Source organism: Asterias amurensis, chromosome 10 (genome assembly GCF_032118995.1).
Source record: "Asterias amurensis chromosome 10, ASM3211899v1".
In the NCBI taxonomy this organism is placed as follows: Eukaryota; Metazoa; Echinodermata; class Asteroidea; order Forcipulatida; family Asteriidae; genus Asterias; species Asterias amurensis.
Window position 1 is genome coordinate 8,455,411 of NC_092657.1, and position 64,174 is coordinate 8,519,584.

The 64,174-nt window shown below is 40.0% G+C and overlaps 4 protein-coding genes and 2 pseudogenes across 4 annotated transcripts; 2 read left to right on the forward strand and 4 right to left on the reverse strand.

Annotated features, from left to right (window-relative positions):
• Positions 1-227: 227 nt before the first annotated feature.
• LOC139943486 (uncharacterized) lies at positions 228-6,939 on the reverse strand (annotated as a pseudogene).
• A 3,042-nt stretch (positions 6,940-9,981) lies between these two features.
• Positions 9,982-11,459, forward strand: LOC139942866 (uncharacterized). Its single transcript, XM_071939666.1, has 4 exons — positions 9,982-10,299; positions 10,470-10,634; positions 10,755-10,935; positions 11,083-11,459. Exons 1-4 carry the CDS (start codon positions 10,051-10,053, stop codon positions 11,250-11,252), a joined length of 765 nt encoding a protein of 254 aa, XP_071795767.1. The 5' UTR covers positions 9,982-10,050; the 3' UTR covers positions 11,253-11,459.
• A 6,268-nt stretch (positions 11,460-17,727) lies between these two features.
• LOC139943487 (bifunctional 3'-5' exonuclease/ATP-dependent helicase WRN-like) lies at positions 17,728-27,870 on the reverse strand (annotated as a pseudogene).
• Positions 18,279-27,005, forward strand: LOC139942865 (uncharacterized). Its single transcript, XM_071939665.1, has 2 exons — positions 18,279-18,460; positions 24,926-27,005. The coding sequence occupies exon 2, from the start codon at positions 24,947-24,949 to the stop codon at positions 25,913-25,915; it is 969 nt and encodes a 322-aa protein (XP_071795766.1). The 5' UTR covers positions 18,279-18,460; positions 24,926-24,946; the 3' UTR covers positions 25,916-27,005.
• A 10,907-nt stretch (positions 27,871-38,777) lies between the features above and the next one.
• LOC139943488 (uncharacterized) lies at positions 38,778-39,152 on the reverse strand. The gene has a single exon (XM_071940295.1). The coding sequence runs from the start codon at positions 39,150-39,152 to the stop codon at positions 38,778-38,780; it is 375 nt and encodes a 124-aa protein (XP_071796396.1).
• Positions 39,153-48,654: 9,502 nt separating this feature from the next.
• On the reverse strand, positions 48,655-51,568 carry LOC139943489 (ATP-dependent DNA helicase RecQ-like). The gene is made up of 2 exons (XM_071940296.1): positions 51,054-51,568; positions 48,655-49,204 (listed from the first exon to the last, which is right to left on the reverse strand). The coding sequence occupies exons 1-2, from the start codon at positions 51,566-51,568 to the stop codon at positions 48,655-48,657; spliced, it is 1,065 nt and encodes a 354-aa protein (XP_071796397.1).
• Positions 51,569-64,174: the final 12,606 nt, after the last annotated feature.

The following is a 64,174-nucleotide window of genomic DNA, read 5'->3' on the forward strand; positions in this document are numbered from 1 at the left end:
ACCAACCTAGTATTACCAGGTGAACCGCCCAACAGTTGGGCAAAGTGCCAACCAACCAGGGTTGGGTAGCTTTTTAATAAGTGGTTAGTCAAAAAGGTAAACCAATTATTGGTTAACTCCATTTAACCAGCCTATTGTGTAAAAAAAGTTGGGCATTTTGGAGAAAGGGTTGGGCATTAGTTGGTCAAAAATAATGGTTGGGCAATTCATGCCCACCCAACTGTCGTTTAAATATTGACCATCTGTTGGTTGAATTCTGTCAAAATTTGGGAAATAAATAGCCCAGAGTTGGGCAAAGTTTAACCATTGGTTGGTTATATTTAAATGGTTGGGCAAGCATTAGTTATATCTTAACCACCCGTTTGTTAAATTTTGTTTTAATTTACCCAATTAATATCAATCATTTAACCAAATAATGCTTAATTCAGGGTTCACCTAATAATTCATACATAATTGAACACACTTTACTATTTTTGTAATTTCAGCAACAAGTTATTTTATTTTCAACTCCGAAAAAACCTGTAATAACCAAACCATAACTTCAGTTTCCATAACTTCAAGTAAACTTCTTAAAAACATTTTCTTAAAAACATTTCACTTAAGTTACATGTCTTCCCTGACCTCATTCCCTCCAACTCAACTCAACCCACACCAAGTTCCCCTCCCTTTGGCATCCCCTGATCCCACCCCTCTGCATTTATCCCTTTACCTCCCCTGGTCCCACCCCTCTTTATGTGCATCATTTTATAAAAGTGGTATAAAACATACTATTTGATAACTTCTATTTTTTGTATTATTTTGTTCAGGAAATTGTTTTTTATCCATGAAGCTCCATAATATAATATTCAATCAAATCTGAATTAAAATGGACTTTTTGACAAGCGAAAAATTCCTACAGATACTTATTTATCATACAAAAAATCCAGCCAGTGACACCAATGTTTCACATCACTCTGAAAAGGTATCAAATTAAATAATATTTTAAACACCTTGGACATGAAGATACTTGAATTCCTTTTAGCACACTTCAACATGGACTTAATCAACTGTAAAATGAGTGTTTTTTCTTAATCTATGTTGGACTTGTCGGACTGGGACAAATTTTTATAGAGCTGCATATGCAGACAGTTATTCTTTACAAATTTCTGCACAGCAAATATGAGCAGGAAACCAGTCCCAGATGGTACATGTATGGTATTTTAGTCCCATATGGTATTTTAGCTGGTAACATTATTTTTGTAAGCGTATTTTCGTTGCGCTGTCTACTTTTTGTACGTAAGCAGCTCTAGATGAAATTACCCCCTGTCAGCAGTCAATAATTATATAATACCTGTTGAAGTCAATAAGGGGACCCAAACTTGACCCACGTGTCCAAAAGAGAACATTGTGTGTATCTGAAAAAAATTAATACATTAATTAATATTACAATAAAAATTCACTAGCAACAGTCTTTAAAAATGTATTTTAAATTTCATTAGACTCAATGGATGTATTTTCACTATCAGCACTAGTACACCTTGTTTATTAGGATTGGAGTTTTAGCAGTACAGTTATCGTGCCTTACAATAGAATTATAGTGCCTTTAACTATTGGCATAACAGTTAAATAATGGCTTCATTTCAGTTCCTTTTCAGCCATTCTATTGAATGTACCTACATGACTGTATGTAAGATAAACCCAAGGTGATGATTACATGGCTAATAGTTGTTTCTGAGGCCACATTTCAATTAACACAATTAAATGAGGCCATAAAATAGTCAAACGTCTTATGTTTTGGATCATATAAGGACTATTAATGTCTCAAAACACAAAAACGAACATTTAATAAACCTTGCATGTAAGCAACCCAGGCCCACAACACAGAGTCGGTAGGCCATAATCTTGGCCAACTTAAACCAAGTTTGTATAAGGGAATAAATAAGTAGCTCTGCAGAATGATGAAATTACATACTCATTTTCCCATTATGATGTGCACAAAATGTACTTTTTTGGTAATCTTAGCACCGGGGGTGGAAGGAGATTCTTCAACTTCTCCATCATAATGTGATCTCCAACATCTGTTGTTCAGTTACATGAGATCACGATAACTTTATCAACTGGCCTGGAAACAACCATAGAGGGCATGGTACTCATGCATATTTTAAGAACATTTAAATGTGGAACTTTTTTGGAAATTGTAATGGAAAACATTTAGGGCCACAACATAAAAATACAAAATTCTTTGTAAATGCTGAAAACTACTCGGTTCAAATCGAATCGATGTAGCAGTTGTTTCTTTCCCAGTAATCTCTCTTGGGGCAACTCGTAAATATCTTCCCAAAACTGCCAAACAGCAAAGGACAGAGGCTGATAACCCAGATCGAAAACATACGTTACTTAAACGCATAATCCACTGCTTTCGTCAATGTCTGAAGACATTGAAGACTTGACCAGGTCTCAGTCTGCTCCCACAAATTACAAGAATAAATGGTTGAGGTCTTGAAGTCTTGTCAATGGTGTTGAGAAACACATTGAGGTTGGTCCCTTCCTGCATGTTGGAACAACACATAAACAAGCATTTTGATGAAATGTACCCAGCCAAGACAAATGTTTCAGACTTTAAACCTGACCAACTTTACTGCAATGTTTCAATCAGCTCCACAGTACCGTTCTTATGAGGCAGATGAGCGTATCCTATTGTTGGCCTTGAGAACCAAATCGTGTGCCCATTATCCTGTACATCATTAAAACTGCTCAGCAATGTTAAAAACAATGACTTGCCACACTTAGTAACGAAACTGATCAGGGTGCAGATGATTTTCCAAATTGTGTTGCAACTGTAGTGATTTATTTAGTACTAGAATGGAATCCCACTTTGTCAGGTTTTTATTTATTTTGTTCTCAAACTGTTCAGCACTCAAAAAAAAGAAAACGCAAATTAAATAACAAAACTTGAAATCTGAAATATACGTCAAAACACACTAACCGGCTGGAAATCAATAAATGCTGGCAAGCTGTCTTTTAAGTTGCACTTCCCTCTCATCCCTTTGGCTCTCCCTCGAAAAATGAGAGGGAGGACACTGAAAGCCAGGTTCCTCTCTTCCTCTGTAAATTTCAAAGAACATGTACCTCATAAGAATAGAGCGATTGCACAACCAATGTCATTTTAGCTGATGCAGAGGTATGCGCAACTGAAACTCCGGACTATTCTTCAGAGATTTTGAGATAGAAAAGCCTCAACTGAACAATGCAACAATCATTATGTACTTTACAACGGCGGCACTATGGAGGGCGCAGTGTTTGTTGATGTTTGACACCCACTATAGGTCACATGACTTTGGCCGGACAATCAATCTATTACTTTAAATTTGGTGCAAATTATTTGAGGAAAATTTCTTAGTCCTGAAAAGCAGACACACGATATTGCCCTTAAATCTCCACATGAAGATTGTCAATATTTTATTAGCCCCCTCAACAACACGCATTCAAAACAGTTACTGACCTTCTGATAGTGATGAAATGTCAACAGATGAATTATTCATCAACTGTTCTTTCCACGAAGGATCTACCTGATGTGCATAGTGAAGCACAGAACTTGACAGTGCTGGCCACTTCGCAAAGAGTAGATCAGAGTTAGAGGATACAGTGTGTGTAAAATCCTGTTCAATCTGCAATCATAACACATGAAATTTACCTAAATAGGTGCTTTGTATCAGGGCCTATAATTTTGCAAACCATGTGTGCTTATCAGTTCTTCTGTAAACCAACCAGTCTCAGTTTTGCTTGTAGTAAATTGCTATTATCTGTTGAGTTTCTGGGACATTTGGAGCAGTATTTGGAAAAAAAATGATGTTCTCAAGGATCCTTACATAAGGAATTGTTCAAAACATCAAACATGCTTTGTTTGTTGTTCTTTTGATGTTTTCATTGTTTTTGTTTTTCTTTTTTAGGAGAGGGTGGGGGCGTAAAAGTATTAAAACACACATTACTTTTCATGTTACTCTTTACAAAGCAAAGGACACTTATTATCTCCCAAACACTCAGCTACTAGGTTGCCAGGCTAGCTACTCGAAGGCTTAAGTTTGAACTTTGCTGTCTTGTATGATCATGAAGTCTGAAAAGAGGAAGCATGTTCTTTTTGATAGTAATATAAAAGGTATAGAAAAGCATTAACTCACATTTCCATTGTCAATGAGACGTGGATACCTCTCGAGAATGCTTGCAACTGATTTACGGGATCCATCAACTTCCTTCTGTCTTATCCACGCGTGACGAGACCAAGCTGTGTCCATCATGTATTGGGAACATTTTTTGCTGGCACCTTGTTATGTTTCATCCATTCCACCCTTTCATTATCCTCTTCCTCAGTTAGCAACACTAAAAGCCAAAATGTATTCATGAGGATAATAATGATAACAATAAAAACAACAATATCATAATTGATATTGTTTTTGATCAATGGCTGCTCTTCCGCTACACTGGACGTTACTATCCAACTTAATGATATAAAGTCATCCTAAGCCAGGCCTGGCAGGCAACATGAAGATATGTTTATGTTTTGTCTAGTTCTAACGAGTTAAAATGTTTAATGCATCCTTACAGACACTATTTTATCAATTATGGTCGAAATATTCAGTGTCTATTGACTAATTGTAATACCAGTCGGGGGGAGAATCCATGATTTTTTTTAGGGGGTGTCAAGCCCTGCAGACTTTAAATGTCCGAAAACAATCATCGCAGTTTCTTTTTTAATGTTTTGGTGTCAGAGGGCAAGTGGGAGGGGTTTCAAAGCCCCATCCCAGCCCCCCCCCCCCCCCAAATTGGAAAAAAAAAAAGGAATAAAAAAATATATAAAATATGTAATAAACAGATCTATCCGGAACTAGGCAAAATACAGTTCTGTATAATTATTTCATGATCAGTTTGTTTTTCGCTGCACTGTGCCTTAATTTTCTACTCATTCAATTTAACTTGTCCAACCTTTCTTTTCGAGGAAAAACATAATTTCTTGCCTTCGGAAATCAAAAAAAAAAAACTGTCCCCTACCCCCCAAAAAGCAAACAAACAAACAAACACCTCAACAACCCGAAAAACAAACTATGTTTTTGCCTCTCACATGTCCCCCTCCCACTAAATTTGAGAGTCTAGCGCTGCAATGCTTGAACAACACATTGACAATGGGTACCTTGGTTTTCCTGTATAGGTTTAGGCCGTTTATCTTTTGGGGGAGCTTCCTTGATTTCTGTGTTGTCATGAATCAAAGTTTTCCTGATATACCACAGGCGATCCTCGAGGTAACCAATTGCAGGTCTCCCTTTCTTCCCTTTAATAAACCACAGTTCCTGTCACAAAAAAAATCCAAGAGATAGTTTTCCCCTTATGAAAGTGAAATGGAACATTTAAACTTAAGAAAAATGGTAATGAGAGATTAAAGACCTTGGGCAATAAAGGACAATGGGAGACTCCAAACGAGCAAATTTACAGTGGGGGGCATTTTCCTTTTTGTCTTTACGACTAAATACTATTTAGACATCTCAAGAGTAAGCAGTGGGCTGAGTCAACTGATTGTACAATACTTGATGACAGGGGAAGTCCTAGTCTTGACACAATCTTATCAAACAAACATGACCATGATGCATTCTCCATTTCAGGAACTTTATACACACTGTAACACAAATTACTTGTGAACAAATGTAACCGGAAATAGTTACAAATCTAGGCTAGCTATCACGTACGATCTCGCGTGCGGGGTTGTGCGGTCACTTAGTTTTCCGCTAACGCGCATGCGCGAATAATTGATGCAAACTCGCGACCTTGCCAACGATAGCCACGCCTATGTATGGTGGCCCTGAAGGGACACAGCCAGTCGTGAATATTTTCGCGACGTCGTATACTTATTCACGACAAGTCGCGAATATTTTCGCGACGTCGCGAAAATTTTCACGACTAGTCGCGAATATTTTCACGACTAGTTGCGAATATTTTTTACGACGTCGTGAATAATTCTGCGACTAGTCGTGAATAAATTCGCGACTAGTCGTAAATATTTTTTCCAGTAGCTTGAGTGTGTAATTCTTACACGGCACGCGTAGAGAGCCAATCTATGACGATTGTAGCCACTCGGTTATGTGTAATGGGCCCATGTTTTATCCAGTAGAATTGTTATCATAGTTCGAAAAAACAGTGTCTGATTTTCATCAATATTTTGGGGGTTTTCAAGGTTGAATTGCTCCAAACCCAAATAATTCTGAATGCTAAAGGGATTAATCTTTCAGTTAAACTTGGTGGGGGATTACGTGATGCGTTGCACCCTGCCGTGACGGAATGAACTCGCGTTTCAAGTTGGAAATAACAACGCAAATTGCTCTAACATTTCAGGTAAAGATTTTCAAATTTATTTGCTGAAATTGTCAACACATTATAACTAAACTTATCATTGGGTTGTTTGTAAAATTTACCTATTGTTGATCTGACTACGCCGGGGTTTTCATTTCGTAAAAAAATAGTTGTTTTCATGAGTGGGTGAGACGTCGCACTTTTAAAAGTAAGTTTTTCTAGCGTTTGTGTTTTTCAAAACGGGTCGTAAAATTTATGGTGTCAAGGTCATCGAAAACTACATATTATTTTGGACAGGAAGGTCGTATGATCATGATTTTTATTTTATTTAAAATGTTGAGATTTGCTTGTTGGGATTATTATGATATAAACTCAAAAATGAAATGTACTCGATATTCATCATTAAGAAGGAGCGGGTGACATATAACGTTATGTTTTATCTGAAGAGTGAAAGTGCCAACGTTTATTGCCTAGCATAGGATAGCCTACTCCTACAAAAGTACTAGTAAAACTATAACGTTAGGCCTAGGCCTACCGTAAGGGCCATACGTCAACGTTAGTTTTGTTTAAATAACCCACCATCGATTTGCAAGAGTCGGACTTCTCCTCCGGATCCATCATCATCGTACAGGACAGCTTTTACTTAGTCTTACTAAGCCGTCAACGCGAATACAGTAACTACACACTCAAGCTACTGAAAAAATATTCGCGACTAGTTGCAGAAATATTCACGACGTCATGAAAATGTTAGCGACTAGTCGTGAAAAAATTCGCGACTAGTCGTGAAAAAATTCGCGACTAGTCGTGAAAAAATTCGCGACTAGTCGTGACAAAATTCGCGACTAGTCGTGAAAAAATTCGCGACTTGTCGTGAATAAATTCACGCCGTCGCAAAAATATTCACGACGTTGCAAAAATATTCGCGACTTGTCGTGAATAAATTCACGACGTCGCAAAAATATTCACGACTTGCTGTGTCCCGTCAGAGCTACCATACCTATGTAAACAATGACTTTTTATAACTTTTTGAGGAGACTTTCGCGGGGATTTCAAAGGGGACTCTGATGAAAAACTACGAAAATGTAGACTATCTTATCTCAATGAAATCAGGAAGTTTTTATTCACGCCAAAGAATATAAATATCGGACGAAAATAACAGATTTACCGGTTGCTAAAGGTAGGATATAACATATTATTTAACGGAAAAACGTCCACAATTAAGCAAAATTATCTCACGATTTGGAGTTTTGGGGGACTAATTTTAATTAAACGTACACAGAGAATATTATCATTAACCTCAATGTACAGTGTTTGGTTTACTCGAAATTAAATATGTTTCTTTAAATAATTTTCAGAACAACAAAAATGGACGAACATATGGCAGTTTTAAGCGCCCTCTGCCGTGTTTGTGGCAAGAGGAACATTAGCTTAGCTCAAAAACAGAAAGGGAAAAGTGTAATAAAGATAACGGCAAGCCTGCAGACAAGAATAATGAATACCTTCTCAATTAATATGGCCGGGGATGACCCAAATGTGCATCCAAAGTGCATGTGCCAGGCATGTCTTTCAAAGACAGGGTACAGCACTCAACACCCAGAAATTGCAGTCTCTTGGCAACAACATTGTATCGATTGCCAGGTATGCGCAAGATACCTCCACCAATGTAAAGGGGAAAGACCAACTAAAAAGAAAAGGGCCTGGCAGACGTCCCAACATAACTCCAACAGAGGATGCCCCTAAACCCCAGCCCACAAGTATTGACAAAATACTTCAGAGGCCACTTACATCACCTGTCACTAAAGAAATGGAAAAGGTGGCAACTCACATCCTGAAAACAAAACTTCACCAATCCAAAGGACTGACAGCAACATTTTCAACTGGGGGACAGGTGAATAAAAATACTTAACATGAATTTTTGGGGATTATAACTTTCAACAAAGTATTTAAATATTTATGCTTAATATAATTATTATATATATACAAATAATTTCAATAATTACACACAAGACAAATATGAGATAGATTTTCTCTCAGTGAATCTGGCCTTGTGAAATAAATTCTGGTCCAGTTAAAATATTGAGCTACAAGCCCTGAGATCTTGTGGATAATCCCCCAAATTCGAGCCCTGAAATATCTAAAACTTCATCCTATGTACAACATATGTATTCAAATAATTTATCAAAATCATTTAAGTTTATCATTACAACTGTCAATAACTCTTGATGTTTGATGGTAGTTAGGAGTAACAAAATATACAGCACAGTTTGCAATAAAAATAAATTAATTCTTTTCAGCCAATCACAGCGGTATGTGTTCCTCGAGCTTGTGTGGAAACAGTTGGTGCTTCGTCTTCCACCACAAAGCGACGAAAACTTGTACTGCAAACAGCAGAAGGTATCATCGGTGGGGCCTGCAGTAAGAGCACAGAGAAGGTGTCATCAACACAAGAGAATAGTGCACTAGCCATGAAAAACCATCTTGGATTTTCATGGACCAAAAACAGAAAACTTAAACGGTGGCTCACTCAGTATGGAATTAAAACGGACAGCGAGCGTAAAATGAGATCACAACAGAAAGCCATCATTGGTGACAATGTCCTTGCCCAATATCTACCCATGCAACACCCAGATGACGTCAATGGGGGAGTGATTATAAGGGACACACCCTGTGTACAAGTGAAATCCCTGATGAATAAAGTCTAACAACAACTGGAGGCCTATGACAAGTAAGTTTATTTCAATGCCTTTCACTTGTGTTAAGCATGTTTATTAAAAATGCGGGAGTGGGGATAAATTCACACCTATCTTTTTATCCAAGTTGAAATAATTTGGTAAGCTATCTGTGATGTTTGATATACTAGATGTATGTTACATTATTACAAAATAAAAATGTGTAACAGTGCAGCTTTATTTTCTTCCCCTTTAGAAATGGACAGCTAACGTGGCACAATGGCCTCATACCTGAAGACGAAATTTGGTTAAAGGTAGGAGGCGATAAAGGCGAAAAACCTTTAAACAAATGGTACAGGTAGCAAACCTTGACCACCCAAACTCACCTCGACACACAGTAGTAGTATGCGCATTTGAAGCTTCGGATAATCAGCACAACGTTGATGTGGGTCTAGCTCATTTCCGCGATCAGGTGGACCAGCTAATGACATCTCAATGGAGGTAAACATTGTCCCTTATTTTTTCCAGAATTTGAAAAAGACATGTATTAAATGTATATCATCAAAATTAAACATAATTTTGTTTTTGCCCTCTGTACAGGGGTTACAAGTTTCGACTGTTCGTGTTTGGTGATTACGAGTACTTGTGTAAAATATACGGCCTCACTGGACCTTCAGGTAGGTTTGCCACACTGTCATAACACTCATTGTAGTCTTATCTTAGTAACAGCATCTTTTCATACCTTGAAACTTTTTATTTTATTTTCACAGGTAGACATAGCTGTTTGTGGTGTACAGTATCACACTCCGACATGCTCCTTCCTTCAAACCAGCGCACTAAATTGTGTGACAAGAGAAGTTTGGAAACAATGAAAAGCTGTCTCGAAAAATTCAAATCTCATGGCAGCAAACCATCCAGGGCCAAGGAGTTTCACAATGTTGTCCGTGAGCCACTTATGGGTGTGCCACTTTTGCAGGTGTGTGTTCCGGGTCTACACATCAGCCTTGGTTTGTTTTTAAAACATTTCAATAGTTTTGAAAGATCGTGCCATGTGCTGGACAGAGAAATGAGCACCAGACTCTCCGAAGCAGACACCAAACTCCATGATTCTTCCATCTCCTCAAGCTACAAGCACTATCTTCATATTACTCACTGTGCGCAAAAAGAAGAAGTCCAGGCGCAGGCTTACGATGAAAGTAGCAAGGCCCTGATGAACCAAATAACATCATTAGCAGTTGAGACCGAGCCGGCAAACCCTGTAGTCCAGATGTTGCTGGAGGCTCATGGTGACAGCCTACAAGAAAGAGACAACCATGTAAGATTAATTAAAAGTAAAATACAATATTGTCCCAAACACAATCTACCAAAATACAAAAACAGACAAAAACATTAAAAAAATCGTTTATGACACAACAATTACTTCTTTTTTGTGTTATTATGTTTGCGGTTTTTTTTTTCATTCATTGTTTTATTACTTACCTTCAGCTCGCCAAAGCAAAAGCCTTTTGGACATCCAGAAATTCTGCATTGAAACCTGGACAGGGTCCTCTTTCTGGTGTACTAGACACAACGCTGAAAAGCATCAGAGTTTGTCGACAGGCCTATCATGGCAAGAGCTTTATCGGCAACCATGTACACAAGTGCTGCAAGGTAACATATATTTTTTTCAAATTCTTTAATGTTTCGACAATCTACTTGAAAGTTTAACAAATATAAAGTAACCTGACTGCTGTTAATAATATCGCATTTATTGCACTCTTTCTTTTTCAGCCTGAAAATATTGAGCTTTTGACATCCTCAATTACAAGAACTGCTGAACTCCTCTGCCCTTCAATAGTCCCTGAAGTTAAGAAAGTGGCGGCTAAATACCACCTCCTGTTTAGCAAGTTTGCAGAGTGCCATAACGTGTACAATACAAACATTATGACAGATGCTACAATAGATAAGCTCGGTAAGATTGTACTTGAAAAAACAAATTAGCAGTAAATATTTTATCACATGTGAGTCGTGATATAATATAATATACATGTATTCACTTTGCTCACCACATCCTGAATTCTAAATTACTAACACACTTTACTCATAATTTTTGTTGCAGAACAAGATATTACATCTTATTGCGAGTACTTTAGAAGTGAGTTTCAATCGGAAACAATACCTCCAAAATTCCATATGCTTGATGAGCATACCGTTCCCTTCATCAGGAAGTGGCACTTCGGTCTTGGTTTCTTGGGAGAGCAAGGTGGGAGGGAGTCCATGCTCGTTTGAACAGCATTCGTCAAGACATCAGAGGCTTCAGTGTTGATTTAGCTATACTGAAGGCTGTTCTCACATCCCATTGGATCCAGACGAGTCCCTTGTGCGCACCTCATGGGGAAGAATAACACATGGAAATAACGCCGTAATCTAGTTTTTAAGCTTTTTCTGAGTTTATTTTCAGTGAGAAATCTTGTCCATGTCATCATTATGAACATCTGTGGGGTTTTTTGCTCAGTCAAAATTACAAAGAAGTTGACGAAACATGGATTTCCAGTTTACTTTTTACATGTTTACAATTTTATTATTATTATTATTAATGGTTTATTTTAATCTGAATAAAAAACAACCAAAAGGTTGACAACATTCAAATTTATAAAGTTTTTACAGGATTAAGAAAAATGGAATTAACAATAAACAGGCAAAATCAATACATAAATACACAAAAATTTAAAGAAAAAAAAACATTATCTGGCAGAAAACACGGCATAAAAATGGCAAAAACATACATTAAAAAAACAGACAAAAAGTTTAAAATTTGCCAAGCAGCCCCAAAATCTATTTCAATATTCTAGCTAATGAGGGTAGCGTGGATTTACTATAGCGCTCAGTTTTGCATTTAGGTATTTGAAAGCTAGTAATTGAGGCTGCTCTGAGATGCATGTTAGTGGTGTTAGATCTGGCAAGAGGTAGTAAGTGACAAAATTTTTGAGAACAACGAAGACTATTACCAAACTTAAGCAACAGATTATGGCGTCTAGATTCTAAAGTGGGAATATTAAGACTAGTCAGAGCATGTGAGTAGGAAATATATCCATAGCCTAAAATAATACGACTGGCTCGTTTCTGCACACGCTCTAAAGATATATTTTGCTCCTTGCTTATTGAAGTGTGCCATACTTGGCAGGCATACTCAAGAACTGGTCTTATGTAACAAATGTAAACAGCAAGTATGTCAAAAACAGGAACCTTAGCTTTCTAAAGAATACAAAGAGTGTAAAGTCTGCGAGAAGCTTTAGAAATAATGTCAGTGATATGCAAATTCCATTTAAGGTCACTCTGAATGGTTACTCCCAGTAATTTCAAATGAGACACCTGACTTAAGTTACTCGAGTTAATGATAAGTTGTGAAGCAGGTACTTGGCGCTTTAAGAAACTAATTACCATACTCTTACACTTGGAAGGCTTAGGTAACACATCATTATCCTTACACCAAATAGTTAAGTTGTTAAGGTGACTTTGCAATTTTTCCTGTTGCCCATGTTGGACAATTTCCCCCAGAGTCAGATCATCCACATATTTCCATCGTCTACAGCAATCTATTGAAGCATCGTTGACAAGAACAAGGAAAAGTATTGGCCCCAATTTTGTTCCTTGAGGAACACCACAAGAGATTGACTTAGTGGATGAAAAATGACCCATGAGTTTAGTATTGTGTGTGCGACCATTGAGAAAGCTGCAGACGATGGGAACTATGGACGGTCTGACTCCGAGATTCAAAAGTTTCTGAATAACAATAGTGTGGTTAACACGGTCGAAGGCCTTAGTAAAATCAATTGTGCAAAGTTGGGCATAATGGCCGGGTTTATCCAGTCCTTCAACAATAAAATTTAACATTTCAACAAGATAGTGTGTAGTGGAACTGCCCTTAATGTTACCATATTGTTTAGCATCCAATTTAGTAGAAATGTCTTGCAAAATCCATTTAGCTATGAATGTTTCAAAAACACGGGCAAATATTGGCGTAAGCGAGATGGGGCGGAGCTGGTCAAGAGACGAAATGTTCTTCTCTTTAGGAACTGGAACAATTGTAGCAGTTTTCCAGACATCAGGGAAGATTCCATCGGTAATGCAGGCATTGTATACATTTGTCAAAGGATATGATAGTTCAATGCCAAACTCCTTGATTAATCGAAGTGGAAGATCTGATGGATGTCCAGCTTTGTTAACTTTTATTCTTTCAAGTGCTTTCAGAACTTGATGGCGATGTATTACCGGCGGTGGTGAATCAGCTGGTAAATACGATGGTAAAAGTTCCAGGTTCAAACTTGGCAGCTGATTACAGATGTTGGTGAAATTATTATTGATGGCTTCAGCTGTCGCAGTAGGATCAAAATTAGCACCAGGAATAGTGGAGTGTTTAGTTTTTAGCTGACACAGTCTTTGTATTTGGCGGTGCCATTGTGCAGGTTGGCAATTCTTTAGATCTTTCACCGAGTTGTTGTAGAACAATCCCTTTGCCTCACGAATGGCGTACTTAACTTGGTTACGTAATGAACGCCACCATTATATATCTCTTTGCTTATTTGCAAAAGCTAGTTGCCTTTGATCTATGAGACGCTTGATTTTCCTCGTTATCCATGGTTTATCATTGTTAGTCTTTTTGCGGTTGACTTGGGGGAAGTGGCAATAATAGGCAGTTTCAGTATGAGACAGAAAATTAGCAACCTTATCAGTGGATGACAATTCATTGATAACATTTTCCCAGTTGAAATCAACTATCCATCTACCAAAAGACCTAATAGATGAATCTCTGTATGGTCGGCAGTGGGATGTGTTTATCTGTGGCCGGGGGAGCGCAGTAACAGGCTTGACGAGTATGCAACAATGGTCACTGTTTCCGAGTGGTGCTAACCGTTCCACCTCGTTGAACAACACCGGGTAATTGGTGAAGATTTTATCAAGTGTAGCATTTTGACAGGTGGGGAATGATACAAGTTGGGTCATACCCAAATTAAGTTCAATGTTAACACATCTTAATTCATTGAAGTCACCCATAACAGTTATGATTGCAGACATATCATTAGTACGGATACTGTCCACTGTGTGGTAGATGTGCTCTAAAAGTTCATGTTGATATGTCGATCCTGGTGGAAAGTAGATGACTCCAAGGTACAAATTCGCTGATGGATGGTTAGCACGCTTAGAATCTTTTAGATCAAGTTTTATCCATATGCATTCGAAGTTACAGATGTGGTGCGATAAGGGTTTAACTTTGAGGTTACTTCTGGCATAGATTGCTACCCCACCACCCCTTTTATTGGTGCGAGACTTGTCAAATAAAGCATACTTAGATATGTTGGCTCTTTCAATAGTTGTTTCGTTAAACCATGTTTCCGTGATGACTGCAATATCTGCTTTTGTTGAGCCGAGCAGAAGTTCAAACTCGTCCATTTTATTGTTCAAGGATCTGGCGTTAGTTAGAAACATCGAGGGTAGTAATGGAGATTTAATACTTTGGCTAGCGGTGCTTATAGGTTTATCTTTCTTTATTCGCACTAGGTGACGATGTTCATCGTGTGTAGATCTAATGTTCTTAAGTAGCAGGTCGTGGCGTTCTGTGATCCTAACAGGTATTGTTAATTGAGAACATGATTGTTCCAGTTCTCCAGTGTCAGTTTCAGATGGAAACGAGCCAATATAGTAATTGTGTTTGGACACAGTACTTGTAGACTGTGCATGATTTCGAATGCCACCTCTATTCCCCCGAAATTTCAGCAGACCGTTTACCTTAAGATTTCTGAAAAGTTGCGGCTGTGGGGCTGTCGAACTTGCGGAGCTGCGTAGTTTGTAGAGTTGTTCTCTAGTGTACTTAATAAGTTGTCCATTTGAAGCTTTATTTGAAGTACCGTTGTAGCCATTTCCGCTTTGAGTTTCTCTGGTTTTCGCATAATCAGGTCCAGGATTTGTTTGAATATCCATGAATATAGTAATGTCAAGCTGGGGTTGATGGCTTGGTATATACAGACATGTATACCCCCCTTTGGTCCATTTCACCAGAGGGATCTTGATTTGGGATAGGCCGTGTGATCCATTGTGATGTTAACTAATGCAGATCTTAAGAAATATAGGTATTTGCAGGTATTCATTTTTAAGTTGGGCTTGGTAGGTCTTATAGTCCTGGTCTGTTGCAAGGTGAGGTATAAAGTTGTCACATATGACGAGAGCTAGGAGAACTTTGATGATGTACCCCATTGCAGACATGTTTAAAAGTTAATACTCACAGCGTACATCACAGTTACAGATCATAAAATTCCAAATAATTCTCGAATCTGGAGCAGAAATCTTGAATGATGACAGTAAAAGTGAGTAACAAATGCTCAGCATCTCAAATATCTGAAGATTGTTAACGGATGGCATGTATAAAAAGTGATAATTACAGATTTAAAATGGCAAGACAGAGCTCAAGAATAAAACAGGTGTGGCAGCTTACAACAGCGCCTGGATTAAAATCCAGACATCAAGTCCAGCATGCACAGCGAGTGCAACCTTAGTCTTTTTTTATCTACCTCATGCTATGGTAGCAAAAATAAATACTAAAAGTTGTAAAAATGGGTGCGACATATATTCAAACAGGGAAAGCAAAGTCTCATATACACCCTAATAGAGTAAAAATGCTTGAAATATACTTACATTCCTTACCAGTGACAGTCAAAAGCGACGACGTCACACGCTAAAAGGCTTTAAAAAGCTAATTTTTAACTCAATATTACGTCAATCCGACACAAGCAAGCTCCCACATAATATTTCGAGCACACTTTTCTCATCCGGAAGTGGTAAAAAATACCCTCGACAACAAAATATAAACTTGTGTAAATCTGAGAAAAGTCCAAGTATCGTAAAATATCAAAAATTACGTTAATATAAAAAAAAACGCTGATTTTTGGTACTTTTTACTCATTACAAGAGTCCTTTAAAACATAAACAAAATATCGCCGAAACAAATCAAAACTCATTTAACATGATAGTGAAAGAGGTAAAGTGGGCGTGTCTTAAAAAAAAATCCATATTCATGAGTAGATGCAGAGGATTGGATTGGATTTAAATGACCCTCTGAATTGCATATTCATTTCCGGGTTCCGAGTTTGCATCATTAATGCCAAAATTACGCGCATGCGCAAATGAAAGATGGCGGCCAGATCGTACGTGCTATGCACTCTTCAAGTTTAGTTAACTTCATTCAGTCCAAGTATCATCCTGCATACAGCAGTGAGTACATATGAATTTGTCGTGTACAAATTAATGTCAACTTGTTTTCCCACGTAAACAACTCATACCATACAGTGTACACACACACAGCGCGTGTTGTCTGTGCGAGCCTGAACAGTTTCATGGTATATACCATTTTGTACACAGGGGTGTTTTAATTCCGCGTTTTAAATAATAACGCTTATGTAATAAAAACAATGTCAACCTTGCGCGCATGTAAATGTAAATCTACACACACGCAAGCCGCATGTACTGGGCCCAATTTCATAGAGCTGCTGAAGTAAGCAGAAAATATTGCTTAAAACCATTTCCTGCTGAGCAGAAATGAGCAGGATACCAGTGACAATTTGTACATGTGACATGGTAGTTTGGCAGGTAACCTTATTTTGGTAAGCATAAATTTGTTGTGCTTTTCGCTTGTTTTTTTCGCTTAAGTTAAAAGTAAGCAGCTCTGTCTATGACGAGGGCCCAATTTCATAGAGCTGCTTAAGCAGAAAATATTGCTTAACAATGTTTTGCTGAGCAGAAATGAGCAGGTCACCAGTCACAAATTGTACATGTGACATGGTAGTTTGGCTGGTAACCTTATTCTGGTAACCATTGTTGTTAAGTTATAGGCCTAGTTGTGCTTAAGCAGCTCTATGAAATTGGGCCCAGATGTCGCATAGTGTCGCGGAAATACATGCCCACAAGGACAAGAAAAAAGAAGTCACAACGTGAACAGGAAAATGTATAATTTTGTAAAAAATCAGGCCTGATTTATCACCAGATCACAAACTATGACAAAGCCAACAAAGGTCTTGGGTTATTTCACATTTCTAAGCCTGGCTGGTGATCCGGAAAATATACAAACAATTGTATGTAAAAATGTTTAAATTCCATTTGATTTCCAAGCATATGGACTCCGTCCCGGTCGTTCTAATTTTTAACTTGAATTTTAACTTGTACGTGTGTGCATATGTAACTATGTATGCCTAAACACACACGTTAGGCCCGTATAACAATACAACGGACATGACCGTTGGAACAAGAGTCCAATCACTGGGATTTTTTCCCCCTTCAAACTATCTCCGGGCAACAAGCAACCACCCCCAGTCAAGCAACATTATTCTATGCTACTTAAAGTACACGAACAGAAAAGTACACCTTGTGTTTTTACCTTCAAATATCTCTATCAGGTTTTCCAGCCCCCACTCTCGAAGCTTTGCTGTCGCTAAGTCCGCCATTTTCCTGCTGCTGAAAAAGTGGAACTTTTGTTGCTGCCTGCGCGGCAAACATTGCGCCAATGAAAACTCACGCAGGCTAGCACGTGACCTTTGTTGGGCAAACCCCAACAGCGCGGGAAAGGACGGGTTGTATAAAATGAGTTGTTTAAGATAGTGTACGTTTTAACCAACCATGGTTGATTATAACTTGTATATCGCCCAACCTTGATTTTACCCAGACCGAAAGCATATCTTACTTTAACCAATCAGTTATTTAAAAGTATTTTACCAAATTAATCATATCTAACCAATATAAGGCGATTTTTAACCAATTCACTTTTAACAAGTGGAATATTAACCAGTGTTTTAAGAGTGTAACAGTTGCATGCATTACGGCAAACTGAACAACATACACACTGTGAACGTTACATTTAACAGCACATATTTTGTCGCATTGTAGTGCCTCATCAGTCACCTGTTCTCCCATTTCTTTTAGCCACAGTTGAGAGAGAATAGGGCGTCTCATACATGTTTGTCTTCCATCCTCAAAGCCTTTAACAATCTCTCTGTATTTATGTGACCTCGTGTTGGTGCCGAATACAAGATGGCCTCTCCATGGTTTCCATCTCTTCCACAGCGGCCAATTTCTTGCCAGTAATCGACTATATTCTTTGGGAGGCCCCAGTGACATACATACCTGATGGTGGGTACATTAATCCCCATTCCGAAGGTAATTGTTGCAACATTGAACACAGCGAAGTACACCATCTGTCTTTGTGAAAGAATCCACTACTCTTTCCTGACTGTTGTGGCGCAACAGAGGTAGAACGCCCCTGCACGAGGAATGGAACCATCCCAACAGCAGTGACCCCGCATAGCGCGTGCTATTGGTTAGCGCGATCACGTGTGCACGTGGCCGAATGCTATAAAAGCAGCGACGTGCAGAGTGATGAGGGGCTGGACTGATAATCAAGTAATACTGATTGTTCTTGCCACACTCTGACTGCACTGTGTCCCGTCTACTAGGTAAGTGGACTGAGGGGCTGCTGCGTGCAAGGGAATCGGCTGACTATAGTCGGCTGTAACGGTTCTTGTATATGAGCTAAATTGAGGGGACCTTGTAGTGTAGTTGAGGGGCCATACTGGGTTGTGCGGCGAATAGGTTCCTCACTTGAGGGGCATACTGGGTAGTGCGGCGAAAAGGGTTCCTTCAGGAGTCCTCTGAGGGGATTATTGCCATTCGTGGTGATATCCTCTATGGTCCAATAACGATATTACATTGTCCAATCAGAGCTTGTGGGTTTATTGAGTCATTGCTGGCGTGGTGCTGGTCTGCTAACTGCTGAGCTATAGAGCGCTGTGCCCCTTCTTGTTGTTGCTGGTACTGCTGTCTGCAGGTCATTTGTGCTGAAAGGGCGCCCTCTGCTGTCGGTCTCCTGTAATTGAGAAGCCACCTTCAACCCCTGCATGTACCTTTTCTCGGGACGGTATACATCCATCCCAACGGACTCGTCTCCAGCCGCTCGGAGACGTTCTCGTCGTTGCCGTCCGCGCACCGCCCTCTACGTCGGAGGGTGAGGCGCCACAAATTGGTGTCAGAAGTGGGATTTTGAATTGTGTACATGTTATGGTGTGTTATGGAATGAAGGTTTGGTTTTTTGTGCTTTTGTCATTCTTTGCTGCACTGATCGTCTACCTTAGTTTCAGACCTTACAAATAGTTAAGACAGTTGTTGTATTGATGTGGGCTAGTTGGATTCTTTGTGTTTTACTTGGGTTGTTGATAGCCCTTGCGGTTGAATTGATTTGGTTCAGTTGGTGTATTTGCCGTGAGACAAGGAGACAGAGAAGGGGTATTCGTTGGTTATCAAGGCCAGTATCTGTAGAACGGAACGATTACGAGGATACACCCGTTTAGCAATTGGGCAAAATGTCTGGAGTCCCATCTGGGGAGGACCTACATAGGTCCCGATTGGAGTTTCAGTTGTTACAGTGGGAAAATTGTCTGCATCTGGAACAAATCAAGAAACTGGAGGCTGCGTTGGAAGAAGTAAAGCCGTCTGGGGTAAGCCCAATTAGTGAGGCCCCAAGTACTGTTCATAAACACGTCAGGATAGATCCGGATGTTGAGTTTAGACTGCCATGCCAGGGGCTGGCTGAGATTAGGAAGGAGGCGTCTGGGTACTGTTCTTTGGAAGATTCAGAATCTGGTGATAAACCCTCGTCGAAATCCCATCCCATTGAGGGGGGTGGTGAGTCTGGTATTTATGATTGGTCGGCGTTAGCGAGGGATAAGTTGTCTGGTCCGCCCGTCGTTCCAAGTCCCAATCGAAACCCATTTGTGGATGCGGTGAGCACGCCCGATCCAAAAAGGTTCCGTAGTGAGTTAATGAGTTTTGCTACGCGCCCGCCTGTGGCTATGGCTGAAAGGGTGATGGCTGATGACTCTGAGGCAGACAAGGCTGGGCCTTGGCCGTTGAAAAGGGAGGCAAGGTTTATTGAGAAATCAGAGGGTCCTCGACGTCCTTGTATTATGCCTGATAGGTATAATGGTAAAGTCCCGTGGAACGAATATTACGGGCATTTTGAGAGTTGTCGTATGGTGAACCAATGGGATAAACAGCAGTCTGCTGCATTTTTGGCTGCCAGTCTACAAGGAGATGCAGTCCGCATCTTGGGCTCACACGAGGGGCACAAGAGGACATATGATGAGATGGTTATGTTGTTAAAGCGGAGATTCGGGCCTGGTCATCAGGCAGAGAATTTTCTGGTAGAATTACGTCATCGTCGGCAGAAGCCGAAAGAAACACTACAAGAACTTTGTCAAGGGATACATGAGTTAGCCGTGAAAGCATACCCTGAAATACCTGAAGAGGCAAGGGACCGGCTGGAGAAAAATCATTTTGTTGATGCTGTATCCGACCAGTTTGTTCGTGAGGGGATATTTCGGGCAAGGCCCAGAGATTTATCAGAGGCATTACAAGCCGCCTTAGAAACAGACAATTTTCATAAGGTTGAAGCCCAACGAGTTGGGGAAAGACCATCTTATAAGTTTGCTCGAGGGGCGAACGATAACGATGAGGTAGAGACTAGATTCCGGTCAGTTGAAAGAACGTTAAGCCAACAATCCGAGTGTGTGAGCAATATGGCTCAACAGTTGGATAGGATATTAGGTGCACTAGTGCCACAGCAACGGGCACAACCGGTACCCGGACAATTTGATGGTTTACCGCCGGTGAAGAGGTATAAGGCGTCTATGAAGTGTCACAATTGTGGGGTTCAAGGGCATTTTGCAAGGGAATGCCAGTTACCAAGAAGAAAGCGCCCTCATGTGTCGGGAAACGAGGATCAGTCGACCGGTGGGTCCCCGGGAAGACTGAGAGAAGAGCAGGGCCCTCAACAGATGTAAACAGTGTTCCGGTTTGTGGTTCGGCGGCGCCCGTAATTGGGCCGTCGTATGGGTTGTTTGTGGAAGGTTCAATTCGATCAATTAAATTTCGTTTGCTTGTTGATACTGGTGCAACCGATACGTTCTTGAGTATGGCGGTGTATCATAAAATACCGAATGAACAACGACCTCATCTGCAGGAATGTGAGTCAAAGGTCAGACAGGTTGACGGGAGTCTATTGAAAGTGTATGGTTCAGCTTGGTTGGAATTACGAATTGGGAAGACAGTACACCCAATTAAAGCTGTTTTTGCCGATATTGGAACCCCTGCAATGCTGGGGATGGATTGGTTGTTGCAAACCGGCGGTAATCTTGATTTCGGCAGATTAGAATTATGCGTGAATGGGGAGAGAATTAAATGCACTGGAAGTGCTGGTAACCATTTTGTTGGGCGAGTAGTAGTAGCAGAAACAACAGTAATACCAGCGGGTCACGAGGCAGTTGTGGCGGGAACCATGGTAGGACAATGTGAAGAATTGGACGGACCTGTCCTTGTTGAGCCGATTGAGGGCGGAGGACAGTTAGGCGAGCGAGGTTTGGTATTGGCTAGAACACTGGTTAACGTACCGACTGAGGTAGTGCCCGTTCGGGTACTTAATGCCAACAAGGAGGAACGTGTGATTCGAGCAGGAACAACCGCCGCCACAGTTACACCTATTAAGGTGGAAGCTGAACCATACGAAGGTGAGGGAAGACAATCCAGTGAGGGGTTGCCAAGCCATTTGGTAGGACTATATGAGAGAAGTAAGGAGAATCTGGGGCCCTCAGACCATATAAGATTGAAGGAATGCCTCATTGAATTTCAAGATGTGTTTTCCAAGGGTAGTGATGATATAGGCCATACCAATCAGGTGAAGCATGGCATTGCTACGGGCAACGCTAGGCCAGTCAAACAGAGGCCCCGGAGACATCCCATGTGTAATCTTGAAGAAATTAATCGACAGGTGGGAGATTTGAAAGAGAGGGGCCTGATTGAGGATTCTGATAGCCCATGGGCCGCTAACGTAGTACTCGTGAGGAAAAAGGATGGATCGAAACGGCTGTGCATTGATTATAGGGGGCTAAATGCGGTTACAATTAAAGACGCATACCCTGTCCCGAGGATTGATGAGACGTTGGATGCACTTGAAGGATCTAAGTGGTTCTCGACCCTTGACCTTACGTCCGGATATTGGCAAGTGGCTTTAGATGAAGATGCTCAACAGAAGTCAACATTTGTGGTGCGTAATGGGTTATACCGTTGGAAAGTCATGCCTTTTGGGCTTGCTAATGCGCCCGCTACGTTTGAGCGCCTCATGGAGAAAGTATTGGCAGGTTTACAATGGGATATTCTGTTGGTATATCTGGATGACGTCATTGTGTTTGGGAAAACAGTTGAAGAAGAATTAGTGCGCCTGCGCCAGGTGTTTGGACGGATGAGAGGCGCTGGGCTCAAACTGAAACCAAGCAAATGTGTGCTTTTCCAGAAGTCTGTGACTTACCTTGGCCATATAGTATCGAGTGAGGGCGTTGCGACAGACCCCGCCAAAACCAAAGCTGTTGCTGATTGGCCCACCCCAACGAATGTACGAGAAGTCAGAAGTTTCTTAGGTCTCGCTTCGTATTACCGAAGATTCATTCGGGGATTCGCGAATATAGCGAGTCCGTTACATGCTCTGACGTCAAAGTCAAAGGAATTTCTGTGGAATGATGCATGCCAGGATGCATTCTCTAAATTAAAGGAAGAGTTACAGCAAGCCCCCGTCTTGACATACCCATCGCCTGGGAGTGCATACATATTAGATACAGATGCAAGTGGGGATGGTATAGGAGCAGTGTTGTCTCAGGTCCATGAGGGGACGGAGAAGGTAGTTGCTTTCGCAAGTCGAAAACTTAGTAAAGCTGAGAAGAACTATTGTGTTACTCGACGAGAGTTGCTTGCAGTTGTTGTCTATCTGAAGTACTTCCGGCAGTACCTTTACGGTCAAAGGGTAACTGTACGGACAGATCACTCGTCACTAAGGTGGCTGATGACCTCAAAGGACCCGGAAGGTCAACTCGCCCGCTGGTTAGAAATAGTCTCTGAGTATAATTTTACCATACAGCATCGTCCCGGTGTTAAGCATACGAATGCCGACAGTATGTCAAGGCGGCCGTGCAGACAGTGCACGCATTGTGGTACCAGTGAAAGTATTTGTGAAAGCAAGGAGGGAGAATGTCCCCGCATTGACAACATGAACAATAAAATGGAAGCAAGGGTGGCTGCTTTGGAGCCGTTGCTAGGGAACAAGGATCTTCAGGACGCTCAGGTAGCAGATGGGACCATGAGCTGGTTGATAAATGCCAAGAGGCAAGGTAAAGAGCGCCCTCTATGGAAAGACATTGTTCATATGGCCCCTGCCTGTAAGACGTATTGGTCGTATTGGGACCAATTGGAAATAAGAGATGGGGTGTTGCACCAACGATGGGAAACGGATGATGGGCGTTCCATCCGATGGAGACTAGTAGTGCCTGAAAGGTATAGACGTGAGTTCATTAGTGAGTTGCATGGTGGCAAGCTTGGAGGACATCTTGGATTGAAGAAGACCCTGTCTTGTGTAAGGCAGAGATACTATTGGTCGGGAATGGCTGCTGATGTAAGAGCATGTCTTCGCCAGTGTAACCAATGTGCAAAGAGAAAATCCCCTCCGAAGAGGCGGGTTGCACCATTACAGCAGTACAATATAAGAGGTACAATGGATAGAGTAGCAATGGATTTAGTTGGTCCCCTTCCAAGATCAGAGGATGGGAACCAGTGGATTTTGGTGGTAGGAGACTACTCCACACGGTGGATGGAGGCATATGCACTGCCGGATGCAAGGGCCGAGACAGTTGCCGCCAAGTTTGTTGGTGAATTTGTATGTCGGTACGGGGTACCAAGCGAGCTCCATTCAGACCAAGGGTCCAACTTCGAATCAGAGGTTTTTCAGGAAATGTGTCATGTACTGGGTATTAGCAAGACAAGAACAACGGCTTACAATCCTAAGTCGGACGGTCTTATAGAGAGATTTAATAAAACTCTCATTAATATAGTGTCAATGATGATTGACCCCCACAAGAATCAGCGTGATTGGGACAGGTATCTCCCATTTGCGACAAGTGCATATAGATGTAGGGCACAGGAGAGCATCGGGGAATCCCCCAATATGATGATGCTGGGTCGGGAGGTGACACTCCCCGTGGACTTAACAGTACAACATCCGGGTATCGAAGAAGATGATGTAAAGACTGATTATGCAGAAGAGTTACGGAGCCGGATCCAAAAGGCTCATGATAGGGCGCAGGGTCGCCTAGGGGCGAATTTGAGGCGCCAGAAGAAGAACTATGACAGGAGGGCTACGGACCCTTTGATTAAGGAAAGCGAGTTCGTTTGGCTGTTTAACCCATTGAAACGTAAGGGGGTGTGCAACAAACTCAGGCTTAAGTGGGAAGGACCTTATCTTGTGCTGAGGAAATTGTCGGATGTAGTATACCGAATTCAGAGGGCGAGAGGTGCAAAGCCGCGTGTAGTGCACGTGGATAGACTGAAACCCTATCAAGGTGACCCTCTTGACGCATGGAATATCCCCATGGCAAATCCCGTTGAGGAGATTGAGGTGCTTGAAGTCACGTCCGAAGAAGTACCAGTAGAGCAGATAAGTAATCCTGAGGTCCCGCAAACTGTAGCGGATAATGAAGATGCACCTTTGGAAGGTGTCGGGGCGTCTTTGGAGGAAGATGATAGTAGCACACTAGGCGCAGGCAACAGCAGGCCAGTGACCCCTTTGACCCCAAGCAAACCTAACTCTAGATACCCAAAGAGGGCGCACAAACTGCCCCTGCGGTACCGTTAAGCTGGGAGGTAGTTGACATTAAGTTTGTTAAGCCAGTTGGCCGAGTTATAAATATGCAAATTGGCATTGGGTTTTAAGCCAGTTGGCTGAATTATGAATATGCAAATAATCAGTTTTGTTGAGCCAGTTGGCTGATCATTTACCTTATAAAGGTTATAACAACGAGATGGTGTTGTTATTATTGTCGTTTCAGATTTGAGAATATTCGTAAATCATGGAAATCCAGAGGGCAGTTTGGAAGCCAAAGCCCTACAAGTGTTTGAAGTGCGACAAGGCATTCACCCAACAGAAGGGGTTAAACCGTCACCGGAAGTATACCCACGGGCCCCCAGTTTTCCTCCATTGCCGGATCTGCGAGTACGCGGATAAAAGAAAAGATAATCTGAGGCGCCATTATAAGACGGACCACCCAGAGAAGGTGTACGAGGTCACGGAGATTAAAGCAAAACCCCTGGTAAGGGAGGAGCCCGGACAAGACATCGCCAAGCCCCACGAGGTGCGGAGAGTTGTCAATAGCAACGAAGATCCACCGACTGGTGAAGTGAGTCAGGAGGCCGAGCTGGTTAAGAAGCCCTTTCTCCAACAGCTGCGCTGGAAGATGCCACTAGCCGTGTCGCCCCTCCACCCATCTCCTTCAGATGAGGAGGAATGGGATGACGATGCCCTCAGCATCGTTTCATCACTGCCTGGCCTGGATATAGTAGTTAAGGAAGATGAAGAGCAGATGGAGGTCCAAGTAGAAGCCATGGAAGAGGAGCCACGACCTTCTTCTTCGTCCGTCAAGGCCCCGGAAGCGTCACGGCCACGCCCTGTGTCCCCAAAGGCATCAGTGACTTCGAAGCCCCGCCTTTCTCCAGTGAGAGCCCCAGTAACGGCAGGGCGCCCCATCGCCCCGAAGAACACCCCGCCAACCGGCCCATCAGGGAAGAGTAGCCCTGACCCCGACCAACAGCCCATCCGTATCCGGCGTCTTCGCCCCCAGTGCCCAGAGGTGGCCACCATCGTGGAACACATCAAGACTCGTACGTATGTAAGAGGAGTGATGATTCATGAAGAGACCAGGCAGCGTACATACTATCAGGACGTGCTGGTAGACTGCATGAGAGCTCTGGAAACCATAAAGGTGCAACAGCAGAACAACGTGGGACCACGCAAGCCGCAGTCGCCACCTAGGAACCTTTGAAGGATGTTCCCCACCGTCTTCGCGTTCGCGTAACTCCTTGCCAGTTTATCTTTCTTAAAAACGAATCAGGTCTAATCAGTTTACTAATCAGTGTGTGAATATTTAATTGCCAAAGAAATTCTTCCTGAAATTTATAGTTTTGATAAAGGTTCTTTAAAGTATAGTTTTGATAAAAGTTCTTTAAAGTAAAGTTTTGATAAAAGAGGAGGCTGTTTAACTTTTCTATAAGCGTTTAAAGAGTAAGTATTATTTTCGTACCTGTATTAAAGAAAAAAAGGTTTGTATTATTTTTGTGTACTCTGTTGCTTTTAATAAAATATATATCGGCTTATCTGGATGGGGACATTCCAGGCCTGTCAGGAGGCTTTGTGGCGCAACAGAGGTAGAACGCCCCTGCACGAGGAATGGAACCATCCCAACAGCAGTGACCCCGCATAGCGCGTGCTATTGGTTAGCGCGATCACGTGTGCACGTGGCCGAATGCTATAAAAGCAGCGACGTGCAGAGTGATGAGGGGCTGGACTGATAATCAAGTAATACTGATTGTTCTTGCCACACTCTGACTGCACTGTGTCCCGTCTACTAGGTAAGTGGACTGAGGGGCTGCTGCGTGCAAGGGAATCGGCTGACTATAGTCGGCTGTAACGGTTCTTGTATATGAGCTAAATTGAGGGGACCTTGTAGTGTAGTTGAGGGGCCATACTGGGTTGTGCGGCGAATAGGTTCCTCACTTGAGGGGCATACTGGGTAGTGCGGCGAAAAGGGTTCCTTCAGGAGTCCTCTGAGGGGATTATTGCCATTCGTGGTGATATCCTCTATGGTCCAATAACGATATTACATTGTCCAATCAGAGCTTGTGGGTTTATTGAGTCATTGCTGGCGTGGTGCTGGTCTGCTAACTGCTGAGCTATAGAGCGCTGTGCCCCTTCTTGTTGTTGCTGGTACTGCTGTCTGCAGGTCATTTGTGCTGAAAGGGCGCCCTCTGCTGTCGGTCTCCTGTAATTGAGAAGCCACCTTCAACCCCTGCATGTACCTTTTCTCGGGACGGTATACATCCATCCCAACGGACTCGTCTCCAGCCGCTCGGAGACGTTCTCGTCGTTGCCGTCCGCGCACCGCCCTCTACGTCGGAGGGTGAGGCGCCACACTGTTTAAGTCTAGGGAGGAGTGATACATATCAGCAATTTTGTTATTTGCTTGCTTTGAGCCAGGAACTACCCATGCTTTTGCACCCAAAGCATGCATCACATGAGGCCAAAGTTGAGACACTGTGTTAATGTACCTGTTTTAGAAACAAATAAATGAGTTAAAACTTCACTGAACAATTGTATGACATGAATAGAATTGAAGCTGTAAATATTCACTACTAAACACTTTCTTCTGCTATCATTTTTACCTGCAGTATATGATGCCTTTCTTAGCCTTTGAGCCATTGGTCCTTAACCCTTCAACGTAATCCTTCAGCCATTGTGGGTCTGGAAGTGTAGAGTTAATCTCCTTGGCTTGTTCAATGTTTCTGGTTTCCCTCTTCACACACTGGAGAAATATGTTACGTCTGAAATAACATGTTTTACAAAACAATTGAAATTAAACCAGACTACTATCTGTCATGGTTATCACATCATGCAGTAAAACATGTTAAGATGAATAATTGTTTCAGTTTTACACATGGACACAGCAATTTTTATCACTTGTACAATAATCCAGGTTTTAACTTTGAATAATTTCGTCCCTGGAAGAAAAAATAGTATACATAATTAGTTTGCCAACCACAAGCATGACAAGTAATTACCCAGTACATGCACAGGTTCACACTACTACAATGGAACTCTACAATGGAACCTCATTCTTACCTATCAGGATTTTGGGCAACGATTTTCACGTTCCCTGACTGGAAATAAAGTAAAACTTCCTCCAGCAGTGACGATGGCATTGTTGCTGTCATGACTAAAGAAGGCACTCCACTGACCATACTCCACAATTCACCTTACATGACTGTAGGTATCTCTGAAATCTTGTCCCCTTAAAAAAATTGGTGGAAAATAAAGGAGTGCAATAGAAAATCAGTCATTTACTTAAAAAAAAACTCTGCTCATACTTTTTAAGCCTTATCATGCAAACAATTCTGAGTTAAAGAAATGACATAACTGAATCTCTGAATGTTTTTTAGAGAGGACAAGGTCTGATTCGTCAAGAGCTGTATGTATATTGTATACAGTATGTAGTTCTTTATGGTCCTAGACATACACATGTCATATTTAATTTGTGAAACCATTTGTTTTTTAAAACATTTTGTTGTATTAAATGATAAATCAATGAAAACTGCCCTCAAGATATGTGATTGACCTAGCTGTATTTGCTAAACAGCTTGGCAGCGGATACCTTAATTGAAACATAAAAAAGTCTTGCTATTAAGGAAATAAATACACTCTCACCATAATTGTTATGTTCGATATGTAACCTAAATTTTTGAAATCCATCTGTTCACTTATTTTTTAAGCCAAATTATTGAACTATTACGGTCAGCTACATTATAAACCTGAAAGTTGAAGTCGCCCACAACCATAACCGGATTCGGAATAAAGGATATCTGTTCCAGGAAATTCTTGAAAGAAGTTTTCTTGGTTCGTCAGCTGACTTGCTGAGTGATCTTGGTGGTCGATATATAACAAACAGACGAAGCGTGGAATGTTGATGAGCTGTAAGTTGTAGGTCAATATGTTCAAATGAGAAGAAGTGTCTGGTGGGGAGCTGATGAACTTGAGAACCAACGTGGATACATGCACCAACACCACCCCCAGTACGATGTTTGCGAGGAGTGTGGTAGAACTGACAGTTGGGGAGGGTGGATGCTAAATCAGCGAGTGGACGATCATCCCGTCCATCTCCGGACAACCAAGTTTCGGTGACAGCAAATATATCAATGTGATGTTCAATTATAAAATCACACAAATCATTGGGATCTTGCAATTTATTGATCTTACATTCCATAAGGCAAACTTCGTCAGTGGTGCTCTGTTACTACTAGGATCTTGACCAGATAAATTATGACGACATTTCCGACCTTTTGAACCTCTCCGTGTAGGTGATCTTTTGTTCAGTTGAAGATTTTTGATTGTAGTCCAGACTGTATTATCTACCCGGCGGTGAACATTGTTGAGACTAAGCAAGGTTTTATTATCATGTCTTATTCTGCCATCAGGTTGCACATGAGCATTGTGTGAATTAGTGATGATTTGTTCATGATTGTCTGATGTAGAGTTCTGCAAAGATGGACCTGGGTTGGGTTGGATACCTCCACCCTGTTGTTTTGAACTACGTTGGACACAACAAAACTTCCTGAAGTTAAATGATGATAAGACAGAGTTCCTTCTATTTGGGTCACGTCAACAGTTAACTAAGGTTTCAGTGCCATACATCTCCATCGGTGATGCTCGGATAGCTCCCTCGCTGAAAGCTCGGAATTTAGGGGTTATTTTTGATTCATCGATGACACTTCAGCCACACATCAACAACATTGTTCGTTTATCATCATATCACATCAGGAATATAAGTAAGATTCGCAAGTACTTGGACAAAAGTGCCACTGAAAAGGTCATTCACGCATTTGTTACTTCTCGTCTTGACAACGGCAATGCTCTTCTCTACAGTCTTCCTAACAACCAGATTTCCCGACTTCAACGGCTCCAAAATACTGCTGCCCGCATTGTGACACTGTCTAGAAAATCCTGTTCTATCACCCCCATTCTGAAACAACTACACTGGCTGCCTGTCTCTCAACGAATCATCTTCAAGCTGATGCTCATTGTCCACAAAGCTCTTAATGGCAAAGCTCCCCACTATATTTCTGAACTGCTTCACGTTTACACTCCATCAAGGAATCTTCGATCAAGTTCTATGCTTCTCCTCATTGAACCCAAGTCTCGACACTCATGGGGTGACAGGTCTTTTTCTTCAGCTGCGCCACGCATCTGGAACTCTCTACCACTTAATCTTCGATCTTGTGTTTGTACTGCAAAATTCAAGTCTCTTCTCAAAACTTATCTTATGTCACAGGTTTTCAATGACTAATTTTGTTGTGTCTGTTTTTCTTTGTGTTGTGTTTTGTTTTTGTTTTGTTTTTGGTTTTACTGCGCCTTGAACACCCAGCAGGGTGGATATGTGCGCATTACAAGTCTTATTATTATTATTATTGCATAAGCTGAATTCGAAAAGTTGGTGAAGCATTGCAGTAGTATTGGATTCTCCTTCCAATGTGTTTAACCCTTGCACAATGGGTAAGCTGCAATGGCTTGTCTTCGGTACAAAGGGATCCATTGTTCACTCCATCAGTTCCACATAATACAAGAAGACTCACAATGAACAATAGTCGAATGGTAGTCATTGTCCTGACCAGTGTCATTGTTGGGTTGCTTTCCTGTCACTTGCAAGTTTGGCTGACTGAGCAGGATTTACAGCCAATATCCCAAGTGTTGAAGGAGGCGAAAATTAATATTCACTAAATGCATGAAAATGGAAGCACAAATCATGCCAGAATTTGTCCAGTGGAGTCAATGATGTTATCCAAGTTAATTGGAAAAGATTTGTTCCAAATGTGAGACAAGTAGAACAAATGAACAGATAACTAGGAGAGCAAAACTTGGCAGCTGCAAGGCGCTCAGTTCATGTAATGCGAAATAATATTGAAATCTAGATTTGGATGTATACTTGAACGAACGGAAAAGGATTGAAAGGTAACTTCCAGCAAAGAGGGTTTAACACACTGTTCTACGGGCCATTATAATTATATATATTTGTATTTGTTTATTATAATGTTTTAGGGTGCCATCCTCAAGCAAATGCAAACAAGGTTGTCATTGTAAAGCCCACCAAGAAGCCTCAATGAGGAGTCCCGAACAGGTCCAAAACCCAAATAATTTTGAGTTCATGTGTTTCTCCTGCATCAAACAACAGAGCAGTGGAACTTCAAGGATCTTCATCAAGCAAGGAACCTGCAATCACAAGCTGTAGAACAGAAGTATTTGAGCTTCAACCATATTCAAAGCTTCAAGGAGCAACTGCGTCTGGAAGGCCAATGGCAGGACCTATGGATCTTCAAGGTGCAACCAAGCTTCAAGAAACAAGCCAACTTCAAGGAGCCATGAAGCCTCAAAGAGCACCATCTTAGAAGGAAAGTTCAATAGCAAGTAGCACCAAACAACAACTGGAGCTTGAAGGCGTTCCAACTAGCAAGAAATCTTCAACTGCCAAATTCGCCAAAGAAGCTTTACCTTCAGGAATCCCTGCCACCAACACTGGAAAAACTAGTCTTCCAGGAACTTTCAGCCTAGAAGCATCAAGCTACATTGTAGCCCTGGACGATATCGAAAATTTTGACTGGCGATAAATCGTCACATAAATATCGCCGATATGACGATATATATGAAGATTTTTGAAAATTGAAAGTACCCTTCAGAAGGGGACAACAATGGCTCAATCGCACGCTAAAAACAGTTTTACCGCAAGGACGAAGACAAGACAAACAAAACATGACTGTTGTGTATAAAAGAAAAAAAAAAAAAAAAAAAAAAAAAAAAAACAATAAAAAATGGACTGCGTAAATTAGATAAATTTTTTTCAAACCGCCTTTATGAAAATTACTGAATTAACAGTACATCCATATTCCATGAAACAGAAAACGTAATATTTTTTTGTTTTACATCACTGGCTCTTAAGCAATTAAATCATATTTGTACCTCAATCGATTGGAGTGTTGCGATCTCTAAAAACCCATGGAGGAAAAACCTGGTGCCGCTATTTTTATTCCAATGCGTTCACAATCATCACTATAGCTGTGCATGGATATTCACAGTCGATTCGCTAGTGTTGGTCAACTCACCGTCAACACGACCGATGCTATTTTATATAGCTGTATGGCCAAAACAGTTCCAAATGCAGGAAAGCGCCCTCTGTTGTCCATGATGTACAATACAAGCTCTGTGAAGAAGCAAGATGGCGGCCGAAGGCTTTTGCCGCCTCAAGATAATTTTTTTTCACGATAAAAAAAACCCTCATTTTATTACCGAAATGTAACCAAAACTAGTAAAAATTCTCTTTTGGTTAATACTTTACATTTCTATGACTCTTTTGTGGATTTTAAATATACTACTGGAGGTTTTGATGGTGAGTTTACGGCACCTAGCGAGTTGACATTGAGTTGACGGCAAGTAGTTGGACCCGTATTTTCAGTGCGTCCGACATTTCCTGACGACAACGTGGTGATTTCTGGTCAAGGGAGTTTCCCCTACAGCTTTGCACCCACTTGTGGGCACGGAAACACTCGGTTCATTCATCCCCTAATAATAACTTGTAAGAATATCCGTGGGATCGAGGTGATGGATACTGCTACGTGGTGTTTCTGGCCAAGGGAATTTCCCCTACAGCTTTGCACCCACGCTTGGCCACGGCAGCACTCAGTTCATGCATCCCCCAATAATAAAGTCCCATAATAACAGTGGGATCGAGGTGATAGATACTGCTCCGGGTATTCACACAGCACATAAACGGTTCAAGAACGTTGGTCATGCTTCAGCGCTGCAAAGAGAGACCACCATGTCCAGATATGATGATGTTTACAAGGTATGCGTTCAACCACAACTTTCATTCGAAGTCGTAAAAGACGGCATCAGCCCTAACAAATCTTATTTACCTGTGAGATTGTAAGAAATCCGTAGGAAAATACTCGATATTTTGAAAGATATCGTCTATGAAAAAGAATATCGTTTTGAGACGATATTTCGATAAATTCAAAACCAACATCGATATTGGCGATATTGTTTTCAATATCGTATCGTGACGATATTATCGTCATATCGTCCAGGCCTAAAAAAAAAACTTTAATTTGAAAGGTACATTGCAAAGATTTTGTGCCCCAAAACGTTTTACATTTCACTTTACAATATTTCAGGTATTAAAGTTGCATGGTCCGTGTTTCGGTAGAAAAGGAGACAAATTTGAATTTTTCGGGTGAGCGAATTTGGAGAGAGTATCAACCACAGTAGCGAACAATATTTTCAGTGTCAGTATTGAAGGCCAGAAACCATGAAATAAAACAACAGTACTACACTAAATCGAAATTTGGGCCATGCAACTTTACTTAAGCTTTTCGGAAATTAAAGGTATAATTCAATGTTCTGTAAACATCAGAATCAAAATACTGAAGCTAACTTGTGAAACTTTAAACTTGTTTGTTCAGAAAATGCGCAAGTAGACAGGAATCCAATGCGAAATACTTTAAATTTTTGCCAAATTGAAACATTTAAAAGATTAGATTTTCCACTGATGGAAACTTGATGATGATGCTACTGCCAGTTTTTGGCGCAGTGTGTAGCTGAAGACCCTATACTTTGAACATTTTTTCCCTTCAAATTGCACCCCACCAATACAATGAGTCTGGAGTGTACCAAGCAGTTGTGAATATATTTTTGGGTACTCCAAATCAAAAACATAATACACACCCAGCAGCGTGATTACAGCAATTGCCACTGTTTTACTACATGAAATGTGGACACCATCTCCAATGATGAAAACTCCCCTGATCTTGCCGTCACTTTTGATGATCATGAATTTAGGTGGCTGTCTATCTTCAGTTTTCAAGGTGTCATCGACTTCGTCATCTTGTACGTCCTGAAAGTTAAATGTTTGAAATATGAAAGCAATTTACAATATGCATAGTCCGCACTTGGCAACAAAATAATTTTCCTCGTGTATGTTGTTGCGCAACGAAAAACGGAGGCTCCAGAAAGTTTCAAAATTGCTACAAAATTCATGGTAGTAGCCTTCAGGGGCAGATCCAGTTGGGCTACCAAAATGAAGCCTATCTAATATGTCTAATAAGTTTGGTTTATCCTGGTTAGATACCATGATCGCCACCTCCCCCCAAAAACAAAAAAAAATAAAAACCAAAAAATAAAAAAAATAATAATAATAATAATAATAATACAAAATAAAATAAATAAAAAATTAAATAAATAAATACACAAAAAAATTGGGACCCCGAACAAAGATATTGCCAAATTTGGGAGACCATCAACATAGGGCTAGATAGCTCAGTTGGTAGAGCGCCAGCACGTTAAACCGGAGGTCGTTGGTTCAAATCCCGCTCTAGTCAATTTTTCTTTGTTCAATCCTAAATCATTTAAAAATGTACCCAGTCAGTTTCCCTTGTGGTTTATTATTTGATATCTGATATAAAAAGTCTCATCCCCTTAAGGTGATCCCCTGTCTGCCGCTTCCCAGGTTGTATCGTTACCCGGGTGTGATCCCTGGCTACACTGAAAAAATTGGGAGACCATCAACATAGGGCTAGATAGCTCAGTTGGTAGAGCGCCGGCACGTTAAACCGGAGGTCCTTGGTTCAAATCCCGCTCTAGTAATTTTTTTTTTTTCAATCCTAAATCAAATAAATCAAAAAAAAATAATAAAACATTTTTATTTTTTTTATAATAGAAACAAAAAAATTAATAAACAACATTAAAAAAATTAAACAATAATTTTCGGATCCCTGTTGGTACTATTAGTTACTCATAATCTTTTTTAAATTAATGAGAACAATTTTGAAGTAAATCATAAGACGAGTTTTGAGACCTTTAGAGTAAGGGACTGTAAATACTAAACATAGGGTGGCCACGGTCAAAAACAGTATTCCTTCATACTTACATTGTTTGACCTTTGCTTTGAACATTTTCCTAAAAAACAACTTGTTGCCATAGACTAGCACAAATAACTATTTCAGGGTGGTTTCACCCTTTACCCAAGTGAAATTTTCCTTTAAAATGTATATATAAAATAATCAACATGTGGCTGGGTCAGCACACAGGTGGGTTATGCCATTCATTTGAAATAGTTTTTTTTTGTTTTTACTTTTTCAAGTATGAAAACCGTGAGATGAAGTGTTGCCATCACTGGGCTTTAACCTGAACAAAGCGCAGTGGGGATCAATGCTGCCCCCCCCCCCCCCCCCCCACACACACAGTATGTTTCTGTGATTTCTTCAACTTGCAGCTGACCGGCACGTGACTTGCTAACTTGCTAACGGCATCTCGCCTTATTTTGTTGTTGGTAAAAATGGTATTTTTCCAGGAATTTGTTCAGAAGTCTTTTCTTCAAGAGAAAATATGACCAATAAACAAAATTCATGGAAAACAAAATCCACGATAAAAAAGATTGACCATAAAGTTAGCAAGTTAAAATGCAGTTACGGCAACACTCCAGTGCCTTTTTGCAACTTATCATTACAGCCAAACTATTTTGATAAACAAATATTTAATTTTCAATAAATCTTAATAACATTACCGTAAGTGATGTTTTCACATCATTAAAACTCAAGCCAAAAGTGGAAACATTTCTGGTAACACTGCAAAGAATAAATTGTTTTCCCACAAGCTGATTTGTTTATTTTCAACAAGACCACTGTCTCATCTCAACAATATAGTATGCGGTTAATGTTGAGCACTTACAACAGTCCAAAACACCCCTACCGGTACTTGAAATTGATGGTATAACCCTGCCACACCTCGTGACTATTTAAAATACATTCAATGCTGTCAGTAAGGACCAACCTAACCTTTAACTTTTAAAGAAAATAGGCAAATTTCACTATTCAAAAACTGAAATGGGTAAATGTGAACAATCAGATTTGAAATTGGTTATAATACACTTTTTAGACCACTACAAGTAGAACTAACTGCAAAGATCATGTGATTTATTTGACCCAAAAATCTAGTTCAGATAAATCCTGTGACTTCAGTTAGGGCTGAAAATCCACTATTATACACCAACCTGGGCCCACTTTAATGACTCTGCATACTGCAGAATTCTGAGCTTACTGACAAAATTCTCCACTTGGGCCAATGGGGAATTTAACCAAGTGTGGAATTTTTATCAAAACCTCCTTCTTGTACTGCATGAATGTATGTGACATTGCATGTTTGCATGGGGGTGAGCGAACATAATGTCTGTATTTATGCCGAGGGTTGAAAAACCAATTTCGATGGCATTTCGAAGTCTGATGAGTTGATGAGTTGTTTGCGATGCTTGTCGGACAATTGTGCTAGGCCAAGCCAACCTCAACTTAATTCTGTGCATAAAATAAGGTTACTTGTTGTAGGGTCTCGAGGGTCGAGACCATGGCATTGACAGCCGAGGCATCCCCTTCCGAGACCAAGACTTTTGCAGGCCGAAACCGAGATCCAAGACCGCAAAAATAACGGTCTCGAGACCTACAACACTGATAACAACTGTCCCTTATCAGAGAAAGAGCTTTTAATAATTATGCAATAAGTTAAAATCTTTACTCTTGAACGGAAACAAAGACTGAGACCCATGGGTGTCATACCCAAGAGGAATGCGAAGACGGATAAGACTCACACAGATGTCAATTAGTTCTTCACAACCTGGTTCTTCAGGTCTTCACTTTCAGATCTAAACTTCAGCACATTGAACCGGGAGCACTAGGGTTCATGGCCACAACCTGTCTCCTTCCTCCATGGCTCAATTGACCTTGAGACAGAAATGTATACCATCTACAGTTACCTCTATACACTGTAAAAAAGAATTGAACGCGTGCCGTGTTTATAAAAATAACAATCTGTGTAGAACGTAAACATCGTGTGAAAAAATTAAACACATCAAGTGAAAATAATTTAAACGGGTCTGTTTAGTTGGCAATGTGCCTCTTTGTGTGTATCAGGCACTTTTTTACTATTTAATCAAAATTTTCAAGAAACTCTGGAATTAGGTCATCGACGTGTTAAAGATGTAGTTTAATTTAAGTAACGGTATTGAGGCTATTAATTACTTTAAGATGTTAATTTTTAAACGCCAAATAAACAGTGTTGCGTAAATGTAAACAAATTGAACACGTGACGTGTTTAAAAAAATAACACTCTGTGAAGAACAGAAACATCGAGTGGAAACGGGTCTGTTTAGTTAGCAATGTACCGATGGTGTTTATAATTACCTCTTTTTCAAAAAGGGGCAACAATAAAATAAATGCCTGCTGTAAGTTCATCAGACATTTGATATTATTTGATCTAAGTTTTGAAGAAATTCTTCTGGATTTAAGTCATCAAGTGTTAAAGCTGTAGTTTAATTTAAGTAACGGTATTGAGGCTATAAGTTACTCTTTGATATTAATTTTAAACGCCAAATAAACACAGTGTTGCGTAATTTTACATGCGATAAGTTCATGTTACTGTGACGTATGAGTAACAGCCGAGTAAACAAACTTTTTTTGACCAATAAGATTTCGCGATGACTGCATTTGCATTCGATCGTTGGCACGGAGCCAGCGTCATTGTGTGCTTGGGCGGTAAAAATGTTTTATCGTTCGATGATCATCATTCGTCGCGTCATGTGTGTGTGTGTGTGTTTAATACGGCTAGTATTTTACATACATTTCTGACGACAGTCCCGTCGTCGTTTGGCTGTGGTGCGGCTCTTTGAGTCGTACGTACGAACCCAAGAAGTAACCGGAGCTGAAGGGAAGCTAAAAAAAGTATTATTTAACTGAAGAGTAGGCCTAGCGTACTTCTAGAAGCTATAAGGCTCCGTCATGGAGTCAACAGTTAAGGGATAGGCTGTTCTTCCTATCCCTTAACTGTTGACTCCATAGCTAACGTGTGCACGGGCTAGGCCTATAGAGTCAACAGTTAAGGGAAAGGAAGAACAACTTAACTGTTGCTTAACTGTTGACTCCATAGCCGTTTACACGTCGGCTATATAGAGTCAACAGTTGAGGGATCATGGGGACAGGAAGAACAGCGTAACTGTTGTGTTGCTTAACTGTTGACTCAGTAGCCGTTTACACGTCGGCTATAGAGTCCACAGTTAAGGGATAGGAAGAACAGCTTATCCCTTAACTGTTGACTCCATAGCCGACGTGTGCTGCAGAAAAAAGTAGCCGACGTGTGCTGCATACAAAAACAATTCCACAATGTGGGGCACTTGCTCTTAGTGTTAGTACTACAAATTCATTTCCTCACCCCCCCCCCCCAAAAAAAAAAAAAATAATAAAAATCTGGTATTTAGCACTACTAAAGTATCAATCATGGTGAATCATTTCGATTTGTCATTTTGTACTATACGTATAACGGTGCTGTGAGTTCTTGGACCCAATGTCTTGAAAAGTAAAACTCAGAAAATCAAAACAAAACAAAAACATCAAAGTTAATTTATTTTATTAATCATGAAAGAGGCATTTCACTTTAACTCTAATATTAAATTTGATTGTGACTGTCTTTCATTTCAAGGTCTAACTTACTTTGCAAGAGGTATGACTCTCTGAGAAGACCATGTGTCAATGCAGTATGTGTTACTACAGATCAAATGCGTACAAAGCATTTGAAAAACATACAGTGCATCTACATAAGAATGATCCTCATTTTATAGCTACTTGTACAATAGGTCTTTGCAACTACTCAACAAAAAGTTGGCCAGCATTTAGAACCCATGTTTGGCGGAAGCATAACAACAGACATATAGTTGGGGTAGATGACCAGTCAGACAGTTCAGATGATGAATTTGGCCCAGAGGTTTTGGATATTAATGAAAATGAGAACAACACACTTGAAAGAAGGATGGGTGGCTTTTCAATGTCTCTGCAGGCTCAGCATGGCCTCAGTGATGTCGCTTTGTCATCTGTGCTTGCGAAAACTTCCCTTAATAATAATAATAATAACCGAATTTATAAAGCGCCTTTTCCAAAGGATGCAAAGCGCTAGGGATAATGCAACCAAAACCCAAAAGAGAGAATGACTAGAATCAAAAACACATTAGATGGAACGATTAAACAGATGCGTTTTAAAAAGTCCTTTAAACTGTTCTACAGAAGAATGTTTGTTGGGAGTGAGTTCCAGTTGCGGGGACCAGCGATGGAGAAAGCACGGTCTCCAAACTTCCTTGAGGATCGAGGTACCACCAGATTGCATTGAGAACGAAGACCTTCACGTTTGGGTTTGCTGAGATCAAGTGTGTCTGAAATGTAAGATGGGAAGGTATTGGACAACGTTTTGAACATGTTCAGTGCCGTCTTAAAATTGATCCGCTGGTCGACCGGAAGCCAATGGAGATCCGTGAGCAGAGGTGTGGCATGGGAATACTTTGGCTTCTTATGGATCAGTCGGGCTGCCTTGTTTTGGAGTTTTTGTAAGCGGTTGAGATCGTGTTGCTTCAGTTCAGTTCTTATTAAAGATGTCATTTCTGCAGCACAAAATTAGTTGCTTGCTGTAGATGGTAGGAATTTGAATGAAGGTATCAATCCCATTGGTGTCTTACACGGAACAGTTATCATTGTCTTCTCTAGTTACCAAACCCCTCACAACAGATTAAAAATGTATGAAGAAAATTTTGGTCTTATCAAACCAGTGGGTGTGACTTTGGGTCACAAAACAGTTCACATCAAAGGAGTTATCAAACGTGTTAAAAGAGTTAGATACTTTATTCCCTTACTACCAAACTTGGCACAATTTCTGAATTTACTGGAGGTTCAAAGGTGTGTAGAGAATTCACATGAAAGTACCACAGACATGATGTATGATCTCTGTGGCGGTGAGGCTATACGAAACAATGCTAAAATAACCCAAATGCACTGACATTCATCGTCAACTGTGATGATATTGAAATTGTCAATCTTATAGGTGTTCATGTTAAAAAACATAAGTTGTCAATGTTTTACTGGACCTTGGGAAATCTTCCTCCCGAGTATCGTTCCCGTCTATCCAGCATCCAACTCCTTGCTGTTGCTAAAACACAGGATATAAGATTTCGTCAATTTGGTTGTAAGAAGTTGTCGAGGGATTTTGTGGCAGCTGTCAGTCGACTTGGAAATGCTGGTGTACAATTGCAGATAAATGGCAGACAACAATTAGTGGAAGGATTTCTGGCACTTTGCCACTGTGATACACCCGCAGCTCAATGGTTAGGTGGATTCAAAGAGGGTGTAGGGTTTGCCTTTAAAGCATGCAGAACCTGTGACACCTCACATGAAGACATGAAAAGGGAGCTACACCAGGATGAACTCCCAATAAGAGATGAAGATGTGCACAGGGAACGATGCAACTTGATGCTTAATCTTACTCCTGCTGCCTTTAATTACTGGAGTACAATGTGGGGCATTAATAGTGCTAGTTGTTTGCTTGATATTCCTAATTTTCATGTGTGCTCTTCCTTGGTACATGACCCAATGCATGTATTCTTAGAAGGACTGATTCCATATGAGATGAAGAGTATGCTGTATGAATTCATTGTTGTCCAGAAGTATTTCACACAAAAGTGGCTCAATGGAAAACTAACACCTTACACTTACCTAGAACAGTCTACAAAAGTTGTCCCTATTGACAAAGGCCATTTGCATAGTGATCACCGTATAAAACAGACAGCAGCATCTATGCATACACTTTCGGTCATCCTACCGTTTATTATTGGGCCTTGCATTCCACAAGGTAATGCAAAAGTGGTTAAACTTCCTTTGTTTGGTTAAGATAATGCTTCTCTGTCTCAGTCCATGTGCCGATCGCAATACAGTTGGACAGCTGCAGCAATTGATTTACACTGTATTTCAGCAAGAATACCCACGAGCATCTTTTACGCCAATGATGCACTACTGTGTCCACCTACCTGCTCAGATTTTGAAGTTTGGCCCAAGTCGGTTTCACTGGTGCATGCGATTTGAGGGGAAACATACACACACCAAGTCAAGTAAGTGGAAAATTTTTAAAAACCTTCCCCTTAGTGTTTGTCGTAAGCATCAGTTGCTTATGTGTCATTTGCAAACCAGTAAGACCAACTTTCTCTATGAAGTGGATGAAGGATCTGAAGTGTCGTTGCATGATATGTTCCCTCAATTAGTTGATCAGCTATGTGCCGAGGGTAGCTCACCTACATTCAGGGATCCAGCAACAGTTGTTTACTTGTCCGATAATGTAACAATTCATGGTCACAAGTTTCGAACAGGGTGCTGTGTAAGGTTAGGTTTTAATGAAGATGAGGTTCCACAATTTGGAAAGGTGATGAAAATCCTAGTTAGCAACCATGACAAATTTGTTGTTTTTGAAGAGATGACTGTTGATCATTTTGAGGAGCAAGGGTTTTGTTTTGTTTTGTGTGGGTCCGGCAGGTGTAAAGTTGTTGCTTACAAGAACCTGAGTTCCAAATGGCCGCTTAGTTTTCACCTGTATTCTGGTCATAGTGCAGTGATAAATCAGTACTCTCACCTCTGAATGAAGTAATGATAACTATTAATCCTTTTGCAGAAAGATAATGACAAAGTAAACATTTGTGGGAAAATTATGAGTGCACTATTTGCACCATCCAAAAAAAGGTCTGACAAACTTCATGTTGCACCCACAATATTACACCAAATTTCACTTCATTAGCGAACAAAACGAAGAAAGTATTTTTTTTTAATTTTTAGTATTCTTATGTGAGCACTTCATATTTTTTTTTACATGTAACACAATCTGGCACAATTCAAACCTCAGAGTAACAATGCCTGTTTACAAAGTTTGGGACTCCAAGAGACTGGCAAAGAGTATGGTCGTCTGCAACTCTGTGGATGAGCTCAAGGAGAAAGGTGAGTTTCTAATTCCTAGCATTGTACTGAAAGTGGTGTTGTACTGAAGTCTTTTTTGGGTTGCATACGAAAACTTAAAGGTTATACAGTTGGATATAAGTCCGGTTATATCAGACTGAAATCTGATGAGCACATTGAAATGAAATCAGACAGTTTATTTATTTTGTTCTTATTCAATTTTGTTATGTTTTAGGAGGGGTCAAATTGAACATACAGGCATTTAGTGTGGTGCTTGAAGAAGATGGTACCAGTGTAGACGATGATGAGATTCTCATGACAATCCAATTAAAGACGTTGATACGCCTGAGCAGTGGTGAGAAATGGACTGCAGCAGCATCAAAAGCTTTGGATTCTGGCAAACACAGTGAGGGAGATGGACAAATGTTAACATCTTGCCATGAAACCAGCCTTCCAACCTCTGTAGTCAGCAGTTCGTACTGTGCATGTAGGTACTTCAGTGTATATTTGTCTGTTTACTTTCAAAACAAATTGTATACAATTTTGTTATTGCTAGTAGTAGTCTACCCTTTTTAGCTGTTCTGACCCTACTGTCGGAACAAGTATTGTTTTCTTCGATATTTTTTTATTCTTTTTATTAATCAAAAAACTGCACACCTGATTTTCAATTTTTTTTTTCAGTTACAAACCCTTTGAGCATTTAAGGTTAGACAAGGGTTACCATGGACCCATTTTGACCTTTTTCTGGTTTAAATCTACGAGTCAGTATCGGAATGGAGACCAGGTTTAGGTTTTTAGGCAGACTTAAGTAAAACGGGCCTGTCAAACGTCAAGAGTCTTCTATATTGAAATCAGACAAACTTTAAAGCTTTGAAGCGCTTAATCGAAGCAAAACAACACGGGACAGCTGTGTTTGTTGACAAACACTTAAAGTCTAGTTTATTGTTGTTTTTCACTTTATTTTTTTTTTAATCAGTGTACATTTTTGTGAGCAAATTGAATTGGATGTCAGATAGTTTTCATACACTTCAAAGAATTAATTTTCATACATTTCACAGGATTGTGTTCCTAAAAATATTCACTTCATGGGCATTTTCAAAATAGCTTTGGTCTTATGTTGGACAACTGTACCATTAATATCCGATTCCCTTTTCAGTGAAAACGTCTCGCCAAGATATCAGTCTCCCTGTCTTCAGTCCTTACCTAAGTGATCAACTAGTTTGTGGTCAAGGAAAAGCTGTTTGGAGCAAACTCATAGATGAATGTGCTCATTTCTATTGGTCAGAAAATGCACACCAAATATCCCGTGTCCATAAAGCATGAAGGAAATGAGCCATGGGTAAGTCAAGGTGATAATTATTAAGTAGATATTATTAATCACACAAGTGAGTGGAATCCTGTACCCAACGAGACCGAAGTGCGCATGTGATGTCAAACTTATCTTTAAGAAGGCAATCCACAATTATAAGGCAGTTCCCCGTAATTCCTTATACATAGAAAATATGGAGTAAATACTTTTTAGCCTTTAATACTTTTTTTTTAAAACTCCCTCTGTGATCCCCATAGCGCTCTATTTTCCCAAGGCTTTGAAAATTGAACGCGCCAAGGAATCACCATGGGCACCGTAGTTTTAACCATAGCACTCGAAGCAGACAATATTTGTATATCACACTCCTTGTTGCCAAGGATCGACCAATCAGAATCAAGGATTCAAGCCTGCTTGAAGATAAATATTATTAGGACTAGCTTGTAAAATATATCTGATGATTAAATTTGGTCATGAGTTGTGATGAGTCTTTAACTGCACTTGGTGCAGTGGGAAAGTCTTATAGCCTTGAAGGCATATACGTACTGCACTTCAGTTGACACTTTAGTTTTTTTCAAGTGTAAAAAGTGTAATTGTTTGTGTAATTGTTAAATATATTATTTATTGTAAAGGTCATGATGGAGTTTTGCATGGTTATAAAGCAAACCTTGGAGCAACTAAATGCAAGAGCAGACAAACTGATGGCATCAGTTGAGAAGATGACAAAGTGTCGAAAGGTGAGGGTAACCTTTGGTGTAATTCTTAGAGAAGCATAATGTACAGAATCAAGTTCTCATCACCCAGGAGTAAAATGGTTCCTGTGGTTATCTAATACCCTCCGAACCCTATGCAACATTTGTAATTATAATCTATGGTATTAGAGATTATACTGAAGGTTGCGGCAGTCATTTCTCATTTAGGGTACAAAATACATTCACATGTGAGCAAAAGGGAAAACAAAGAACAAAACACTACACATCTCTATCCCCAAAATGACCAATCAAACTATCATTATTTTTACCAAGACTGATCATTATCATTACCAAGACTGCAATGTTTTCTCTGGTTAATTAGGGAATAACAGTGTGAGGACCCGGCCCAATTTCATAGAGCTGCTAAGCACAACAATTTGCTTAGCATGAAATTTCTTCCTTGATTAAAACAGGGTTACCAACCAAATTTCCATGTGTTGCATATTGCTTGTTACTGGTATTAAGCTATTGTTTGCTTATCCTAAAAATCACGTGGAAATTTGGTTGGTAATCCTGTTGTTATCAATGAAGAAATTTCATGCTAAGCAAATTTTTGTGCTTAGCAGCTCTCTGAAATTGCACCCCGGTCTTCAATACGTGGTAATGACCGTGTTGGTGGCTGGCCGCTGTTAACCGACCAACCGTTAACAGCGGCCAGCCATAAACCCGGTCATTACCTTGTATTGAAGACCGGGTCCTCACACTGTTATTCCGATTAATAAATACCTTTTGATGAAAAACAAACGGTTAAAACGGTCAAAATGTGAAACTTTTTTTTGCGTTTTTGTGAGCCCTGGTGAATGTAAACAAGACCATATATGTACATATGGTTTTAAATGCGAGCACATGTTCCATCAAAATATTGATACATTTTCAGCGCATTCGGGCGAAGTGCCAATGAAACTAGCAAACACTAGCTGTACACAATATACATGTACGCTGGTTTAGGGGCCATTTATTCGCTAGTTTCATCACAACAGGAAAGAATATGTCATGGAAACCATGTCAAAAATTGTCAGTACATATGTCGTCCCTTCAAATGATGAACTGAGCACCCAGACTCCTCGGTTTCAGTGTCATCATTGTGATAAGTCATACAAAACAAAGAAAGGTCTTCAAAGACACATCCGAGATAAACATTCTACAATCAAGTCTGCCAGGACCACCACCACGTCACAACATTCATCTGACGACAGCACTGTTCAGGACCACGTGTTTAACTATTCAAGATGTGCCTTAAGTATGGGGCTACTTGCTTTAGATTTTACAGATGCAAGGAGACTGGGTGATGGTGAGCGACTAATGATCATCTACAAGCACTTACTTCTCCACTTCAAAGCTGGCGGAAAACCTAACTATAGTTACCACGTTCTCAGACTACTAGCATTTAAGTCAACTGGGTCCTTTCACCACGATTAGCCCACAGCCTAACATGGAATCGATTTGTAAACAAAACAGGAACAATCAGAGGCAAGCATTAAAGGGATGCTTCACCATTGGTAATTTAAGTTTGAGCATTTGCTATCTACAATTTAGGATGTGTTATTTTGTTTTATGCATTGCACATTCAATGGAACAAAAATTTGTTTTCAACAAATTATCACAGTTTTTTTTTTTTTTGAGGGCGACGGGAATGATGTAAAACACATAACATTCTAATTGTTTGACTTGACACGAGTATTGGTTTCATATTTATCTTTCAACCAAACTTCTGATTAATATTTGCCTATCTGATCTCTGAGGAACTACAGAACAGCACCAATCGTCTACACATCCCTTAAAATTAAGCATAGTATACCATGATACATGTACGTACATTTACATTTATCCTTTAAACAAGGTGCTCAATGCACATTACTTTTGATGATTATTATAATTATATTATTATTTTTTTCGGGGGGGGGGGTTGTAGATTAACATTGTACATTACTTGGGGATACTGCTCACAGGGTTCTTGATTAAAGGCATAATGTAGTGATTCCATGACAACACAACATGACAGATAATAATTAAGCAAACACATCTGTATACAATTCTCTATAGTTTATTGTATTTCAAGCATACAAATACATAAATGTATGCCCTGGTTATTTTTCCTGAAAAACACACCATTTCCTTATAAATTTTCTTTTTCAGAAAATGCTTAGCAGAAAATGCTTCAAAAACTCAATATCATACATGTATGCATATATACATGTAGAATTTCAGTTGTGTGTGATTACACTGCAATGAGTGCCCATGCTTTGAAGAACATACTAAAACTAAATGATTACATGTACATTGTATATTATATAATAATTTGAAGATTAACATTGTTGTGTTGGTTAGAAGCCAGTCTATGTTGAGGATTTATGTTTGTTAATGTGGGCTTTAATGTACGTGTACAAGTACATGTATATCTCATGTATGAACTACCACCACATTTTGAGAGCATTACTACAGTTACATCAAACAATGTTCAAATCATGTAAGATAACAAACAGGAATTCGTCAAGCTAATTTTTTGCTTATCGCCAGTTGACTGTTGTCATGTCATGCTCAGTTTCAAATTCTCTTTTTCAACTAGGTTGTAGTTAAGATGTTCATGTACATTGTACGCATGTGTGAAGATAATTCACGTTTAACTTGTTTTTAGGCAATAAACATAATAAAGTACATGTATATTGTAAATAAACATTAAGGCTACATGTATATAACACACTACAAAGTAAACAAATTTATTAAAGTCTTCTCATTCCAAATTTTCCCTGCATATAGTGTACAAAATATATACACCTGTGTCATTGATTTTTGAAAGAAAACATTCATTGCGAACATCTTTATTTATTTTGTATACTGGTCTTTGAAAATTTAACAAAAAAGTCCAGTTCCTAAAACTTCATAAATATTAGACCTATTGTTTCAGACACAAGAATCATAAACTTTTGTTGTGTTTACTAAAGCTACCATCTCTACATGTTAAAGGGACACACTGCCTTGGATCGTGAAAGTTTGTCTGTGAAAAGCGTTTGAAACTGTTCTTATAAAGACAAGTGCATCTGGTTGGATCATAATTATTATTGGTCCACATAAAATTACCTCAAAATTGCACTGTTTACCTTTGTAAACATACACTCAACAAAAATGCCGACCGTGTAAATTTGCACACCAAAAGGAAAACCACGCAACTTCAAGGCATATTTGTGTGGATCATTACATTCTACGTGTACTTTTAAAAAATCTTCTGAACCATGTGCATTTAATAACAAAGTTTAAAACATTTTTTATAGACCAACCCAATCCAAGGCAATGTGTCAAGTTGAACAGCTGTACATGTATGAATTTGTGCCCAGGACAATTTTGTTACTTTTCTGCCTTCAAGTAAATTAAAATTCTTTGTAGTACATTTTGTAATGAGGCCATGTCACATGAGTAAAGTTAAATGCAACCAGTTCCAGGCAATCTCCAACATGTATTTCTTACTATTTAGGTGATTTTTTGTACAGAAGAAGAATGTCGATTGTGCTGCCCAAATTGTTCCTTGTGTACACAGTCAGTTGATTGCCTCCAATTGCCTTGAACATATATTACTCTGTGTGACAATGCCAGTGGTTCCTAATTACAGCTACTGATAATTTTAACAGGCACTACATGTACATGTATGTGGACAAATGGCAAAAAATAAGAATAAATGAAACCAAGATAAATAGCAAATGATCACTGTTTCCTATTTTTTAAGTATTTTAAATGTGATAACGTATTTATCTTCAGGCAAACTTAGCGTGTGACATAGAACACACAAGACCCATGGTAGTTGATATTAGCCGTGCAATATAGGTTTTTATCACCACTCCATTCTGCGAATCTGAGGATTAGCACGTAGTTGAAGATAAATGTACATGTACTTGTTCATGTGTTATAGGGTTGAACAGAATTTTCAGGCTCTTTATTCTCAATTTGTCAAAACAACAATTGGAAATCAGACTAAAGTAGGAAGAACATCATGCCTGTAATACATATTGCATCAGATAAAATAGTTAAACTCAAGTTCCTTTCTAGGTTTAGCTTTACGATAGTGCACTTAAATTTACCCATCAATCGTGTCCTAGGTTATAATTTCTGGAAAATACAGAGAGTTGTTCAAGGCACTGGACACGTCAAGTTGTGGAAAAATAATGGAGGAAAAACATCCTTGCGTGCACCAGTTGTGTGGCTTCAGATGCTTGAATTAGAGACTTCAGCTGAGGTCTTGAAATCAATTCAAATATTTTAGTGAGAAATTACTTCTTTCTCGAAACCTACATCACTTAAGAGTGAGCCTTCATCAACAGCATTCCATTTCTTGTTACTGAGTAAATTTTTATGTTAACATTTAGTGTGAGTTTTTACAAATAGTGTCCAGTGCCTTTAAATTATAAAACTGAGAAAAAAAGTTTAAGCTTAAAATTGAAAAAACGTATAAATTCCATAAAAAAATACTTCATTAAAAAAAAGTATAGGCCTATTGTAAACCAAAGCAGCACTTATACTATAGTATGTTTAATGATTGGAAGGTGGGGTCTTCGTTAACACTACTTAAACTTAATCACTGTCACTGTAAACAATAACTAGTTCCCTGTACTCATCTGAGACTTCATCTTCGTCGCTCTTACTATCACTTGAAGAACTATCGCATAAAACATCCGGCATTTTGACTGGCATTTGACTGTTTGACTATAGATGTGGTCATCCTGCTGCTCCTCTGAAGATGTTCCTTTGACTTGTGATTGAAACTGAAGTAGTTCTTCTCATATTTTGTCCTGTACTTCATTTGGTACATCTCTCAAGGGGACTTCAGACCCTTTTGGCCCTGAATAAAGGCCATCCTTTATACTTTGCTCAACAAAATTTGTTGGTGAAGCACAATGGTCTCCTTTACAGGAACATGTACGCGCACAGTTGTCACAGCAGTTGTGTGCCTTGTTACATGGAGCTGTCTGATGTTGCCCAGGAAACGCCGTATGAATTATGTCTCTCCTGCAGGAATCGGTGTTCAAGAATGATTTCATCTCTTCCTTGATGGGGACGCCACTTGCAGATGGATATTTAACCAGGATAGAGTAACTCCGTTGACCATCCCTCCCAGCTCTACCACTTAGCTGAACGTAATCATCGATATCAGTTGGCGAAGACCCTTAATGTCGACACCTAATCCAAACGCAATTGTTGCAAATAGAACCCTAACAGTTCCATTTGGATCAGAAAAGCTCTTCAGAATGTCTTCTTGAACTTCTGGTTGTGTGTTCGTGTGGTACATATTGAAATACACATGACCATCTGCAGGGACGTGGCACTTAAACATGGAATAGAGCTCGCTGCAGGTTTTTCTACTTTGGCAGTAGACTATCACCCGTCCAGTGTTAACACCCTTTTCAGAAATTTTCAGACACAACCAACCCAACACATCTTTAGGTTGTATACTTTTGGTTTTTAGGACGGTATGTTTCATGTTGTGGAGTATTGGGCTGGTGTGAATTAGGAAAACATTTTTCAATGACAGACTGTCTGCTACAGCTTTCCTGACAGTACTGCTGGCTGTGGCAGTCATCGCAATCAATGGCGTATCCATTTGGAGGCGACTCCGCAGTTGTCCTATGTTCCCATATAACTTTCGGAATGCTGCTGTTTTCCCTGCAGATTGGCCCCTGTAAAATACCAGAAAACGTGCAAGTTAGATACATTCACAGACAGGAGGATTTTATATTTAGTGGATCGTAGTTTGTAGTAGATTCAAATGTATTGTAATAATCCAATTGTGCATTGCAATATTTAATTGAAGAATTCATTTCATTGTTGTAGTCCACCTCACATAAACAATGCAATGTGCAATGTTAAAACTTTGAAACTGAATGTTAACCTTGTCCTTCGGGCCATTAAATTTGTTCATTGCTAGGCTTGTCCCGAGGCTCTTTACTTTATGCAAGCACCCACTTTGAACTAACTACTTCGCATGAACAACAATACTGGCACGGTACCAGAGATACCGTAACCGTGGGTGTCAAAGAATAATTTTTCAACCTCGTATACGAGCCAAAACAGGCTTAAGCTTCAATGTACCAACAATATTTCAACCCCATCTCATACTGTACATATCAAGTCTTGCAGTACTGTGCCAGTATTTTATGTAGTTCGTCGCCCAATATTTGATTCATGCAAATTTTACGACAAATCGAGTTCAAACTTCCACAGACAGGTCAGAGACTTTGAGTATTATTATTTAGTATAGACTACATTATATATATTATACTTAGGGGTCTTGTCAAAACTCATCCTGGACAGACCATAGGACGAGGCTCGTCCGATGTCACATTTTTGTCGGACGGGCCACAGGATGGGAGTTCATACGGAATAAGGTTCCACACGATGAAATGTGTATTCCCGTCCGATACACAGTGCCCAAGGCACCCCACTGAGCGCTCTGCGGTTTCACTGGCTCATTAAACACTAGATAAACAAACCTGGGGTTTGCGGTTAGGGGCAAGTCTGGACCATCTGGACTGACTGTTTGGAGGTCACTGTAGGAAAGATTATACTAGCATAGCTCATGTAAACCGTTAACAGTGTTTTATTCTCCATTCCTGAATTGTATAGGTTTATACAAATTAAACTAATGAAAAATATAAATATCAAAAGAAAACTTTTTGCAATATTGGTGAAATTATCCACCATCTTGAAAAAAAAACACGGATGCTAATCATGGCCACCCGTTCATACACAGGAAATTCCCTTCAAAGATTTCTACCTTTCAAAAATGGACCATAACACTCCAAACTTGTTGGGTCGTGGGGTGATGTTTCCAAGGTTATTTATGGTCTAATATACTTTCAGGATAATTTCTATTCAATCACGATACATCAAAAGGGGTACATCATTGTAAAGGTGCTGTTTAATAACATGGATTTCTCAAATAATTAGATTTTAATCTAAAGATTTTAAAAGGGGTTGTCCCATTAGATAATTAAATAAGCTTTTATTGACGCAGAAGAACAACATAGACAATAAAGACAATTGCAATTTTGTCCACAGACTGAAATAAAAACGTTGAAACCCATCCTGTTAAAAAGTTACAAATTGAAATGCACAGAGAGCTTATATGACCAATTTGTCTGTAGTAAATACTCAAGGTCATTGAAGCCCAGTGTGAAACCGCAAACTGGCCCTCGGAGACCTCCTGCTTGTTTTCCAGTAGATAGCAATCTAAACACTCTGCGGTTTGTAAACAAATGATCCCTTGTGAAGGCCAGTCACTGCGAGCTCGTCCTATAGTCCGTCCGATAAAGTTATCACTACAAGGGAATTGAACATGGGACAGAAACCTGGTCCTGGACGGGTGCCCGTCCGTTGGCTGTCCAGGATGAGTTTTGACAAGGTCCCTTAGTAAATATATTAAAGTTAGTAAATAGTAGTAGGGCCCTATTGTCTGTTTATACTATTTAAAGCACTGTGTGGTCTATATAATAATGAATGGAATGGTGCTATATGCTTTGGACTTACCATTTAGTAACACAATGGCTTTCGTCGATGAACAAGCCACACACCCGACTGTACACAGATTGAAGTTGCAGCAACTCAGTACCTTTGACACTCAGCAAAGCCTCCGGGCTGGCAAACAATACAGAGTATTTTCCCTGACCAGCACATTCTAAAACCTCATCTGAAATCTCTGCAATTGCAATGGCAGCTTCCAGACCAATCGCCTGACATCGTTCCAATTGGTTCATGGCTAAGGACTTCAAGGGGACAACAACTATGGCCAGAGATTTTGGAATGTTCGAATCGTCTGCGACAACATTGTTGCCTTGAAGGAAGTCCCAACACATTGGCGCTGCTTGGAATACAACACTCTTTCCAAAGCCAGTAGGGAGGCAAATAAATACGTCGTGCCCGCGAAGATAGGCATCAAGAGCTTCAGATTGTTGTTTCTTGAGAGCATTCAAGCCCAGGCGACTGCAGGCATGTTCTTTAGCTTGAAATATATCGGTCTCACTTAGTTTCACGGACGCCGCCATGATGATTGTGATATGTGTACACACTACTACTAACTATACGTCGTAACACAGCAACGCGTGACCTTTGACTCCATCAGTTTGAATAGTCACCTTCAACCCGTCACGTGATATGAATATTGCATGCATTACGAGTCATTTGCATAGTCTGGCCCCGCCTTCGATTTGCAGATAGCCAAGACCATGGTGAGATCATGGTGAGAGAGATCCGAAAAATCAGAGAAACAGAGCGCCCGCTAGCATTCGGTCATTACAAAGCGTGTACAGGTTTTGCCGTGCATAGATCGGAACGTTGATTGTGTGTGACCGCGCAACACCAATGGTCTTGGAACCAAGACTAATGTTGGTGCAGTATTGGTGCGTTCCAATTATGTAAATTAGCACCAATTTAGCAGCAGTGGTGTCAAATTGGTGTAGAGAAAATTGGTGCCATTTTGGTGCTTACAATGTTGGTGCAGTTTTGGTGCGTTCCAATTATTTAAATTAGCACCAATATAGCACCAGTGGTGTCAAATTGGGGTATAGCAAATTGGTGCCACTTTGGTGTTTTTGATTGGTGCAGTTTAGGTGCGGTCTATAATTAAAACTAGCACTAATTTTGCACTAGTGGTGTCTCTGAAATTGAAGTTACATCAATAGTGTTTTATATATATATATGTTGCAGTAAATTGGTGGCATTTTGGTGAAGGTTGCTATTGGCTGGAGAATTGTTTATTTTGAGAGATATAATATGCACTTTTTGCTCATAATATTTAACCCTAGAAAATGTTCTTATTAAATAGTACATACAATAAGAGTATCGTGCGCAAAACTTCACCTCTGCTTACGGCGGATAAATGTGGGTATGAATAGGCTGTAATATTCACAATACAGAAAGAAATTCACGTTTTACATAAATTTGCAGGAACAAATTGGAAGAGGTTTATTTCCACTTAAACTATACAAATAAAGAATGTTAAACCAGAAAGTATTTAAAGTGACTCTAATTTAACTTCATCCCTTCAGTGCAACAAGTCCATTTAAGCAACAAGGTTGTGTCTTGCACGAAACTGCTCTGTGAGACAGTGTCGTGCCTCTGCGTCCGTTGACTTTGTGTACATTCAGGCTCTTTTAAGCAAGTTATGACAGGTCGTCATTCAACTGAAAACTTGCATTTCGCAAAGATGTTAACTCCAAAGATAAACAACCAATTTTGGCATATAAGGGTTATAAAATGACGTAGAGTAAACATACACCACAATTTTAATAACAAGTCATCATTACTAATGACACTTCAAAAATCTTATAAAGCTTACATCTCCACCGCCCCCCCCCCCAAAGTTATTAGAAAAATAGACTTGGTAAGCTTAAAGGTGCTGTAAACGCTTGGTAATTGTAGAATGAGCATATACACATCTATTGTATATTGTCATACTGCCCTCTTTGTGACTAGTATTGGTTAGGCGTCACATGTAAACACTTGGTGTAAGTGGCCATCTTGGATTTAGTCATGATACATTAAACATCGTACTCGTACTCTCAGTCAGAGTCTCTTGCCTATTATTACATGGTGGCAGCGGTGATCTCAACCTAAAACATGTCAACAACTCCACAACAAGCTTGCCAGCCACAGGTCACAACTCAACTCCCACTTCCGACTGAATTCGATGGCGGAAACGGACCTTAACAAAGCGAACTGTGGCCAAAATGGATCAGACGTTTCGAGCAGTATCGTGTTGCTTCGGGTCTCACAAAGAAACCGGACCACGAACAGGTTAGCACTCTTATGTATGCTATGGGAGATTGTGCCGATGACATATTAATAACTTTAAGGATCTCGGAAGACACCGCAGAATTTGATGAAGTGGTACAAGCATTGAACAAACAACTATGAAGGTCGCCGAAATATTATTGTGGAGAGGGCTCGCTTCAATAAACGCAAGCAACAGCCAGGGGAACCGATGGATGTATTTATTCAAGACCAATACAGGCTGGCAGACCACTGTGAGTATGCTGAACTCAAAGATAGCCTAATCAGAGACAGGATTGTCGTTGGTGTCACCGATGATAAACTTTCTGATAATCTCCAATCCAAATCTGACCTCACTCTTGGCAGAGCTGTACAGTTTTGCCGGCAAGCTGAGTCTCGTATACAGAACCGAGATATTGTGAGAGGCGAAACACAACAGACACAAATTGATCACCTCCGGTCCACTGCATCCTATCGCGAGAAAAAGGGAACGAGTACAGCTGGAAAATCAAAAAGTGCACAGTCTAATCCACATCCCAGCCAGGACACTGCATGTCAGTGGTGTGGGAAAGAACGCCACAAGCGCTCAAATTGCCCAGCCAAAGAAACAATTTGTGCTATTTGTAAAAAACAGGGACATTACAAGGCTGTTTGCCGCAGTCCAATGTACACATCGACAAGAGTACATGAAGTGCAGGATCACGAATATGACTATGAAGTGCAAGATCACGAATATAATGATGATTTGCCATTTCTTGGTGAAATCTCCAGTAATAAGGATTACTGGAATGCCGACATATCTGTCAACGGACACAACACACGCTTCAAGTTGGACACAGGAGCGACAGTTTCCGTTGTTAGCGACAATGAGCCATGGTTATCTGGACTAACACTTATCTCGACAAGCCAATCCCTTCGCGGGCCATTTGGTATAAGCTCAGCGCCAGAAATTTTTCAACGCACTATGTCATTAATCCTCGAGGGACTTGATGAAGTCATCTGTCAAATGGATGAAGTCCTCATCCACAGTACAAATCAGACAGAACACGATAGTCGGGTTTGAGCAACCCTACAACGTCTACAGGACGCGGGACTGACACTTAATGACAAATGCGAGTTTTCAAAAGGAACAATCAAGTTCCTTGGCCACATTGTCAATTCATCTGGACTTAGTGTGGACACACGCAAGACAACAGTAATCTCTCAGTTCCCAGTACCTACTAACATTACAGAGCTACAACGCTTAATGGGTATGGTAAATCAGTTGGGAAAATTCATTCCATCCATTGCTGAGTTCAACGAACCACTGAGACAACTACTACGGAAAGACAATTGCTGGTATTGGGGCGATATGCAACAGAAGTCGTTCCAGTGAATCAAAGACATGCTAGTTTCGTCTGAAATACTCGCTCACTATGACCCAAACCGCCAAACGATCATCGCAGCCGATGCCTCTCAAGCAGGTATCGGTGCAGTTCTGCTAAAAATACAGGATGATGGCAAGCGCCGCCCTATTTGCTACGCATCGCGATCCCTGAGTGACACGGAAAAACGATATGCTGTCATAGAAAAGGAAGCGTTGGCAACAACTGTGGCATGTGAGAAATTCAACGACTACGTTGTGGGATTACACTTCACAGTAGAGACCGATCATAAGCCTTTGGTCCCTCTACTAAGTTCTACCGAACTCTCCAAAATGCCTCCATGCATTCTACGGTTTCGCCTCAGATTAATGCGGTTCAACCCGATAGTCATGTATGTGCCTGGCAAGCATCAACTCACAGCAGACGCACTTTCACGAGCTCCAGTCGGTATGCCAGGAAATTCCGTCATCGAACTCATAGCAGAGATCGACAATTTCACATCGTCTGTGTTACATGCATTGCCTGCTACTTCGCTACGCCTCCGTGACATCGGCCAAGCCCAGCAAGCAGATGAAGAATGCTCGCAAATCAGACAGTACTGTTCACAAGGCTGGCCTACATACATGCCCCACTCACCGTTGCTTCGACAATATTTGGAGAGCAGAAACCATCTCGCAATCATCGATGATTTGCTCCTGTACGACGAACGCATTGTGATCCCCAGAAGAATGCGACTCGAAATCCTCGACTGCATACATCAGGGACACCTTGGCATCACAAAGTGTTGAGCACGTTCACAGACATCAGTATGGTGGCCTGGACTGTCAAAAAGTATTGAGCAACTGGTCACAAATTGCACCATATGTGCAAGGGAACGTCCCGAAATCAAGGAACTGCTTATGTCAGCCTCATTTCCATTGCGCCCGTGGGAAAGTTAGGTACAGATCTTTTTCAGCACCAAGGGAAAGTTTATCTTATAGTGATCGACTACTACTCCAGGTGGATGGAAATCAAACAGCTCAATCAACAAAAATCACAGAGCGTGATTAATGTACTGAAACAGATATTTGCAGTCCACAGGATTTCCGACAATGGCCCCCAATTCAGTGCTGAGACTTTTCAACAGTTTGCAGCAATCTATGGATTTACACACGTGACCAGCTCGCCAAGGTATCCACAGGCTAATGGTGAGGCAGAGAGAGCCGTTCGCACTGCAAAAGCTCTTCTGAAGAAGAACTCTGACCCATATCTTGCTCTCCTCACTTATAGATCAACCCCACTACAAAAGTGAGCTACTGATGGGAAGCAATTGAGAACACAACTTCCTGTCCTACCAATGACACTCGCGCCAAGTGTGCCAAATCACGCTAAGGTACGCGGAAAGGAAGACGCCTATCGATTGGCCCAAGAGAACTCTTTCGACCGCAGACACAGTGCGCGAGAACTACCCACTCTCCGACCAGGTGACCCTGTGTGGATTCGTGACCAAAAACGCACAGGTCAGATAGTGGAAAAAACTCACTCACCCGGGTCATACATTGTTAAAAGTGACCAGGGTACAGAACGACGCAACCGCGGTGCACTAGTTCACACACCCAGCGCAACACCTGAGACTCCAGTCCCTATGGAACATCACCTGGAAACTCCAAACACTCCCACAATAACTCATGATAACACTCAAACTCCAGCAAACTAATCCACCAGTCGTGGAAACAAAAACTCGCTCAGGGCGTATCGTGAAACCCCCCGCCCGTTTGGATCTGTGAACTTAAGAACTGTGAACTTAAGAACTGTTGACACGGAAACATTGACTTTGTTGTTGTTCATTTAAACATTGCCTTTGTTATTGGTTACATTTAATCTGTTGTCGTTTTGCTGTGCAAAATAACCCATTGTTTAGATTCTTTCAAAACAAAACAAAAGTTGAAAACATCAACTTTCTAAAAAAAAAAAAAAAAAAAAAAAGTTGCTTTGGAAAGTTTGTTGTTGAATTTGTGGGGAAATGAAAATACCCCCCCCCCCAAAAAAAAAATGGGGAGAAATGCTGTACTTCATTTGGAAAGTTACATAATCAAACTTAAGGGGAGATGTAGAATGAGCATATACACATCTATTGTATATTGTCATACCGCCCTCTTGTGACTAGTATTGGTTAGGCGTCACATGTAAACACTTGGTGTAAGTGGCCATCTAGGATTTAGTCATGATACAATAAACATCGTACTCGTACTCTCAGTCAGAGTCTCGTGCCTATTATTACAGTAATTAGAGCCTACTGATTGTGTTAATCTTGTTTAAATACAGGTATACAATTAAAACTAACCTGCGAAAATTTTACTCCAAAATGTGGTCGCGTTCTTGAAATATCACCGAAAAACCAGAGCGAATATTTTCACGCAGGAAGAATATTTCCTGTATACACAGTCTGAGAAACCTTATGGCCACAACGCTTCTCAGATTTCTGTTTTAGGGGATAAAAAGTGATATGTTTTTCCGATACTGCAGTTCTTCGAAGGGAAAATGTTCTAAAAATGCATTATACTATCCGAAGCTGTTGTACTTCTTACCAAGTAAGTTTTCATTGCCTTTAATTTTCAGAGTCATTAAACTAGTGTTTAGTATTAATAAATTTGTTCAAGCAAACATCACGGATTCTAGCATACAGCACGGATTCAAGAGGCCCAGTCACATCATGGAAATACCTCCATGCTCACGCAATCACAGTTGTTTTTTTAGAATAATGCCTGAAGGCTGTTAACTTTTGGTTTGCTGCTTGCCTGAGGTGGGACAAGGTGAAGGTAGTTTTATGATTGGCCATGGTGTATGCTGCATAGTATTCAAAAGGTAAAGAGAATAAAAGTCATTAGGTTTTAATAAACTTGTAATTGTTTTTTAACTGTCTTCATAAGTGTACACAGTAGCCATAATAAATCAACTAGTTGTTCATGTACATTGCATTAGAACAGCTTCATGAAAGAGCACCTATTTTCAATATTCAATTTAAACTTAGTAACAATCTTTAAAGGAAGCTTTTAGTACGTAAACTTTTGTTATCTTACCAAATATAGCAGAAAAAATGACAGGGTCTAGCTGGTTTAAACCGGGGCACAGTGTTGCTTGTGACAGTGTATTTTGGTCGAACATCAAGCTAAAAAGCCGCCTCACTATTTGTTTACCATCAGTTCGACCACTGAGACTGTTAGCATCCTCTGGGTGTATGTAAACATCACTCATCGGAGCAAGCTCAGTCATCTTCAAAAATATCAACATGAGAACATGATTTACTTTTAAATAGGACAATTAATTAAATGACCCTTTTGTTTTTTTATAATAAAATAAAGGGGAGGGGTTTTATAGTGAAGCAATTTTACATTATGAATGCTCCCATAAACAGTTAACATTACTCGAGCACAAATACCCCGACTTTGCAACTAGGCATAGTCCTACTGATGCACTTGATTTTAGGATGCAAGCCTAGATTTCACTAAGAACTTTTCTATAAACAAACTGGTATTGCATTACGAACCACTATTTCATCAAAGTTTGTTATAAAAAAAAATTTCTCGAAATAAAACAAAGAACTGTGAATTATAAATTTGTTTTTCTTTGATTTGCACTTCGACCATAATTTGTATAGCTACATACCTTATATTTCATTGCAGCTTCTGCATCAACAAATCCTGCCTGAGGTCTGCTGTATTCTGTGGTTTTGTCATTGACTGCAGGATCGATCAGCTCAAAGCGCTGTTGTAGATCAGCTGTAATTAAAACTAAATACGTCACTGTTTGTTTTTATTGAGAGTCTACTCAATCCAAAACAGTTAATACACATACAAAAGATTGGTTATATACAGCGCTTGGTTTTTACTTTTACCTGATTTGAACCTTTGACCTCTTGATATGCTGTCTCTCATCTGTTTGGGTACATCATACCAGATTGTTTTGCACATGTATAATTATTACTTGTGTTTTCTACCAACAAAAACTACTGTAAGTTTGCCCTTCGTTGACCGTTTCTTTACCTTTTGTAGATTTACGCTTTTGGGGTCTTTCTATTGGTGGCTCTAGTTGCTGCCCTTCATTGAAAGGGATAAAAAAAATTGATTTGGAATCAATATTTTGTTCAGTCAAAACAATTAATGCAGTTTAAGAACTAAAGATCGCGGTTTGGAACGTGGAAGTTCATGGGATGGTGAATTTTTGCCTACATGTGTACTACTTCCCATTTTTTTCTGAGTCTTGGGTGCCCTTTTGATCTTTGCTAGAATACATTTTTCTTTGTCCTCTGAAAATTAAAAAATACCCATCTCTTGATAATAAAGCGAACAATCCAGCTTTCCTTCCCCCTCCCCGCCCCCCCGTCAAGGCCCATCTAAAAAATATTTTTTTTAAAGTAAATCTACAAATCATCACATATTGTGTCCTTTCTTGATTTTTGTAAAACTTTTATTTAACACTTGCACTTGTTGAAGTGATGCATTGAAAGAGTTGAAGTTTTAACAGGAAGCCAGACGGAGCTACTAAAAAATATCTAATAAGAATTTTCTCAAAAAATTTGAACTAAGTAACAGTAACAAGATTTAAGCCAAATAGGATGTCAATTAAAAACGAACAAACCAAAAGGAAAACAAAACTTTGAAGAAGGAAAAAAAAAAAACCAAAAACCAATGACACAAGCAAGGCCTTGTATTTTAAAACCATAAACAATTTAACATATCTTGCAAGCTGCCATGAACTTACCCGAAATTTCCAGCACTGTAGCTGGGTACATTTTTTTGTCGGAGTACAGAGCCATTACCTCATCCCCAATGTTGATCATCCCCGAGTCTGACTGAGACTCAGCATTTCCATCTTTAATGACGAGCCGAATGTTATCTTCGATGAAATGAACTGTCACCCACACTGCACATCATAATGGCAAAAAAAAAAAAAAAAAAAAAGCATTAGGCCTAATATAATATGATAAAGTCGTGACACGTAACCCAGGTATTCAACATTCACTGCAGAATGCCCCGACATTCAGTAACTTTGCCTTGCCTCGTACTCCCCGTAGTGTTTGCCTGGCCAAATCGTCATCATTGTTGTTGTGACTTTTTTTTATAAGAACTTGGGTGCTATCCTGTGTGGCTAAACGTACATGACTATTGACACGGCAGTACAGTTAACTGCATGGCTTCTGACTGGCAGTGGCACTCTCGATAGAGAACTAGCATGTAGGCCTAGGTATAAAATCCAGAGGTCGTTGGTTCAAATCCAACTCTAGGGGATAGTAATTTTTTTTCGGCCCCAAATCATTCAATTTAATTAAAAACTTGTGTAGATGTTGATTTTTGAGCTTTGAAACTTACATTTACAACTGTTTAGCATGATGTAGTCAATCTAATTTAACAGTCGAATTCCGAACTAAAAAAATACCCTATCTGAACTAGCTAAAAAGCATGAAAAGAGGTAAGACTAAGTCCTCCAACTCTACTCTAATCCTACTCTCTCTCTCTACTCTCTACATGGGCTAAAGTAGTAGGAGTAGATTAACTAATGCACGTATCAATTGTAGTCCCGGCCCTGGGGGACCCGGGACTAGGGGCGACTTGGCCGGGGATGTAAAAATGGCTTGGCGTGATAGTCCCTGCCATGCCCCGCTACGGCCCGGCCGGGCGGGGCACTTATTTTTGGTACATCCCCGGCTATACACAGGCCCCGGCATGCGGGGCATGTTATAACAACTTCCGCACGATCCCGGCCCCAACATGCGGGGCATTTATAACAAACCCCGCACTATCCCGGCCCTGACGGTGACTGCTCTATATTCCGCCATCCCTATGTTCCGACACCCCTATGTTCCGACACCTCTATGTTCCGACACCCCTATATTCCGAAAACTCAACCTATACTCCCGACGCCCCTATGTTCCGACACCCCTATATTCCGACACCCCTATGTTCCGACAACCTGCACCAATATTTTGTGTTTGTCATTGGTTTTTTAAGAAAAACGGTGCGACTTAAAGAAAATTTACCTGACCGCAATTTAGTCCATAAACGTACCGGTAAACTATTTTTATGTAGCAGTAGAGGGTTGGAATCTTTATTAATTGAAGGCTCATGAAATGTTATCAACACGTCGGACACGCATCTAACACAAGCAAAGCACCGGTTATCTTAATTTGATTCCATCATTTTTAAAACAGTACAAATTCATCTTATGAATGTTCAAACCTAATCCCGGCCAAAATTCACCGGGAAACCTGGCTGTAAAACAAGTTGTGTTGTTGTTATTGATCAACAGAGTAATAATGTGCGAAACAACTTGTCGGAACATAGGGGTGTCGGAACATAGGGGTGTCAGAATACAGTGGTGTCGGAACATAGGGGTGTCAGAATATAGGTTCAGTTGTCGGAACTTAGGGGTGTTGGAATATAGGGGTGTCGGAATATAGGGCTGTCGGAACATAGGGGTGTCGAAATATAGGCTGAATTGTTGGAACATAGGGGTGCCGGAACATAGGGGTGTCGGAATATAAGTGTGTAACCGCCCCGACATGCGGGGCATTTGTTACAAACCTTGCACTATCCCGGCCCCGACATGCGGGGCATTTGTTCTGTCTGATGGCTATTTACCCCTTGCTTGCAGCAGAGAGCTGCAGATCGGAACGCTCAGCTGCATATTAATGTGCGTCTATCATTTCCACTGTTTTGGGGGTCAATACCTTGTCAACCTCGTTTCAAGGTGTACGATTGTGCCGTGCCATTTTTCATATTTCCCAGAATGCTTTGCTCGGTCAATACCCGGCATTTGCATAATAAACATGATTATTTTTCAACACAAGGAAGCCGTACATATGATGTAGACCAGTTGCTGAAATGTTCACTCGCGATCGCAGTTGTGCTTGATGAGGTCGTATTGATCAGGACTGAACATTTAAATTGTCTTCGTTTTTAAAATCAGCTTTCATTATTAATGCATACATGCATGTTTTTGTTTATATTTCAGTTCCCAGGTTTTATAAGCCCATGATAAGCCCAAGTCGGTCAAGCTTCAAAAGCGAGTTCAAGAACAAACATTACAACAAAAGGATATTTTCTGAGATATCTTAGTTTTTATTATTAATGTATTGGGAATATTACATATAAACAAACATGGTTTGTTAATTTGTTTGCAAGAAATGTGTTGAGTAAACTAGGATATGTGTTGTTTGATTTTATGTTTCTTGACAATGGGGTCCTTACTCTGGGATCTAGAGTAGAGTGGGCCAGTGCATGTAACGTAACCGTGGGATGATCCCCTACTCTTTACAACAAGGTCTACAACTTTTAACAACAATAGTAAACATTTTGAAATGCAAAAATCCTTTTCTAAGAAAGGTAGACAGCTTAATCATGGCTGTCAGAGAACATTTAACAAATCAACTTGGAATGAAATTGAGATATATCACTAATGAGTGATAATGGTAAGATCCCTAAGTAAGTGGAGTTTCAAATTTGAACTAGAATATTTCAAATAATCTTTACAGGTTCAAATGTAATACAGTTTTGTATTAACAGGAAGTTTGGAATGGAAAGCACACTTTTACTAGCTAACCGTGAGCTTTTTAACAAAAAAGTTGGGTTTAAAAAACAACTGAATTATTAAATTCTTGATAGCACCATATCATAATATTTACACTCAATGAAGGCAACTGCTTTTAAAAAACCTGAGTATAGTAAGATTAATTAAGGGAGTTTCAGATATGAACTGGAATATTTCAAACAATTTTTACATGTTCAAATGTAATACATTTTTTTGTATTAACAGGAAGCTTGGAATGAAAAGCACACTTTTACTAGCTAACCGTGCGCTTTTTTAACCATAAGTGGGGTTTAAAAAACAACTCAATTATCAAATCAAGCACCATATAATATTTACAGTCAATGAAGGTAACTGCTTTTAAAAAACCTGAGTGAAGTAAGATCCATTAATTAACCGAGTTTCAAATATGAACTAGAATATTTAAAACAATATTTACATGTTCAAATGTAATATTACAGGAAGTTTGGAATGGAAAGCACGCTTTTACCAGCTGGCCGTGACCTTTTTAACCAAAGGTTCGTTAAAAATACAACTTAAACCAACTTTTGGAAAGCACCATAACATAATGTTTGCAGTCAATAAAATTAATTGCTTAAAAGAATTCTGAGTTTGTTGCAAAAATGGGATATTACGATAAAATTACTGTAAGTTTAAGCCTATTGTGTTTAATAACTGATTGGCAAAGTTGGGATGGGTAGCTGCATAGTGCAAATGTTGCATCATCTACATAGTAGATAGTAGGACTGATTGGAGAACTTTGCGTGGAGAAACTTTGACATCACTGCTTAGTAACAACTGGTGACTGTTTGTAAGGCTTAACCATGGAGTGACGTCTAGCTTAAAGGAGCTGTGACATCATGATCAAAGCAGGCCTGTGGCTGCACATGGAATTATGAATTATCACCAAGTTACTGCACACGTGCATCCTTCCTCCATACCATCTATGGAGAGAGCACACACACATTCTGTAACTAGGTGAGAGTTCGTCATTCCATGTACAGCCATAGGCCTACATACTTTGATCATGATGAAACAGTCCCTTTAATACCACAAGAAAACTGCAATACCCCTTGTTTCAACATCGTGGTTCAATGTCAGTTCCGGCCTCCTAGCATGGTTTAGATTTAATGGGTAATAACACTATTCAGCTTTGCAATTCGGGCACTTCCAGTCCCCCTGGGGCTTTCTGCGAATCCCTACACAAGGGTAATGAAACCAAACATCTCGGCATTCTGGATTATCACATTGAGCCATCCGCCCATACTCTCCTTGTTGGCAAAGGCAGTACACTGTAGATTCATCTGTGATTTAAAATCATTTAAATTAGGATTAACATGGTAAGATGTAAGGGGAAGAAAAAGGGGAAGAAATGTCGGGGCAAGAAAAACTGCGAACTGGGAACAAGCACCTCACAATCTTCATTTGCAGTATCTAGTTCAGTGTGGTAAACTTGTTTGTTTAGTCATAATCACCCAGTGTGTCGAACTCATCATTCACAGGGAAGACTCTTGTTGATCTCTTTGCAATGTTACAGTTCACTTTTGGTGTGCTTCAATCACTATTTTTACAAATTCAACCAGCCATTCATAGTCATCCATACGATCTCAAAAAACAAACAAAAACTAAGCACCCAATATTGTCAAATTTTTATAAAATTTCTAGCTTGGTTTTGAAAGTAAAGAATATTGTTGTTTTGAAAGTAAAGTACAATGGCACCTTTTGAATTATTGTCAGTGATCCACAAAACAAATTCTTGCCAATTTGTCTTATTTCAAAACCTTTCGTCGTCACCAGTTGTCAATGATTTTGGACAGACTCGAACAGTTCATTCATACAAATTTCAGACCAAATTGTAAATATAAATTTAAAAATCACAGCGCAACATCTTTTTTACATGAACTATCTAAATCGGTAAACAAGTACACACTTATATTTCTTGCACACTCATGT

What these genes read in the sequence shown, in the direction of transcription:
- LOC139942866 (XM_071939666.1), top strand. Translation starts at nt 10,051, where the DNA reads ATGAGCACCAGACTCTCCGAAGCAGACACCAAACTCCATGATTCTTCC. An exon ending in TACAAGAAAGAGACAACCAT is followed by an intron (nt 10,300 to 10,469) that starts GTAAGATTAATT and finishes ACTTACCTTCAG; the next exon opens with CTCGCCAAAGCAAAAGCCTT. An exon ending in TGCTACAATAGATAAGCTCG is followed by an intron (nt 10,936 to 11,082) that starts GTAAGATTGTAC and finishes TTTTTGTTGCAG; the next exon opens with AACAAGATATTACATCTTAT.
- LOC139942865 (XM_071939665.1), top strand. Translation starts at nt 24,947, where the DNA reads ATGGAAATCCAGAGGGCAGTTTGGAAGCCAAAGCCCTACAAGTGTTTG.
- LOC139943488 (XM_071940295.1), bottom strand. Translation starts at nt 39,152, where the DNA reads ATGACATCTTTAATAAGAACTGAACTGAAGCAACACGATCTCAACCGC.
- LOC139943489 (XM_071940296.1), bottom strand. Translation starts at nt 51,568, where the DNA reads ATGGCGGCGTCCGTGAAACTAAGTGAGACCGATATATTTCAAGCTAAA. An exon ending in AGCCATTGTGTTACTAAATG is followed by an intron (nt 49,205 to 51,053) that starts GTAAGTCCAAAG and finishes GGTATTTTACAG; the next exon opens with GGGCCAATCTGCAGGGAAAA.